Genomic DNA, 72,089 nt, shown 5'->3' with positions numbered 1-72,089 from the left:
AGCACAAGACACCAACCAGAAAGGCCTGAAATTAACAAGTTAGCCAAAAACAGAAATCCTACACACACTATCTAACATCCCAGTTATGTTTTAGTGTGGTGGTACTCACTCCTTTGCTGACAGGGGAGCCTGGGTAGGTTTGGTAGGCACCAAGCTCAGCAGCCAGCTCACAGCTGGACTCCAGAGAAGCGTAGTAGATGGTCTCAAATATCTGAGTGTTGAGCTTTTGGGCCTCAGCACTCTCAAAGGGGAAACGCATCAGAATGAAGGCATCAGCCAGACCCTGGACACCAATACCAATGGGCCTGTGGCGCTTGTTGGAGTTCTCAGCCTAGTTAGAAAGAACCAGCATGGGAAATCAGTTACAGGTCAACATGAAGACATAACTTGTAGAATCATCTGTCTTGCTGATCATTATTAGTACCACTACATTTAATTATAGACTGTACCTCGATCACAGGGTAGTAGTTGATCTCGATGATCTTGTTGAGGTTCCTAACGATGACCTTGGTGACATAGGCCAGCTTGTTAGAAGTCAAATGTTTTCTCTGGGGTGACGTACATGTTGAGGGCGATTGACGCCAGGTTACACACTGCCACCTGAGATTGGGAAACAGGAGCCAGATAGATTAGCATCACACTTTAAAAACAGCTGTTTTGTGTGATCAACATTTATTTTCAACAATATACAAATCGAAGGTCGTCATTCAAAATGTTTTGGGATTAAGTATGGATATTCTCAGAAAGCAACCTTGGGTGATAGTAGGGATGGGCATTTACATTTTTGACTGAGTACTCGCATCATTTTCTTCGGTGTACTAGAGCAAAAACAATTACATAAAATCTACAGTGCATTCGGAAAGTATTCTGACCTTGACATTTTGTTATGTTACTGCTTTATTCTAAATTGGATTAAATATTTCTCAACCTACACACAATACCTCATAATGACAAAACAAAAACAGGTTTTTAGAAATGTTTGCAAAATTATAAAAATATGACATTTACATAAGTAGTCAGACCCTTTACTCAGTACTTTGTTGAAGCACCTTTGGCAGCGATTACAGCCTCAAGTCTTCTTGGGTATGACGCTACAAGCTTGGCACACCTATATTTGGGGAGTTTCTCCCCACATATTTTTGGCAAGTAGGCAAACATGCTGCCCCCCAAAAATACACAACACGCACCCTCTATCACATTCACACATCACCTAGTGCCTTTACATGACATTACATTCACTGAAGGATTCCAGCTTTTAAAGGTTTCCATTAGCCGTTAATAGCCAGCTTTTGATGATAATAATCATTTAAAAAGCCGATGAATAAAATTGGCACCTGCCAACTGTCTGGGAGAAAATAAATATGGTGCCATTTCAGACACAGCCTCAGTAGTTCCAAAAGTTTAGGTAATCTGTTTCCCTCACCTCATCATGGCTTGTGTACTCTACAATCTCGGTACAGAGGTTACTGGACTTGATGGTTCCCAGGTTCTGATGGTTACTTTTCCTGTTGCAGGCGTCCTTGTAGAGCATGTAGGGGGTGCCCGTCTCAGTCTGGGACTCAATGATGGCGTGCCACACCTGTTGGGCCTTTACCACCCGCTTCACACGACCCTCTTGCTCATACCTGGGGTAAGACAGGACCAGTGAGACACTGCACACAAAGCTGAGACTGATATCTGGTATGTATCTCTATACCAGTCTTACCTGGTATAGAGATTCTCAAACTCCTCCCCCCAGCACTCGTCCAGTCCAGGGCAGTCACTGGGGCACATCAGGGACCAGTCCTGTTGGTACAATACACCATGAGTACTGATATCTTCAAGATATCAAAAAGAAATAAAACAATTCCATATTCCTTTCTTTATCACTAAATTCCGCTGCATACCTGGTTGCTCTCCACTCTCTTCATAAAGAGGTCAGGGATCCACATGGCGTAGAACAGATCTCTGGCCCTCTGCTCTTCCTTCCCCGTGTTCTTCTTCAGGTCCAAGAAGTCAAACACATCAAAGTGCCATGGCTCCAGGTACATGGCAAACGCACCAGGTCTCTGAGGAGAGGGGAATGAGAGAGGGCGTTAACTGTCTGATGAATGTACAGCAAACACAGGCCACAGTCTGAAAGACAGTATGCATGTTCTCAGAGCCATCAGCCTTGGGTGTAGAGGATGGGTTATCTCTGCACAGAACGCTAATGCACATCTGTGAGGTCATCCTGTGGCCAGAGTCAATAACACAACCTCTAGCAAATCTAATTTCTTTCTCACCTTGTTGCCTCCCTGGTCCACGTAGCGTGCTGTGTTGTTGTACACTCGGAGCATGGGAACAAGCCCATTGGAATTGCCATTTGTCTGAAAAATAAACATGTAAAAAGCCTTAGTTAATGAGAGACTTGCCAAGCATTACAATGAAAAGGCATTTCTGGTTATTTATAAAACGCCTTCCCCCACCATGTCGGAGCAATCAATCGTCCACTGTTCTGGTTCGCTGGAGTAGACATAGCCATCACTCTCTGCCCCTCATGACACAGGCTCGACACTTACAGTCAGACTGCAACGCCTCAAGGGCCAGTCTTATTTATAAAACGCGACCGTGTGATCCTCACCCCAGCGATGTAGCTGCCCGTGGCTCTGATGCAGCTGACTGCCACTCCGATGCCCCCTGCTGATTTTGAGATTAGGGCACACTGCTTCAGGGTGTCGTAGATGCCCTCGATGCTGTCGTCCTTCATGGCCAGCAGGAAACAGCTGAAAATCAACAAGGACAACCCATATAAAACCCATCAAGCACCTTTCTGGTTTGCACCTGGAACGGTCTATGTCTATAGTTTCTAAACTCAGCCAAAAATAAAGAAGAAACGCCCTCTCACTGTCAACTTCGTTTACTTTCAGCTAACTTAATATGCGTAAATATTTGAATGAACATAACAAGATTCAACAACTGTGACAAACTGAACAAGTTCCACAGAAATTATTCAATTTCTGTTAGTCACATACATGTTTCCCTGAACAAAGGGAGGGGGGTCAAAATCAAACAGTCAGTATCTGGTGTAGCGACCAGCTGCATTAAGTACTGCAGTGCATCTCCTCCTCATTGACTGCACCGGATTTGCCCGTTCTTGCTCTTCCACCAAGACACTTGCAAGTTCCCGGACATTTCTGGGGGGGATGGCCCTAGCCCTCACCCTCTGATCCAACAGGTCCCAGACATGCTCAATGGGATTGAGATCCGGGCTCTTTCTTTGCTGGCCATGGCAGAACACTGACATTCCGGTCTTGCAGTAAATTATGCACAGAACGAGCAGTATGGCTGGTGGCATTGTCATGCTGGAGGGTCATGTCAGGATGAGCCTGCAGGAAGGGTACCACATCAGGGAGGTCTTCCCTGTAATGCACACCGTTGAGATTGCCTGCAATGACAACAAGCTCAGTCCGATGATGCTGTGAAACACCGCCCCAGACCACGACGGACCCTCCACTTCCAAATTGATCCCGCTCCAGAGTACAGGCCTCTGTGTTACGCTAATTCCTTTGACGATAAACACAAATCTGACCATCACCCCTGGTGAGACAAAACCGCGACTCGTCAGTGAAGAGCACTTTTTGGCAATCCTGTCTGGTCCAGCAACTGTGGGTTTGTGCCCATAGGCGATGTTGTTGCCGGTGATGTCTGGTGAGGACCTGCCTGACAACAGGCCTACAAGCCCTCAGTCCAGCCGCTCTCAACCTATTGCGGACAGTCTGAGCACTGATGGAGGGATTGTGAGTTCCTGGTGTAACTTGGGCAGTTGTTGCCATCCTGTACCTGTCCCGCAGGTGTGATGTTCAGATGTTGTTCCACGTGGTCTGCCACTGCGAGGACGATGAGCTGTCCGTCCTGTCTCCCTGTAGCGCTGTCTTAAGCGTCTCACAGTACGGACATTGCAATTTATTGCCCTGGCCACATCTGCAGTCCTCATGCCTTCTTGCAGCATGCCTAAGGCATGTTCACACAGATGAGCAGGGACCTAGGGTATCTTTCTTTTGGTGTTTGTCAGAGTCAGTAGAAAGGCCTCTTTAGTGTCCTAACTTTTCATAACTGTGACCTTAATTGCCTACTGTCTGTAAGCTGTTAGTGTCTTAACGACGTTCCACTGGTGCATGTTCATTAATTGTTTATGGTTCATTGAACAAGCATGGGAAACAGTGTTTAAACCCTTTACAATGAAGATCTGTGAAGTTACTTGGATTTTTACACATTATCTTTGAAAGACAGGGTCCTGAAAAAGGGAAGGTTCTTTTTTTTCCTGAGTTTATAATTCAGTAATCATAGCCATTACATTGAGGAATGGCTTATAGTAGGATGGCTGTTAGTAAGCGCTTACCTAGACAGCTGTGGGCGGTTGGTGCCAGCATTGAAGAGTGTGGGGGAAGCGTGGGTGAACCACTTCTCTGACAGCAGGTTGTAAGTCTCGATGGCAGCATCAATGTCAGTCTTATGAATCCCAACTGCCACCCTCATGAGCATGTGCTGTGGTCGCTCAGCAACTACACAATAACAGGACAGATCAGCATGACGGCTGGAGCTCATCTGAACCACATATTTCCACAAGTTGCTCCGATAATGTGTCTGTTTGACCAAGTGTCACTGGTGATGAGCCCTAATCCAATATGTTCATGTCATGAAAAGAAGTCAATTCTGACAGGGAGGTTATGTATCTATGAGCCAACTCACCTTTCCCATCAATTTTCAGCAAATAGGACCGCTCAAGTGTCTATGTAGAAAAATACAAATTTGTTTACTCTCCTACAATTGCAGAATTGACTTAAATTGCTATTGCTCATAAACCATGTACTGTAAAAATTACCTTGAATCCAAAGAAGTTATAGGAGAAGTCCCGGTCAAAGATAATGGCCGAGTTGAGGCGGTCCTTGTTTTCTAGGACAATGTCGAGTGTTTCCTTGGCGACCATGGGAGAGTGCCGTTTGTTTAGCGGGTTGACATAGTTGTATAGATCCTCCACCACATCTGCAACAGCATTGACGAAGAAAATAAGATGGTTAAAAATAGATTTTTCGGATACACTAGTTTGCAGTGCTGTAGTACGCAAGCCCAGGACTGACTCGAGTTCCGATTTTCATGACTTTTGACTACCATTGGTGAATCGGACTTGCATTTGCACTGGAAAGGCTACTATGATAAGCAGAATATTAGCAGCACTGGGTACGCAGAGCAGCGAGGGTTGTTCTCTAGTAATAGGACTGATGCGCCACACCGGCACACGCAGCCCATATCAGAAGGTGAACTTCGGTGACACAAGCAATGAGTGTGGGCAGACAGGCTCCACTCCGCCACCAACCGTAGGCTAGACATTACGCAAGCAACTCACGTCCCTGTAACCACCAGCCTACTATTTAGCATTGCCTAGTTAATAGTTTTACATTTCATGAAGCTGTTTGTTTCTTGAGTTTAAAAGTAGAAGTCTCTTCCCATAAGTATTGAAAAGTAGGCTGTCTTTGAACGTGTAGTGTCTCTCTACGCTCCCACTTTCCCATGTCTCCCTTTAGTTCACACTCTGGAATAAACATTAAAAATATAAATATTTGTGGGCCATCACAAAAAAAAGTAGCCGAGCGCCTGTTAAAATTATTGCAAATAATACTCTGATCAATCTGACAGGAGAAATAGCCAATTCAGTCTAGAGAACATTCATCCCGTCAAAACACCTGTACAAATTTGACATACCTATTGAACGTTATATTGGGGCGGCAGGGTAGCCTAGTGGTTAGAGCGTTGGACTAGTAACCGGAAGGTTACGAGCTGACATGGTACAAATCTGTCATTCTGCCCCTCAACAAGGCAGTTAACCCACTGTTCCTAGGCCGTCATTGAAAATAAGAATTTGTTCTTAACTGCCTAGTTAAATAAAGGTAAAGAAATATATAATCATTTAAATATGTGTGAGAACGTTAATTTTTTCATAAGCTATTGCATATTTCAGGCAAATATGACCATTGTGCAACAGAAGGAAATGCTCACATGAAAAATCCACTAGCCACTAGTTGTTGACAGACTTCTGCCAAATCAATACAGGCGCAAATCTAGCAACAGATGATCATCGAGCCAGCAAACAAGCAAGCAAAAAATAAAAACAGCAGTGGGCCTAACCAAAACACCAAATGTCTAAAGAACATAAGTTGTTAAATATTAATGTGGTATACTTTGTTAAACTCAGACTTGAGCACCTGGACCAGAACTCGAGCACTAGGCCTGACTTCAGCCATTGGGACTCTTAGGTGCTTCTAGCAACGCAGGTGTATTTACAGTGCATTCGGAAAGTATTCAGACCCCTTGCGTTTTCCAAATGTTGTTACATTAGCCTTATTCTAAAATGTATGAAATAATTTCCCCCCTTCAATCTACACACAATGACAAAAAAACTCAAAATATATATTTTTTATTACATAAAATATCACATTTACACAAGTATTCAGACCGTTAATCCAGTACATTGTTGAAGCACCTTTTTTTAGTGATTACAGCCGAGTACGACGCTACAAGCTTGGCACACCTGTATTTGGGGAGTTTCTCCCATTCTTCTCTGCAGATCCTCTCAAGCTCTGTCAGGTTGGATGGGGAGTGTCGCTGCACAGTTATTTTAATATCTTTCCAGAGATATTCAAACAGGTTCAAGTCCAGGAACTTGCTGGGCCATTCAAGGACATTCAGAGACTTGTCCCAAAGCCACTGCTGCATTGTCTTGGCTATGTGCTTAGGGTGGTTATCCTATTGGAAGGTGAACCTTTGCCCCAGTCTGAGGTCCTGAGTGCTGAGAACAGGTTTTCATCAAGGATCTCTTTGTACCGCTCATTTTTCCTTCGATCCTGACTAGTCTCCCAGTCACTGTCGCTGAAAAACATCCCCACAGCATGATGCTGCCACCACCACGCTTCCCTTAGGGATGGTAGCAGGTTTCCTCCAGAGGTGACACTTAGCATTCATGAAAAAGAGTTCAATCTTGGTTTCTCATGGTCTGATAGTCATTTACATGCCTTTTGGCAAACTCCAAGCTGGCTGTCACGAGCCTTTGACTGAAGAGTTGCTTCAGTCTGGCCACTACCATAAAGGCCTGATTGGTGGAGTGCTGCAGAGATGGTTGTCCTTCTGGAAGGTTCATCCATCTCCACAGAGGAACTTTGTCAGAGTGACCATCGGGTTCTTGGCAACCTCCCTGACCAATGTCCTTCTCCCCCGATTGATCAGTTTGGGAAGGCGGCCAGCTCTAGCAAGAGTCTTGGTGGTTCCAAACTTCTTCCATTTAAGAATGTGGCCAATGTGTTTTTAGGAACCTTCAACGGGACAGAAATATTTTGATACCCTTCCCCAGATATGTGCCTCAACACAATCATGTCTTGGAGCTCTACAGACAATCCCTTCGCCCTCATGGCTTGGTTTTTGCTCTGACATGCACTGTCAACTGCGGGACCTTACAAGTGTATGCCTTTCCAAATCATGTCAAATCAATTGAATTTACCACAGGTTGGAAAAACATCAAGGGTGATCAATGGAAACAGGATGCACCTGAGCTCAATTTCGAGTCTCATACTGTAGCAAAGTGTCTATAAATACTTATTTACATAAGGTATTTAAGTTTATTTTATTTAGCAAAAAATTCCAAAAACCTGCTTTCACTTTGTCATTATAGGGTATTGTTTGTATATCGATAAGGGGGAAAAATTATTAATTCAAGGCTGTAACATATATATATATATATTTTTAAAGGGGTCTGAATACTTTCCAAATGCACTGTACATACACTAGCATTGGTTTCAATTGTATTGAGTTTCACAAAAACAGTCAGTGAGAAGCCAGAAATTAAATACAATTCCATTTCAATTGCGCCGGTGGGCAGGATTGTTGATCAATATGGTGCAGGGAATTTGAGTCAATATCTAAATGAGCATATTATTAAACATACTTTCCAAGCATGGCTGTTATATACCATATTCCCCTCTGCAAGTTGGATATCTGAGCCAGTGAATGTGGTGGCTTAAAATATGCTACTTTGACCGAGCCTGATAACTGAGCAGTACGCATAACTTTTAGAACAAAGGTCAGAAGAATTACAGTTTGAGAGAGAGCAAGTGCGAGAGAGACTTACCGCTGAAAACCTTCTTGGTCTCCTTGTGCAGGTTGGAGACTGCGATGCGGGCAGCCAGGATGGCATAGTCTGGGTGTTTGGTGGTGAGTGTGGCAGCGATCTCTGCAGCCAGCGTGTCCAGCTCCACTGTGGTGACCCCATTGTACAGACCTTGGATGACCTTCATGGTGATCTGGGTCTGAAAGGTTTAACAGGCAGAGTATAGGGTTATGGTGCACACAGAAAATGCTACAATTGACAAACAATAGAAATACATTGAACATAAAATGTCAACTTACTGGATCGACAAAGTCAGAGTTGAGTCCATAGCACAGCTTCTGGATGCGGGAGGTGATCTTGTCAAACATGACACGCTCTTGGCGCCCATCTGAAAATGATGTAAAGACTGAAGTGTTAGTCAGAAATCACTTCAATAACATGAATGTGTGCCATGGAAAAAGAACATTGACATTCACTTCATGTCATATTTCCCCAAAGCTTTAAAACTCGTGACTAGTATCTATGCAGAATAAGAAAATAAAAACACAACATGCAACAATTTCAAAGATTTTACTGGGATACTGTTCATAAGGAAAATCAGTCAATTGAAATAACTTCATTAGGCCTTAATCTATGGCTTTCACATGACTGGGAATACAAATATGTATTTGTAGGTTAAATACCTAAAAATAAAAAATAAAGTAGGGGCATGGATCAGAAAACCAGTCGGTTTCTGGTGTGACCACCATTTGCCTCATGCAGCGCGATATCTCCTACGCATAGAGTGGACCGGGCTGTTGATTGTGATCTGTGGAATGTTGTCCCACTTCTCTTCAATAGCTGTGCGAAGTTGCTGGACATTGGCGGGAACTGGAACACGCTGCCGTGCGCGTCGATCCAGAGCATCCAAACGTGCTCAATAGGTGACATGTCTGGTGAGTATGCAGGCCATGGAAGAACTGGGCCATTTTCAGCTTCCTGTAATTATGTGCAGATCCTTGCGACACGTGCATTATCATGCTGAAACATGGTGATGGTGCCGATGAATGGCATGACAATGGGCCTCAGGATCTCGTCACGGTACCTCTGTGCATTCAAATTGCCATTGATAAAATGCAATTGTGTTTGTCGTCAGTAGCTTATGCCTGCCCATACCATAACCCCATCATGGGGCACCTTGTTACCAACGTTGACACCAGCAAACCGCTCACCCACACGCCATACACATTGTCTGCGGTTGTGAGGCCAGTTGGACGTACTGCCAAATCCTTTAAAACGACGTTGAAGGTGGCTTATGGTAGAGAAGTGAACATTCAATTCTCTGGCAACAACTCTGGTGGACATTCCTGCAGTCAGCATGCCAATTGCACACTTCTGCAAAATTAACAGGGATGGTAACAAATTTGTGCACAAAAATTTAAGAGAAACACATTTGTTTGTGCACATGTACATTTTCTGGAACCTTATATTATAACACATAATACATGTTGCGTTTATGTTTGTTCAGCCTGCTAACGTCCTGTTTTGTAAACCAGAAAGCTGTTTTGGGGAAAAGTAACAAAATTGAAATATTTGAAAATGTTAGTTAGCTACTGTAGCTACTGACTACTTAATTGATGGGATAATAAATCACTTCCAAATCAAATTACCTATGTAGAGGTTAGCTAACCAACATTTTTAACAATTAGGCGCCAAGTTTGACAAAGAATGAGCATTCCTGTCTTGATCTAGTTAACGCGTTCAGTTCGATTTCTGAATTGGTGGGTGAAGTTATTTAAGTAACTAAATTAGCTACGTGGTCTTCAAAAAATATTTTCAAGTAATACTGACATGCGATAACTACTGTTTGCCAACAACATTACATGTGTTATATTATAGCTAACTAACCTTAGCTGACTAGATTACTAGGTTAGCATTATAGCTACGCAGAAAGCTAGATTAGCCAACCAGCTGACAGTAGCTAGCAACCAAACTAGGCGAAGTCATTCAACGTGGTTAATTTGAAAGTATATACTAACTACAGTAAAATACTCAAGCTTGCTTGTACGAAGAAGCATGAGATCAAGACACAGACAAATGACAAGTACAGTAACTTGCTATCATTCCTACCATAAAGGACCTACCTCGCTTTATCACATGCATGTTGACAAGGGTTGTTTTCTTGCCAGAGAAAGTGCGAAATATAAGAATAACACGAATACTGTATATAGCTTAGAATGTAGCGGTACAATAATACAATATTTTACGCTAGCAACCGCCGCTGACTTCAAATGAGGAGGATAAAGCGCGAATAACTGAAATAACCCGCCACAAACTCCTTTGGCACAACATTTGTAGCCAATCAGAGGAAGGAGGAAGAACGACGCCACAGAACAATGGTTGGTTATAAACATCTTTGGAGAGGCCCAACTCCGCGGAAAATCTGTCTCCCTCCAGCAAGTGATATTTTTTTCGTCCACCAAGCAAGGAGCTGTTGTATGGAGGTCAATGAGAGTTTCGAATTTGTTCAACAGCAAAAAATGAATGGCTTATTTTCTGCGTGATGTTTATTTGATCAAAAATAAGTTTGGTATGCTTTACATTGTTACGAGTGTACTGATATAAATAGAACACGTGACAGTCTGCAGCATATTCATGGCATGAGGCTAGTGGGATAGGATCTCTCCATGGAATACAGACAGTTTACAATAATGAGATGTATCCACCAATCCAAAGAAATTATACACGGGCGCTAGACACCCCACCGTGCCGTTTTGTGGACAACGACTCCCATTCGTATCTTGTCAGTTTATCCATAATCTTTGGTTAAACCAATTACCCGCTAGTTCTCGTTAGTTTCCGTGTTTCAGTCAGCTGTCACCATAAACAAAATCTGGCGGGATATTTTGAAACGTAGGCTAGGTAATTTGCTTTGTGGGATGGTTAGCTTTGTTTGGCAAACACTGAATTAGACGACATCATCAACCTACTCTTTACAATACTGACTGATCAAATAAGGATGATGAATGCTCAGAGGCATTTCTTAGAAGACATCTTACAGTAAGAGGACCATAAAACTATTTTAATAAGTTACATTCTTGAACAACATACCGGTATTCACCTTTGCACGTCTGCTTTAAAATGTTTCCCAGCAAATACACGAATTGTTAGATTCTTTGTTATTCTATCTAAAAATGGGTATATTACAATAGACAATGTGGTTATGGTTAAAAAAAAATTAAACTTACAAAGTGACTGCATTGCTCCTCCTTGTTTTGACAAAATGAACAGTTTATTAAAAATGGCAGTCAGTCCATGTGCACAAATTAGGCTATAGCACCCTCTGCTGTATGTTTCAATACTGTTTGTATAGAAGCCTGGCTTGTCAGAGACCCTTTGAAACAAAACATTATATCCACACTATAAATTGGGAACTGTGTAATTTTATAATGAAGGTACAATACAACTTTATATTTTAAAGTACTAATATAAATATATTATAACCTTCATAAGCATATCTTCCACAATGGCTCCCCATCTCTTCCTGTCCTGGGCTATTTGAATTAGGTGAGTCTTATCTGGTCATGAGCTCAGGCTCAAAAGTTTGCTGCTAGGTCATTCTTGGGCTTTTCTGCCCCCAACAGAGGTTTCTGTCCCCAACAGAGGTTACAGACTCGTAACTGATGGGTTAAGATGGGGATCAGCAACAAGGCCAATTTTTTCTTCAGGAGATGGTCGGAGGGCAGAACATAATTACAAATCATATGACCGCAAGAATCCCAAATAGATATACAGTGCATTCGGAAAGTTTTCAGACCCCTTGACTTTTTCCACATTTTGTTTCGTAACAGCCTTATTCTAAAATGTATTTGTTTTTTTCCCTCAAACTACACACTATACCCCATAATTACAAAGCAAAAACAGTTTAGACATTTTTGCTGAAATATCACATATACATAAGTATTCAGACCCTTTACTCGGTACTTTGTTGATGCATCTTTGGCAGCGATTACAGCAGAGTACGAAGCTACATGCTTGGCACACCTGTATTTGGGGAGTTTCTCCCATTCTTGTCTGCAGATCATCTTAAGCTTTGTCAGGTTGAATGGGGAGCGTCGCTACACAGCTATTTTCAGGTCTCTCCAGAGATGTTCGAACTGGTTCAAGTCTTTGCTCTGGCTGGGCCACTCAAGGACAATCAGAGACTTGTCCCGAAGTCACAGATATCGGGTGCACCAACGGTAAAGTTGAGTCTGCACAAAGAGGGCGTGTTTATATATATATTGTTCAATGACTGCACCTGCGCTCTAGCTTGGCTGACGTTAGCAAGACGTCCTGTGCTCTGCGCTCAACTGTAATTTCCCGGTCATTACCAAAAGTGCCCATTTCAATCATCATTGACGAAAATATCCAAACTACATAGATTTCTATGGAACTTTTCCTCTGAGCAATATATCGAAAATCCAAATATATTTTTATTTCAAAGACATATTTAACGGTTTATGCTCTCGTTTGTTAGTTTTGCATAACATATTATAGCCCATTTTATATCAACTACCTGTAGGGTACTCTTATTCCCCTTGTATGACTTACAATGTGTCATGTTGATAATGAAGGGGGGCAGATGGTAGTGGCCTAGTAGTTTTTTGTATGCAATTTTAATATGAAAATTAACCAATGATATCAGGCCACACCCGGCCATGATTACAGACACCTGTGTGTCTTTTGACACTATATAAATGAATCATCCCGCAATGTTTGTCATTATACCCTGATGAAGACAGCTTGTCTGTCGAAACGTTGGACATAAATATTTTTGCATCGGAGCTCCAAGTGTTTGCGGCTCTCCTTTATTTTTTTTTAAGCGTTCCACTCCGCTAGCCAGCACCTCGCTATATAGGTGTGCGTTTCTTTCGCCTCTAGATTAGTCTATTACCCAGTAAACAGCACCCTACCAACAAAAAGCTCTACAACGATGCCGAATTATAATTATTTTCCTGACACTGGTCAAAGACCTAAACAAGATTACTTTGAATATAGCCAAAGGGAACGTGATAAGATAATTGTATCGGAGTCCCTTTGACAGGCCAGGGGTAATTATGACCTCTCGAAAGAACTGTTACATTTATCTAAGGGCCAGACGAGAATGCATCAACATATAGTCACTCTTAGTGATTACGTGCGTCAAGGCATTATTCCACGGGGACTCAGGTGAAAAATAACCATCATTGGGACAGCGCACAGATTTGTGAGCGCTGGTGTGCCATCCTGAACAAATGTTCTATTGATTTAATGACATTGTTGACCAGTTGAAAAATTATTGAAATGTATAACACGATTGAAGAGAAACGCACAGCTCTGCAAGGAGCTGTTAATGATGATGGCATATTCAATGAACTGATAAACTAACCAAGCGCTCCAGGACAAGCTGTCTCAGAAATTAAGGAACTTAAAATCAAGACAGGCAAGGCAGAGGACAAAGTCTACTTCTGTAGAAACTCTTGACAAACGAGGTCCTGCTCCTCCTCTCCATGACAGACGCAGGAGGGATGCCGCTTACTTCTATCCACCCCCGTCTGACCAACGCTCTACAACCTGCGCCTCACCTGTTTCCAATGGCAGTTTTTCATCCAACGAGAGACTGGGCCGACGGAAGGGCGGAGGTGGCCGCGGACACGCGCACCGACAAGATGCCGCACCCGACCGGGTAAGAAGAAACTACTACCAGAGGTAGAGGGGCCCGTTCACAAGGTCCCAGAACCTATGGGACTGGGTGTCTTTAATTTATCAAGCAAGATATTGAGCCCTGCCCATATCTCCTTGCTTAATAAAGGGCTATATGTTGTGCCTACTGACACCAGCAGTATGATCTCTTATTGAATCTCTTGATCCTCTCCCAGAGAACACTTTGTTAGTTACTTTTGAGTTATCATACACAAATTCCACACGAGGCCGGTATTGAAGCTATGGAACATTTTCTTCTGCAACGTGACCCTAATGAACTGCGCATGCATTATAACATTGGCTGAAATAGTACTCACACACAACTACTTCATGTTTCTAAATTATTCCTTTATTCTGACAACGGGTACTGCTATGGGATCCCCCATGGCTCCTAACTATGCTAATTTGTATGTGGGTTAGTCTATTTTCAACCCTCTCAAATGTTTTCTTGCCTAACATCATTATTTGGAAACGGTATATTGATATTTTTGTTCTGTGGAGGGGTGACGCAAAACAGCTCCAGGCGTTCCATGCTTTTATTAACTCCTGTTCTGAGCATCTGAGATTTACTATGCAAACTGATTTGACGTGTATCAGATTTCTTGATCTTGTGTGACGATAATGTTCTATACAATGATCTTTACAGGAAACCTACTGATCGTAACAGTAAGAGGGATGATAGTTGTCACCAACTTCCCTTGAAAAACAGTTTGCCCTACAGCCAATTCTGTCGAATCAAAATAATTTGTAAAAAGCAGATGTCGACAAATATGGCTGAGACGCAAATACAATTCATGGAAAGGGGGAATAAAAATGGTCAGCTTAATACTGCCGATGGGAAAATTCAGAACGAAACATGACCTTAAGGTCGGTCTCGCAAAAATAAGCATTCTTGCGTTCTAACTACCCGCTGTTCAAAGTTCTCTGAACAAATGAAGGGTATCGTTCAAACTTTGGCATATTCTAAGATCCGATGATAGTATTGTTAATGTGTTTTCGGAACTTCCCTTGGTTGTATTGTCGCGGGGCAGAAATCTCAAACTTAAATTCTGATTTACCACCCCACGATATCCCTGCACAACGTATTTGCGACCCTACTGGCTGGAAACTACAAGTGCTCAATGCAATGGCACTTTCAATAATGATCCTCCAAACACGGAAACAGATCACAATCAAAGGTGTTATCATGTGCTCCACTAAGACAGTTATTTATCTTATAACTTGTCCTTGTGGTGTAAATTGTGAGTAAAACAAAGCGCGAATTAAAATTACGTATCTTGGAGCATCGTAGCACAATTAGGCGCAACAACTTACCCAGTTGTGGCCCACTCTTTGGAAGAAAACCACTCGATTTCGTCTCTTCATTATATTGGCATCGAACATGTCACCCTCCCTAGAAGAGGGGGTGACCTCGACTATTTTTAAAACGAGAGGCTGCTTGGAGTTTTAATTTAAAAACCCTTGCTCCCTTCGTTCTTCATGTAGACTTTGATATGAAGCCATTATTGTGATTTTGCTATTGTAAATGTTTGTAGGCTTATGTAGCTAAATTGGATCTGTGATTGTACGCTATCCAGTTATGTTTTGTGCATGCTATTAATGAGAATTAGCCAATATCAGGCCACACCCGGCCATGATTACAGACACCTGTGTCTTTTGACACTATATAAATGAGTCATCCCACAGTGTTTGTCATTATACCATGACGAAGACAGCTTGTCTGTCAATGTTGGACATATTTTTGCATCTGAGCTCCTAGATTGTGCAGCTCTAGTTAAAAAAAACACATTTTATATCAACTACCTGTAGGTACTCTTTATTCCCCTTGTATGACTTACAATGTGTCATGATGTTGAAGGGAGGCAGATGGTAGTGGCCTAAATCAAATTATTTGCTGTTACAAAAACTGAACTACCATTTTAACCTGACCTACTTCCAGTTCTTGTCCTTAGTTAATCTCTTTGCAGTCTTTTTACTGGTCCACTGACAACTCACACACTCACATTTCCTGATGTGTGAACCACACCCCTATCTGTTGATCTGGACTACATAGCAATTCCTACCATTGTCGCTGACTGTATTAACCCTAAACAATGTGCAGTCCCAGTGTCTCATACAAGTTAAAATGGCGCGGGAGTACTAAACTTGTGACATGGAATTATACTTTTCGAAATCAAGGCATGACACCGTTATAGGATCTGTCTGACAGTTTTAAATGTGTTATCTGTTCTAGAGTCCAGCACAGCTGACTGGGTTTAATTTAGCTCATGATGTCACCAATCCCTCATCCCAGCCACAGTTTGAGTCCCGCCCCCTGCACCCGCACCAGACCCAAATATTCTCAGTCGAGAGCAGTGGGGTGGGAAGTATGAGTTTATGCTCTTCTGTATCGGCTACTGTGTGGGACTGGGAAACGTGTGGCAGTTTCCCTTCCTCTGCTACCGCAAACACATCCTAGTCAGTCTACTGTTGGTCTCCTTCAGCTCTCCCTGTGAAGCTAGTACATGCTGATGCTTCAAAATTTGAATGATGAATCCTCTTGTGTTGGCTGGCAGCATTCCAGATGTAGTAAGTGATTATAAAGCCATAGTGCTGTTTGTAGGAACTGTCCTTACATGCAGTGTATACGTGCATCAGCTCAGTGTATAAACAAACGAATGAGGAATGTCTCCGCTTGAATTATCCAGTTTCCCCAGCCTAAAACCCCAAACAGCAAGCAATGCAGATGTAAAAGCACGGTTGCTAGGAAAAACTCCCTAGAAAGTGGAACCTAGGAAGAAACCTAGAGGAACCAGGCTCTGGGGGGTGGCCAGTCCCCTTATGGCTGTGCCGGTGTAACAGTACTCTTCTTACGTTGTGTACAATCAGTCATCGACACAGAACTCCAACATGTAGCACCAGTCATGTAGATTTATTCTGTTAGGAACGGCACAAAATTGCACGTCATGCAATGCACGTCTCACCATCCAACTCTGCACTCACGCACTGTACAAAATATATGAACCCCCCCCCCCCCCACCAGACACAGTAAGTTGCTAGCTAGTACTGGCGGGAATTCTCTACAACAAAATGCACAACAAATATTCTCCAAAAACCGCTGCATCTTATGTGTGATGTTCGAATAACATTTACAAACAATTTGATATATTTGATATAAATTGTACATTTAAATCATCACTTGAGAGTATAAAAATCACTTTTGATGTACAGTGCTTTGCAACCAACAACTTACCGCTGGTTTGGTGCTTGTTCACTGGGACGATTCTAACTGGAACATCCCCCCTCGTAAGCAAGCTACGCAAACCAGCCAATAAGATGCCATGTTGAGTAGGTGAAGGCAAGACAAACTCAAACCAAAAACCCATTGGCTTAACAATAAAGTGGCAAGGGGAATCACCAATATAACCCTGTTACACCGGGTGGAGATTATAAGAGTACATGGCCATTAAGGCCAGATTATTCTCCAAGATGTTCAAACGTTCATAGATGACCGACAGGGTCAAATAATAATCAGTGGTTGTAGAGGGTGCGACAGGTCGGTACATCAGGAGTAAATGTCACTTGGCTTTTCATAGCCGGGCATTCAGAGGTCGAAATAGCAGGTGCGGTAGGGAGCGTTGAAAACCGCTATGTACTTAAGTCAAATCAAATCATCGTTACCATGTAGGTAACGATGCTCCTCCCAGATCTTCTACTCATTGGGGATTGGTGTTGGGGGGGCTGCTCTCCACGGCCTCCTACAATAAGTTTGATAACAATGTCATCAGGTCAGTAGTACTATTCTATGCACTCTGAGGCTACAGGCATGCTGGGAAATGGAGTCAATTCTAACATTGTTCTGCTTTCAGGGACTGTCTGGTCATCACCATAGGGAACTGCAGCACCAGCCTCTTTGTGGGCTTCGCCATATTTTCAATCCTGGGTCACATGGCTTGGCGGAAGGGAGTGCCTGTTAGAGAGGTGGAAGACACTGGTAGCTCGCAATGAGCAAATCACTCTTGAATTAACAATACATTTTATTTAATGTTTATGACATGGTAATCACAATACATCCAGTTATTATCATGGCAAATATAAGCTCATTATTCTTCCGCCAGGTCCCGGTTTGGCATTTGTGGCATATTCAGAACCTCTTGCTCAACTGCCAGGCTCTGTTTTGATCGATCCTCTCCTTTTTCATGCTGGGGGTCGACACTCTGGTAAACCACAGTGCTTTAAACCCACCAAACACAGACATCTAACACCCCGCTCCCTGTTTCTCTGGCCCTCATCCCTGTAGTTTGGTGACATGGAGGGTATCACCATGGCCATGCTGGATGAGTTCCTACAGCTTAGAGCTAACATGAAGGAGAAGTCTCTGTTCCTGGGAGTTCTTTGTTTCGGCTTCTGTCTAATGGGACTGCTGTTGATCTCGTGTGTATTAGTGAGGAAGGGGTGTGTTTGTTAGTACTGGTGTCCGTCTCTCCATAGGGAGGGATTTACTGGTTCACCCTCATCGACTCATTCGCCACTAGCTTTTGCCTCATTACCCTCTTCATTGGCATCTCCTTCTATGGTACACAGCAACATGCACCTCAACTCCATACCCTGCATACTACATTTTACATACTAACCACTATTCAGACATGCCCCACACTTACTGTATGTCATTGGTGTATTCAGATACTTTCACTAAGTGTCTGCATTCCTTAATATTCACATGCGTGAACCAGTTTTGCCAGGACATCATTGCAATGATCTGTCTCTGCCCTTCATGGGGCCGCAAAGTGCTGCTCTACTTCAAGCATGCTGGGTATTCTGCACCCCATTTCTCCAATTGAGTCAGGCAGACCCTTGACCTTTACATTATATCTCTGGGAAAGCATCCCTCTCTGTCTGAAATCCACCCTCAGTGGTGAGTAATTGAAAGAAACTGCCATCTATCCCCTTTCACCCCAGCTATGTTATTTATTCTGGGGCCATATTATTAACGTGTGCTATTTTCTGCTTTATTCATGTTTTAATCTGACTTTAATCAGACATTGGTTTTATTGTTTAAATATGACTTGTGTCCTTGATTATTTAGAAAAGTGCAAGTCCTATTTAAATAAATATTAGTATTGTAAATTAATGTTATGATTACTTGTTGAAACTCACCTCTACTGCGATGGCTGAAACTGCTTAACTTTGACGAGGCGTTTGTCAGCTGGCAGTGAAGATGGTCTTGAGCGGAATCAAGTTTTTGCAAGAGTCAGTTTAGGTCCTCCCGAACACGGATGCGAATTTAAGCGCATGTCTCCTCAGAACAGTAAAATGCTCAGCGCTAACGTACATTTTGTAGAACTCAAGGAGAGGGGGTTGTTGTACCTGGGGTTGAGCTTGTCATTGCTTTGCAGCTCAATGACTTTGTTGTAGGCCATCCGGCACATCTGCTGGTTTGACGTTAAACGGGGTTGCAAATATGTTCAACTCCAGTTTACTTTTCTCATCCTTAAACCGCTCACAAAATTACTTTTGCCAGCTTTCCACACTCACCAGCATATTCTGACGTAATCTCAGGCTCTTGTCCTTGCAGAGTAGGAACATGTACTGTTACCCCTTTCTAGTTGGACTTGCCACAGCTTTAATTTAGCTTCGAACGATTTCATGTTTGACAGCAGATCGCTGAGAAACTGGTTCGGCCTTTGGAGCTTGATGTTCAAGTCAGACAGCTACTTGGTTATGTCCACCATGAAGGCGAAATCACACATCCGCTTGTCATCACTCAGTTCCACAACAGCTTTCCCCCTTCATTAATTGTTTTACGTCATCCGTCAGTCATAAAACCGTGCAAGCATGTTTCCACGGCTCAATCAATCATCGCACCTCAGTGGTAAACCAGATCACCATACTCCGATTCAAGATCACTCAGTAGCTCCTTAAACTGGCGGTTGTTCAGCCCTTTATCAAAAGATACATTGTTGGACGACACTACAGTTGCCATTACATTGTTCGGCTTCAGCGACAGTGCACACATACTTTCTTGTTGTATGATTTAGTTGCATACAATTAAATCACTTTGATCAAGACTGAGAACAAATTATTTTTTTTCACTAATGCGGTTAACCGCTTTTTCGAGCCAACCATGGCTGTCGCTCCATCTGTATTAAGGCCACTTCATTTTTCAAACTGTAGCTCAAATTTGTTCATAGCCGAGACAAGTCCTCACCTCTGGTGGTGCGATGCATGGCTTCCAAAGACAGCAATTCCTCCCTTGTGTCAAACTCCTCTAATACCACGCACAAATTGGGCATTATTTGTTGTCAGTCGTTTCATCACATGCCAAAGAGAAACTCAATTTCTTGTGAAGTCCTCCAATGTTTTGTGCCATGTCAGTTATCCGCTCCGTGACGATTCTTCTAGATAAACTGACACTTTGGAACAATTTAACTTTGTCTGGTGCTAGGAACTCTGCAGTGACAAGGAGACACTCTTACAAATTCTCCTTCCGAATGAGGCTTCAGTTTCTTTGCGATAAGCTCACGCACCACAACTTGCTTGCATAACCTCATTTGGATGGGAAAATGTTTTGTAAAGTTGGGCACTAAAACCCCGCTGAAGAGCAATGACTTTATCCACAAAAAGTTGTCCTTGCAACTCATTCAGTTTAGCATGTTTCGAGCTGTAATGATGCTCCAAATTTGCCTTTTTCATTACTGCAAGTGCATCCCCACAAACTAGGCATACATGTTTGCCTTTCTATATTAATTTGTCTTGGAAAACGTTACACTCTGCATTGACTTGTCTTTACTGTAGCCATTTTTCTGATGTACAGGTGCTCGATGATGAGCTGTCTGGTAGCGCCAAGGCTTTGGGGGAGGTGGCTGGATTTGTAAAAAATCATTTTTGTGTAAAAACGATGTCTAGAGCTTTTTTATATAAATGTATTTATGAATTGGCTCAGTGGCCTGATCAAACGGTCCTGAAGGCCGTATAAGGCCCGGAGGCCGGACATCCCCCACCCTTGCCCTAAGGGGACAAATAAAGCTGTATTGAAATGGCTTGAATACTGGAGCCACACTAAGAACACATGAAACCCTTGATAGTTTAAAGGCTGCCAGTGTGCAAATAATGTAGGACAGGAGTCACAAATTACATTCAGCCGTGGGCCGATATTTCCTCGAGCAGATGGTTGGAGGCCAGAACATAGTTAAATAATTTGTACACTGCAAATTGACTGCAGTAATACCAAACAAAGTATTTGACAAACAGATTGTTCGGGATGAGTTGGACCGCAGAGTGAAGGAAAAGCAGCCAACCAGTGCTCAGAATATGTGGGAACTCCTTCAAGACTGTTAGAAAAGCATTCCAGCTGAACTGTCATCAAACCAAAGGGTATCTACTTTGAAGAACCTCAAATATAAAATATTTTTTGATTTAACACTTTTTGGTTACTACATGATTGTGTTATTTCATAGTTTTGATATCTTCACTATTATTCTACAATTGTAGAAAATAGTGAAAATAAACTCTTGAATGAGTAGGTGTCCAACCTTTTGACTGGTACTGTATGCGTTTTTGCTCAGAAAAATCACCCGTCGACCGCCTATTGTGAAACCCTGGGTTTACATCAGTAAGGAAATATACAGTCAAATCCCATTCATTATAAAACATCTATTTATTAATCTCTTTCTTTCTCCGTTATTTTAAGAAATCTATTTGACCTCAAATTCCTGGAGGGTGAACAACTTGAACAACAATGGAGTGGGAGAGGAAGGAGTAGACTGTGAAGGCTCTGTTCACGGTAAACCTGACAGAGACACGTTCAACCTTGAGGTGGATGGGACAGGCATGACCCTTCACTGGTGGAGGTGGAGAGTGTATTATCACCTACAGAGCTGTGTGTATGAAGAGACTGATAATGGATTTCACTGTCCGGGAATCTTGCCCTGCCAGCCAGAAGGATACTTTTTTGTCATTTACTGTAATGAAAGGCCTCCTGTGGGGATGGGAGCTGGGATTTAAAAAATAGGACAACACACTTCATGACAACACTACATGAAGAGAGCCCTAAAACATTATAGCAAGGCTGCAACACATGACTTGCAGCTGTCTGGGTTCAGGTCTTGATTTGCAAAAAAGTTGATTTGCTTTTATGATGTAATAATATACGGCTAATCTGTAAAGAATATGTTATTCCTGTTGTCTTGTTAGAGCAGCCAAATCCAGCACAAATAATAATTTTAGGTACTGTTACTATGCAGTTGTCGAAATAATTGATGCGGTGGTCTTCCAACATGGCCGCCAGGAGGCCTCGTACGTCAACCCTCTGTTTTTCTGGGGGGGGGGGGGGGGGGGAGGACGTCTGGTGGATGTGCGTCTGCAACCTTTTTCTGCGGTTTCTTTCTGCCGCGAGTCAGCGGACAATTGAAAACCGGGGGTTCTACGATATCGGATTGAGATAAAATAGAAGAACGACAGTTACTGATTTGTATTTTAGTTTTAATAATCTGATAACACACCAAGATGCCACCCAGAAAACGCAACTCTGGAGCAGCACAGGACAAGGAAATTAAACACAGAATAGAAAATGCCTCCTCGGACAAGCCTGAATTATCCATAGAAAGGTAAACTTCCCATCTATCTATCGTATTTAACAAGATACCGAGTCAAATTAATTGTGTAAAACACTAGCTACCCTGTTATGTTACTGTCTAAAATATAACGTTATTTTCTGTACGTAAAATTATAATTGGTAATTGTATGCGAGCTAGCTACCAGCAACATCCCATACGAAAACAGGTCGAGTCGAACAGCTGGGAAAACATGTTACTGTTGTAGTTAAAGCATTTGGGAATATGTGGCATGCCACTCATTTTGTTAGCTACTGTACTCTAAGGTTCTTGGGTACTGTTGTCAAGCCAAATAAATTAGCTAATATGATGGGGCTTTCATATGCCCCCACTAAAATGACTCCAGTCGATTTGATCTCGGTTCATAGATATTATTTCCCACTTCAGTAATCTTCTTCAACATTAGTAAGTAAGCATGGGCACAACATTTGGGACTGGATTACGCTTCTTACCATTAAGTGTTAGAATTATGGCGTTAAAACTAGCTATAATCCTTAGTTGAAACAATAACAAAGCAGTTACCCTGCCTCTGTTTTTGGTCAAAAAGCTGAGGGGTTGGCCTGGAGAAATGCAAAGGCCAAATGTAACCACTCTCAAATTCAGAAACAGCTATGGATGCAAGGACTGGCTATCAATGATATCAAAAGTATAGCTTTTTAAGGCATTTTACGCTTACATTGTTTAAACATTGGAGTAAAACAAGCTTCTATTTTGTGTTCTGGTGTGGTATGACAGTTGAACTAAAATCAATGGGTTTTTATCATTATGTCCAAAAGGCATGTAGCAACTAAGGTTTACAGACAATGACTAAAAAACACACGAATGCCACAACAACTAACTACCTGTACTCATTGCTCCCCTCACAAATCATGACTGTCAAAACAGTGTATGGTTTATCTAAATGTGTAACTTTCTTTATTTTAACTTTTTTTGAACCATCAGGCACAAAGAGAAGGATGCTGACTTTGTGACTGACAGATGCAGTGTGTGATCGTGCCTGGGCAATATGGAAGGCAGTTCAGGCCTCATTGACCAGAGTGCTAAGTCTGGGACCAAAGGGCTCCTGAACAGCTTCTACGCCAAAACCATAAGACTGCTGAACAGTTCATTTAACAGCTACCCGGACTTTCTGATTTTCACCCACTACCTACATAGTACTTCAATCAATCACCTAACCAAACCTACATGTACATATTACCTCAATCAATCCCCTCAACTACCTCGTTCCGGTACTCCTTGTGTACAGTGCCTTGCGAAAGTATTCGGCCCCCTTGAACTTTGCGACCTTTTGCCACATTTCAGGCTTCAAACATAAAGATATAAAACTGTATTTTTTTTGTGAAGAATCAACAACAAGTGGGACACAATCATGAAGTGGAACGACATTTATTGGATATTTCAAACTTTTTTAACAAATCAAAAACTGAAATTGGGCGTGCAAAATTATTCAGCCCCCTTAAGTTAATACTTTGTAGCGCCACCTTTTGCTGCGATTACAGCTGTAAGTCGCTTGGGGTATGTCTCTATCAGTTTTGCACATCGAGAGACTGACATTTTTTCCCATTCCTCCTTGCAAAACAGCTCAAGCTCAGTGAGGTTGGATGGAGAGCATTTGTGAACAGCAGTTTTCAGTTCTTTCCACAGATTCTCGATTGGATTCAGGTCTGGACTTTGACTTGGCCATTCTAACACCTGGATATGTTTATTTTTGAACCATTCCATTGTAGATTTTGCTTTATGTTTTGGATCATTGTCTTGTTGGAAGACAAATCTCCGTCCCAGTCTCAGGTCTTTTGCAGACTCCATCAGGTTTTCTTCCAGAATGGTCCTGTATTTGGCTCCATCCATCTTCCCATCAATTTTAACCATCTTCCCTGTCCCTGCTGAAGAAAAGCAGGCCCAAACCATGATGCTGCCACCACCATGTTTGACAGTGGGGATGGTGTGTTCAGCTGTGTTGCTTTTACGCCAAACATAACGTTTTGCATTGTTGCCAAAAAGTTCAATTTTTGTTTCATCTGACCAGAGCACCTTCTTTCACATGTTTGGTGTGTCTCCCAGGTGGCTTGTGGCAAACTTTAAACAACACTTTTTATGGATATCTTTAAGAAATGGCTTTCTTCTTGCCACTCTTCCATAAAGGCCAGATTTGTGCAATATACGACTGATTGTTGTCCTACAGACCGATCTCTGCAGTTCATCCAGAGTGATCATGGGCCTCTTGGCTGCATCTCTGATCAGTCTTCTCCTTGTATGAGCTGAAAGTTTAGAGGGACGGCCAGGTCTTGGTAGATTTGCAGTGGTCTGATACTCTTTCCATTTCAATATTATCGCTTGCACAGTGCTCCTTGGGATGTTTAAAGCTTGGGAAATCTTTTGTATCCAAATCCGGCTTTAAACTTCTTCACAACAGTATCTCGGACCTGCCTGGTGTGTTCCTTGTTCTTCATGATGCTCTCTGCGCTTTTAACGGACCTCTGAGACTATCACAGTGCAGGTGCATTTATACGGAGACTTGATTACACACAGGTGGATTGTATTTATCATCATTAGTCATTTAGGTCAACATTGGATCATTCAGAGATCCTCACTGAACTTCTGGAGAGAGTTTGCTGCACTGAAAGTAAAGGGGCTGAATAATTTTGCACGCCCAATTTTTCAGTTTTTGATTTGTTAAAAAAGTTTGAAATATCCAATAAATGTCGTTCCACTTCATGATTGTGTCCCACTTGTTGTTGATTCTTCACAAAAAAATAGTTTTATATCTTTGTTTGAACTCTGAAATGTGGCAAAAGGTCGCAAAGTTCAAGGGGGCCGAATACTTTCGCAAGGCACTGTATATAGCCTCTTTATTGTTACTATTTTAGAATATACACTACCGTTCAAAAGTTTGGGTTCACTTAGAAATGTACCTGTTTTTGAAAGAAAAGCACATTTTTGGTTAATTAAAGTAACATCAAATTGATCAGAAATACAATGTAGACATTGTTAATGTCGTAAACGACTATTGTAGCTGGAAACGATTTTTAATGGAATATCTACATAGGCGTACAGAGGCCCATTTATCAGCAACCATCACTCCTGTGTTCCAATGGCACATTGTGTTGGCTAATCCAAGTTTATCATTTTAAAAGGCTGATTGATTATTAGAAAACCCTTTGCAATTATGTTTGAACAGCTGCAAACTGTGCTGATTTTAAAGACACAATAAAACTTGCTGCCTTTAGACCAGTTGAGTATCTGGTGCATCAGCATTGGTGGGTTCATTACAGGCTTAAAATGGCCAGAAGCAAAGAACTTTCTTCTGAAACTTGTCAGTCTATTCTTGTTCTGAGAAATGACTGCTATTCCATGCGAGAAACTGCCAAGAAACTGAAGAACTTGTACAATGCTGTATACTACTCCCTTCACAGAGCAGTGCAAACTGGCTCTAACCAGAATAGAAAGAGTGGGAGGCCCGGTGCACTTCTGAGCAAGAGGACAAGTACATCAGTGTCTAGTTTGAGAAACAGATGCCTCACATGTCCTCAACTGGTAGCTTCATTAAATAGTACCCGCAAAACCCCAGTCTCAACATCAGCAGGGAAGAGGTGACTCCGGGATGCTGGCCTTCTAGGTAGAGTTGCAAAGAAAAAGCCATATCTCAGGCTGGCTAATAAAAAGAAAAGATTAAGCTGGGCGAAAGAACAGACACTGGACAGAGGAAGATTGGGAAAAAAGTATTATGGACAGACGAATTTGAGGTGTTCTGTGCTTAAGGTGTTCGGATCACAAAGAAGAACATTCGTGAGGCAGAGGAAATTTTGAAATATGCTGGAATGAGTGCCTGACGCCATTTGTCAAGCATGGTGGAGGCAATGTGATGGTCTGGGGGTGCTTTGGTGGTAGAGTGGGAGATTTGTAAAGGGATCTTGAAGAAAGAAGGCTATCACTCCATTTTGCAATGCCATACCCTGTGGACGTTGCATAATTGGAGCCAATTTCCTCCTACAACAGGACAATGACCCAAAGCACAGCTCCAAACTATGCAATAACTATTTAGGGAAGAAGCAGACAGCTGGTATTCTGTCTATAATGGAGTGGCCAGCACAGTCCCCGGATCTCAACCCTATTCAGCAGCTTGTCCGTATGGTACGTAAGAAGTGCCCATCAAGCCAATCCAACTTGTGGGTGGTGCCTCAGGAAGCATGGGGTGAAATCTCTTCAGATTACCTCAACAAATTGACAGCTAGAATGCCAAAGGTCTGCAAGGCTGTAATTGCTGTAAATGGAGGATTCTTTGACAAAAGGAACGTTTGAAGGACACTATTTAAATTAAAAATCATTATTTATAACTTTTGTCAACGTCTTGACTATATTTCCTATTCATTTTGCAACTAATTTCATATATGTTGTCATGGAAAACAAGGACATTTCTAAGTGACGCCAAACTTTTGAACGGTAATGTATATACATACACACATACAGAGTACCAGTCAAGTTTGAACACCTACTCATTCCAGGGTTTTTCTTTATTTATAATTTTTCTACATTGTAGAATAATAGTGAAGACATCACAACTATGAAATAACACAAGGAATCATGTAGTAACCAAAAAAAAGTGTAACAAAAATCCAAATATATTTTAGATTCTTCCAAGTAGCCACCCTTTGCCTTGATGACAGCTTTGCACACGCTTGGCATTCTCTCAACCAGCTTCACCTGGAATGCTTTTCCAACAGTCTTGAAGGAGTTTCCATGTATGCTGAGCACTTGTTGGCTGCTTTTCCTTCACTCTGTTGTCTAACTCATCCCAAACCATCTCAATTGGGTTGAGGTTGGGTGATTGGAGGCCTAGGTCATCTGATGCAGCACTCCTTCTTGGTCAAATAGCCCTTACACAGCCTGTAGGTGTGTTGGGTCAATGTCTTGTTGAAAACACATGGAATCATGTAGTAACCAAAAAAGTGGTGGGAATCAGGCCTTCATGGTCGAATTGCTGCAACGAAACCACTACTAAAGGACACAAAGTAGAAGAAGACTCGTTTGGGCCAAGAAACACGAGCAATGGACATTAGACCGGTGGAAATCTGTCCTTTGGTCTGTCCAAATTTGAGATTTTTAGTTCCAACCGCCGTGTCTTTGTGACGCGGAGTAGGTGAACGGATGATCTCCACGTATGACTCCCACGGTGAAGCATGGAGGAGGTGGTGTGATGGTGTGGGGTTGCTTTGCTGGTGACACGGTCTGTGATTTATTTAGAATTCAAGGCACACTTAACCAGCATGGCTACCACAGTATTCTTCAGCGATACGCTCCTATAGATAGATATATCTCTTTGGAACATACAGTTGAAGTCGGAAGTTTACATACACCTTAGCCAAATGGATTTAAACTCAGTTTTTCACAATTCCTGACATTTAATCCAAGTAAAAATTCCCTGTCTTAGGTCAGTTAGGATCACCACTTTATTTTAAGAATGTGAAATGTCAGATTAATAGTAGAGGATTTATTTCAGCTTTTATTTCTTTCATAACATTCCCAGTGGGTCAGAAGTTTACATACGCTCAATTAGTATTTGGTAGCATTGCCTTTAAATTGTTTAACTTGGGTCAAACATTTTTGATAGCCTTCCACAAGCTTCCCACAATAAGTTGGGTGAATTTTCACCCATTGCTCCTGACCGAGCTGGTGTAACTGAATCGGGTTTGTAGGCCTCCTTGCTCGCACATGGTTTTTCAGAGATGCCATCTATTTTGATGTGCACCAGTCCCTCCTGCAGCAAAGCACCTCCAACACGATGCTGCCACCCCCGTGCTTCACTGTTTGGATGGTGTTCTTCGGCTTGCAAGCATCCCCCTTTTTCCTCCAAAAATAATGATGGTCATTATGGCCAAACAGTTCTATTTTTGTTTCATCAGACCAGAGGACATTTCTCCAAAAAGTACGATCTTTGTCCCCATGTGCAGTTGCAAACCGTATTCTGGTATTTTTCTGCTGGTTTTGGAGCAGTGGCTTCTTCCTTGCCGAGTGGCTTTTCAGGTTACGTCGATATAGGACTTGTTTTACTGTGGATATAGATAGTTTTGTACCTGTTTCCTCCAGCATCTTCACAAGGTCCTTCGCGTCTCCTTCCTGAGCTGTATGACGGCTGCGTGGTCCCATGGTGTTTATACATGTGTACTCTTGTTTGTACCACGCTCATCAGTACATTCAGGCATTTGGAAATTGCTCCCAAGGATGAACCAGACTTGTGGAAGTCTACAATTTTTTTCTGAGGTCTTGGCTGATTTTCTTTTGATTTCCCATGATGTCAAGCAAAGAGGCACTGAGTTTGAAGGTATGCCTTGAAATACATCCACAGGTGCACCTCCAATTGACTCAAATGATGTCAATTAGCCTATCAGAAGCTTCTAAAGCCATGACATCCTTTTCTGGAATTTTCCAAGCTGTTTAAAGGCACAGTCAACTTTGTGTATGTAAACTTCTGACCCACTGGAATTGTGATATAGTGAATTATAAGAGAAATAATCTGTCTAAACAATTGTTGGAAAAATTACTTGTCATGCACAAAGTAGATGTCCTAACCAACTTGCCAAAACTATAGTTTGTTAACAAGAAATTTGTGGAGTGGTTGAAACGCTTAGGTTAGAGTCATTAAAACTCGTTTATGTAAACTTCTGACTTCAACTGTGTGTGTGTGTGTGTGTGTGTGTATGTATGTATGTATGTATGTATGTATGTATGTATGTATGTATGTATGTATGTATATATATATATATATATATATATATATATATATATATATATATATATATATATATATATATATATATATATATATATATATATATATATATATATATATATATATATATATATATATATATATATATATATATATATATATATATATATATATATATATATATATATATATATATATATATATATATATATATATATATATATATATATATATATATATATATATATATTTTTTTTTAACTACATTGATGGGAAAAGGCTCGTAAGTAAGCATTTCATTCATACTGCTAACCTACAAAGCATTACATGGGCTTGCTCCTATCTATCTCTCTGATTTGGTCCTGCCGTACATTTTTTATTTTTTTTTATTTTACCTTTATTTAACCAGGCAAGTCAGTTAAGAACAAATTCTTATTTTCAATGACGGCCTGGGAACAGTGGGTTAACTGCCTGTTCAGGAGCAGAACGACAGATTTGTACCTTGTCAGCTCGGGGGTTTGAACTCGCAACTTTCCGGTTACTAGTCCAACGCTCTAACCACTAGGCTACCCTGCCGCCCCGTCCTGCCGTACATACCTACACGTACGCTACGGTCACAAGACGCAGGCCTCCTAATTGTCCCTAGAATTTTTAAGCAAACAGCTGGAGGCAGGGCTTTCTCCTATAGAGCTCCATTTTTATGGAACGGTCTGCCTACCCATGTCAGAGACGCAAACTCGGTCTCAACCTTTAAGTCTCTACTGAAGACTCATCTCTTCAGTGGGTCATATGATTGAGTGTAGTCTGGCCCAGGAGTGGGAGGGTGAACGGAAAGGCTCTGGAGCAACGAACCACCCTTGCTGTCTCTGCCTGGCCGGTTCCCCTCTTTCCACTGGGATTCTCTGCCTCTAACCCTATTACAGGGGCTGAGTCACTGGCTTTACTGGGGCTCTCTCATGCCGTCCCTGGAGGAGGTGCGTCACCTGAGTGGGTTGAGTCACTGATGTGGTCATCCTGTCTGGGTTGGCGCCCCCCCCCCCCTTAAGTTGTGCCGTGGCGGAGGTCTTTGTGGGCTATACTCAGCCTTGTCTCAGGATGGTAAGTTGGTGGTTGAAGATATCCCTCTAGTGGTGTGGGGGCTGTGCTTTGGCAAAGTGGGTGGGGTTATATCCTTCCTGTTTGGCCCTGTCCGGGGGTGTCCTCGGAGTGGGCCACAGTGTCTCCTGACCCCTCCTGTCTCAGCCTCCAGTATTTATGCTGCAGTAGTTTATGTGTCGGGGGGCTAGGGTCAGTTTGTTATATCTGGAGTACTTCTCCTGTCCTATTCGGTGTCCTGTGTGAATCTAAGTGTGCGTTCTCTAATTCTCTCCTTCTCTCTTTCTCTCTCTCGGAGGACCTGAGCCCTAGGACCATGCCCCAGGACTACCTGACATGATGACTCCTTGCTGTCCCCAGTCCACCTGGCTGTGCTGCTGCTCCAGTTTCAACTGTTCTGCCTTATTATTATTCGACCATGCTGATCATTTATGAACATTTGAACATCTTGGCCATGTTCTGTTATCTCCACCCGGCACAGCCAGAAGAGGACTGGCCATCCCACATATGCTCTCTCTAATTCTCTCTTTCTTTCTCTCTCTCGGAGGACCTGAGCCCTAGGACCATGCCCCAGGAATACCTGACATGATGACTCCTTGCTGTCCCCAGTCCACCTGACTGTGCTGCTGCTCCAGTTTCAACTATTCTGCCTTATTATTATTCGACCATGCTGGTCATTTATGAACATTTGAACATCTTGACCATGTTTTGTTATAATCTCCACCCGGCACAGCCAGAAGAGGACTGGCCACCCCACATAGCCTGGTTCCTCTCTAGGTTTCTTCCTAGGTTTTGGCCTTTCTAGGGAGTTTTTCCTAGCCACCGTGCTTCTTCACCTGCATTGCTTGCTGTTTGGGGTTTTAGGCTGGGTTTCTGTACAGCACTTTGAGATATCAGCTGATGTACGAAGGGCTATATAAAATAAATTTGATTGATTGATTGATTAAAGTCTTCACTTGTTGTATTCGGCAATTTGATTCAATAATCAGTTGTTAGTAGTAATATCTCTAACAGCGCCACCATATGTCTTCACTCTATGACAGCCTTCGGAAGACAGTGGGCTATTCAATGTTTTTTTTCTGACAGCTGTGTGACGGAAAGCTTTTCTGTCAGGATGTGTTATACTGCAACTTTTATCTTTCGAAAGGACAGTGTCATGGAAACAGGTACATGAGCAGTTAAATCTTCATTAGATGTGGTATCTCAGGACAGTATATTACAGGAGCAGCTATGGAGAGGAAATAAACAAAGTATAAATTGAGCAGTATAATAAATCTGGTAGCAGCACTTCTGATGTCGGTGTGGAGAATTTGAGCAGGTGGTCAGTCCATTTCATGTGTTCAGCAGTCTGACGGCTTGTAGATACCAACAGTCTCCGAGACAGTTTCTAACAGACCTCATGCTCCGATACCGTCTACCTGACGTTAAGGGAGAGAACAGCTCATGGCTGGGGCATGTGAGTCCTTGATGATTCATACTAAAGTGCTGACGTTTCTGTAGGATTGTGAAATTTACCTGGACTATCCATGATGTTGTTTCATTCCTGTCAGAGCCTGTTGCAACCTCCTGTTCTCCTTTTAGGTGACTTACCTCAGCAAGCAGTATGAGGAGCTTTATCTCAAGAGCAGATACTTTTAACAGCAGGCTATTCTTGGATAATGATGACACTTCTCACTCCCAAAGTAGAACTGTAAGTAGAACCTCAAACAATTACATTTAACTTTTTTAAGTCTTTCCTTTGACAAAGAAATAGTCTCAAATCAAACTTTGTCACATGCGCCGAATACAACAAGTGTAGACCTTACTGTGAAATGCTTACTTACAAGCCCTTAACCAACAGTACAGTATAATGCCGCCTCCTTTCAGAGTGCAGGTGGAAAGGACACAGAGGAAGAAAAGGCTGGAAGAGGATGTTGTTCTCATCCCCCCACAGACTCCTGTCAGGTGAGCCCCCTCTGACCTCCTCTCCTTAGCCCTTACCACCAGCTGACTGTCCGTCCTTAACTGGCCTAGAACAGCACATTCCCCTGGACAGACAGATGTTTACTCCTGATATTGGAAAATCCAGTCCAGGTGGTATACTTGTACATCAAGCTACTTCATACTACAGAATATAGAGCTATACATAGAAAAACCCTGGAGATATGAAATTGGTTCTTAATTAATCACTTCCACCCATGCTCTTTATGAATGGGATCAGGTTGCATGACCCTGAATACCACAAGGAGAGATGTGCTTTTATGTTTTCATGTGGCTCACGTGAGAGGAGTTAAGAAACGAAGGGGGAAAGCATGTCAAGGCCCAACACGTCTCTCAATGACTCCTATTTATTACAAGTAATGTTCAGGGGTTGAAAGTCGCACACAAATGACTTTCACACAATAAGTTAATGGATTTGAACATTAGTCTTGTGTGTGTATACACTGAGTATACCAAACATTACGAACACCTTCCTAATATTGAGTTGCACCCCCCCCACATCCCTTTTGCACTCATAACAGCTGCAATTTGTCAGGGCATAGACTCTACAAGATGTCGAAAGCGTTCCACAGGGATGCTGGCCCATGTTGACTCCCAACGCTTTCCGCTTTTGTGTCAAGTTGGATGGTTGTCCTTTTGGTGGTAGACCAGTTTAAATACACAGGAAACTGTTAAGCTTTGAAAAACCCAGCAGCGTTGGCACCTACTACGATACCCCGCTCAAAGGTACTTAAATATTTTGTCTTGCCCATTCACCCTCTGAATGACACACATACAGTCATGTACTCTGTGTATATTTGGTTTTCTGGAATAAGATTTAAGTGTTAAATCGTACATGACCCTGAACGGGTATATCCAATTGGTTTATTTACGTCTCTGTTTTCTCGTTGTTCTAATATTGTATTTATCATTCATTTTCACCCAAATCTACACTGATCTGACATGAACTCGATTGTGCAGTTGAGGTTTGATCTTACCACCTCTGGTGACCAGCCCTCTGCCTTCCTGGCTGTGTATTTCAAGGTACAGCTTAGTTTAAGGTTTAACTTCACCTGCCATACCATTGACTCATATACTTCAAGTCATATTGAGGGTATGTTCCTTCTATTTTAACCCTCTCCTCGTCCTGCCGGAACTGCAAAGTGGACCCAACAGAGGAGGTGTTGCAGCGTATGGAGCGTCTGGGTCAGCTGTTCAGCTAGATGTTTGGTCATGCTGTGGGACCACCTTGTGTGGGGCTGGGCAAATGGGTACCACCTGGCTTACATAAAGCACACTATACTGAGGAATTACAGTACTTGAGACAAGGGGGTGGTCTAAACTGTTGATGCAGAGTTTTATTTTTTATATATACACTGCTCAAAAAAATAAAGGGAACACTTAAACAACACAATGTAACTCCAAGTCAATCACACTTCTGTGAAATCAAACTGTCCACTTAGGAAGCAACACTGATTGACAATAAATTTCACATGCTGTTGTGCAAATGGAATAGACAGGTGGAAATTATAGGCAATTACCAAGACACCCCCAATAAAGGAGTGGTTCTGCAGGTGGTGACTACAGACCACTTCTCAGTTCCTGTGCTTCCTGGCTGATGTTTTGGTCACTTTTGAATCCTGGCGGTGCTTTCACTCTAGTGGTAGCATGAGATGGAGTCTACAACCCACACAAGTGACTCAGGTAGTGCAGCTCATCCAGGATGGCACATCAATGCGAGCTGTGGCAAGAAGGGTTTGCTGTGTCTGTCAGCGTAGTGTCCAGAGCATGGAGGCGCTACCAGGAGACAGGCCAGTACATCAGGAGACGTGGAGGAGGCCGTAGGAGGGCAACAACCCAGCAGCAGGACCGCTACCTCCGCCTTTACCTCCTTTGTGCAAGGAGGAGCACTGCCAGAGCCCTGCAAAATGACCTCCAGCAGGCCACAAATGTGCATGTGTCTGCTCAAACGGTCAGAAACAGAGTCCATGAGGGTGGTATGAGGGCCCGACGTCTACAGGTGGGGGTTATGCTTACAGCCCAACACCGTGCAGGACGTTTGGCATTTGCCAGAGAACATCAAGATTGGCAAATTCGCCACTGGCGCACTGTGCTCTTCACAGATGAAAGCAGGTTCACACTGAGCACATGTGACAGTCTGGAGATGCCGTGGAGAACGTTCTGCTGCCTGCAACATCCTCCAGCATGACCGGTTTGGCGGTGGGTCAGTCATGGTGTGGGGTGGCATTTCTTTGGGGGGCCGCACAGCCCTCCATGTGCTCGCCAGAGGTAGCCTGACTGCCATTAAGTACCGAAATGAGATCCTTAGACCCCTTGTGAGACCATATGCTGGTGCCGTTGGCCCTGGGTTCCTCCTAATGCAAGATAATGCTAGACCTCATGTGGCTGGAGTGTGTCAGCAGTTCCTGCAAGAGGAAGGCATTGATGCTATGGACTGACCCGCCCGTTCCCCAGACCTGAATCCAATTGAGCACATCTGGGACATCATGTCTCGCTCCATCCACCAACGCCACATTGCACCAGACTGTCCAGGAGTTGGCGGATGCTTTAGTCCAGGTCTGGGAGGAGATCCCTCAGGAGACCATCCGCCACCTCATCAGGAGCATGCCCAGGCGTTGTAGGGAGGTCATACAGGCATGTGGAGGCCACACACACTACTGAGCCTCATTTTGACTTGTTTTAAGGACATTACGTCAAAGTTGGATCAGCCTGTAGTGTGGTTTTCCACTTTAATTTTGAGTGCGACTCCAAATCCAGACCTCCATGGGTTGATAAATTTGATTTTCATTGATCATTTTTGCGTGATTTTATCAATGGAAATCAAATTTATCAACCCATGGAGGTCTGGATTTGGAGTCACACTCAAAAATAAAGTGGAAAACCACACTACAGGCTGATCCAACTTTGACGTAATGTCCTTAAAACAAGTCATAATGAGGCTCAGTAGTGTGTGGCCTCCAAGTGCCTGTATGACCTCCCTACAACGCCTGGGCATGATATAGATAGATATATATCTCACACACACACACAGTGGGGCAAAAAAGTATTTAGTCAGCCACCAATTGTGCAAGTTCTCCCACTTAAAAAGATGAGAGGCCTGTAATTTTCATTATAAGTACACTTCAACTATGACAGACAAAATGAGGGAAAAAAATCCAGAAAATCACATTGTAGGATTTTTTTATTAATTTATTTGTAAATTATGGTGGAAAATAAGTATTTGGTCACCTACAAACAAGCAAGATTTCTGGCTCTCAGTATAAAAGACACCTGTCCACAACCTCAAACAGTCACACTCCAAACTCCACTATGGCCAATACCAAAGAGCTGTCAAGGACACCAGAAACAAAATTGTAGACCTGCACCAGGCTGGGAAGACTGAATCTGCAATAGGTAAGCAGCTTGGTTTGAAGAAATCAACTGTGGGAGCAATTATTAGGAAATGGAAGACATACAAGACCACTGATGATCTCCCTCGATCTGGGGCTCCACGCAATATCTCACCCCGTGGGGTCAAAATGATCACAAGAACGGTGAGCAAAAATCCCAGAACCACACGGGGGGACTTAGCGAATGACCTGCAGAGAGCTGGGACCAAAGTAACAAAGCCTACCATCAGTAACACACTACGCCACCAGGGACTCAATCCTGCAGTGCCAGACGTGTCCCCCTGCTTAAGCCAGTACATGTCCAGGCCCGTCTGAAGTTTGCTAGAGAGCATTTGGATGATCCAGAAGAAGATTGGGAGAATGTCATATGGTCAGATGAAACCAAAATATAACTTTTTGGTAAAAACTCAACTCGTCGTGTTTGGAGGACAAAGAATGCTGAGTTGCATCCAAAGAACACCATACCTACTGTGAAGCATGGGGGTGGAAACATGCTTTGGGGCTGTTTTTCTGCAAAGGGACCAGGACGACTGATCTGTGTAAAGGAAAGAATGAATGGGGCCATATATCGTGAGATTTTGAGTGAAAACCTCCTTCCATCAGCAAGGGCATTGAAGATGAAACATGGCTGGGTCTTTCAGCATCACAATGATCCCAAACACACCGCCCGGGCAACAAAGGAGTGGCTTCGTAAGAAGCATTTCAAGGTCCTGGAGTGGCCTAGCCAGTCTCCAGATCTGAACCCCATAGAAAATCTTTGTGTGTGTATGTATCTCTAACTCTGTATCAACAGTTTATACCACCCCCTTGTCTCAAGTAGTGTAATTCCTCAGTATAGTGTGCTGTATGTAAGCACACTATACTGTGTGCTTGCACAGACTTGACAGAGATAATAACCATTGCACTTTGTGAAACTGACCTATGATATTTGGTTGATACACCCCAGTGTGGGCAGACTACTATATGACATACTGATGTAGTCCATATAACTCATTAATGTATTTTCCTTCTCTTCATCAGAGGTTCACCCTTGGTGTCCGGTTGTATTAGAGTCATGGTGTCCATGCTGAAATCGGTAAATGACATGGTCTTATTTCGGTTTTACCTCCATATTTTCTTAAATGTCTGACAAATCTATTTTTTCCCCTATAGGAAGAGAAGAGGCTGTCAGGGCAGAATTTCAGGTATGCAACATAACAAAATATGCTAATCTCACAAGAATTAAAAGGATTAGTTCTTAAATTAGACTTAAACAAATACATTTTTTTAAAAAATAGTTGCAGTGTATACACAGTGTACTGTTAATCTATGGAGTGTGCTATTGCCCATTTTCTCTTACCTTAGTCATGTGATTTCAATGACAGTAAACTCCTGAATGAATGCACATTCCACACCTCACTCCTGGCTTGTGCTTTGGAGGTCATAATGGCAACCTATGGCGGTAAGTCTCTCCAGTACCACATTCACTCACTGCTAACAGATAGTCATCTGGATGAACCTAGTATTGATCATTCTACCAGCCTTTAATAGCCATGTACTAACTTCTCATTGAACATTTCTAATAATATTGCAACAAATATTAGCAAAAAACATGCATGTTACAATGTACAGTATATAATTCCCTTTTAATAACATGTATATACTGGATCATAATCAATTGGACACAGATGAGCTATCAATTGTCCAGTCAGGGTGCTCCTCCAAGAATAGTGGCTACAACAATGGTGGTAGTGTCCCCGTGAAGACGGACCTGTTTTTCCCGTGGATCCTGGATGTGTTCCAGCTGACAGCGTTTGACTTCTACAAGGTGATTGAGAGCTTCATCAAGGCTGAGCCCAGCCGGAGTAAAGACATCGTCAAGTACTTGGAGCTCTGCGAACAACTCATCATGGAGACTTTCCTGGAGAAGGGTACGTTACGTCACTCACAGCCAGTCTCATCACCACATGGTACTAGGGCTGGTCGGTAAACCGTAAAAAATATATACCGGTATTCATTCACGGACCAGTTTGGATTTTTACTTTACCTTCTATAATGGTATTTTTAATGTTTGATTTGTTACATTAAATAATTCAGTAATGACTCTGGGGAAAAATGATGGCAATCATGTGTTTTTAGGGCCAGTAAGAAACTGCTAACAGCTGAGAACTGCTAGCCAGCACAACAAGTCAACAACTTCGGGAGGGTAAGCTTGCCAAATAATTGAAAACAGTCAGGAGAATAGTTTTTTTTTTTTGGGGGGGGAATACTAAGACAAAAGAAACGTGACACCGCGTGTAAGTTATAAAAGTGAATGCTGTAATTCAACAAATAACTATGCAAATGGAAACCATTGGTTGAGTACAAGATTGAGGATTTAGATTCCTATGTAATGTTCTACAAATTGGCCTACTTCACTGTCAGTTTTGTTCTATTATTTTTGGTTGAAGTTTGGTTGAACAGTATAAAGCAATCATAATGGAGAAAGCCCATTGAACACTTACAATTAATTTGTTGTCATGTACTATCCATAAAGCATGTTTAGAGGTGTATTACTTAGAAACATCAAATACCGTCAAAAATTGGGAATATACCATGATGATATTATGGCCATATCGCCCAGCTCTACATAGTACACGTCACATAAAGTTAAATTATGGCATATAATTACAGCACTCAAGGCCAGTGGCATGTCTTGTGGGGTATGCATGGGTGTCTGAGCTGTGTGCTATTATTTTAAACAGACCGCTCGGTACATTCACCTTACAAAATCAAGTAATGAGGAAGTCGATCTCCTCCACTTTGAGCCATGAGAGATTGACATGCATGTTGTTAATGTTAGTTCTCTGTGTACTTTTAAGGGCCAGCCGTGGTGCCCTGTTCTGAGCCCACTGCAATTTTCCCAAGTCCCTCTTTGTGGCACCTGACCACACTACTGAACAAAACCAGGGCCTGTAGGACCTGCCTTGTTGATAGTGTTAAGGCAGAGCAATGCTTTATTATGGACTGACTTTGCCCCCGTCTTAGCTACTGTTGTATCTGTTTTTTTTTTTTTTTTTTAACTCTGTTTATTAAGTTTTGATCACACACACAGACAAGACAAAGCAATATAAATAATATACTCAACTAGAAAAAAAATACAAATAAAAATACAAATAAAAAAATAGCTTTAAAGATACCATACTTTAGACAAGTTAAACACACCAGGCAGAAGGCTACAGAGGTTAAAGAGCAATCTATAGTACAGGGACAGAGCAAACACCTCACCATTGTTCCTGTAAACAGTCAAGGGATAAGGGTGGAGAAATGCAACCACTCACAGAGAGTCATGGCCACAGACCGACCATCCACTGGACAAAAAAAAAGTTTACAATGCTTTAAAATAAATTTAAAAAAAATGATTATTAATGTAGGCGTGAACAAAATGTAAAAATAACTGGGAAAAACAAGCTCACACTTCAGTCTCTGCCTGGGCAAGATGAACAAGGCATCTGCGGACCACAATCAATAAGCACATGGATCTTAATGCCCCCCCCCCCCCCCCCCCCCAGCAAAAACACAGAGAGAAACTCCTCCAACCCTTAAGTCACAGACTTATTTTAGTATTAATTGGAATGCCATCAGAGGATGGACTGTTTAAAGTAAGACCGGAATGGAGCCCAAGCCTCATCAAACAGTTTGGGGTTCCCACGTGAATTGAATTAAAATTTTTCTAGTTTCAGAGGGCACAACACATCCCTCACCCAATATTTATAAGATGGGGGAGCTGCCATCTTCCAGTTCTGTAGTATTAGCCGTCTAGCTAAAAGAGTTGTATAAGCAACAGTGTCCGACTGGATTCTCGATAGGGGGGTACCCATGGGCAGTACTCCAAAAAGGGCTGTAAGGGGAGACGGCTCTATAACAGTGTCATATATATCAGAGAAACATTTAAATATTAATTCCCAGAAACCTGACAGTTTATGACAGCCCCAAAACATATGCAACAGTGTGGCTGGTTCCACCTTACATCTGACACAGGTAGGATCAAAATCAGAGAATATTCTTCCAAGTTTGGCCCCCGACCAGTGGATACGGTGAACCACCTTGAATTGAATGAGGCTGTGTCTAGTGCTAAAAGAGGACGAGTGCACCCTGTGCAGCACAGATTCCCAGGCGTCTTCCCCAAGTTCCTCCCCCAAATCCTTTTCCCATCGAGTCTTTAACGGCACCAAAGAAGGGTTCTGTAAGTCATGAATGATTGCATATACATCTGAAATTGCGCCCCTAGGAAGCTTGTTCAGCTCCAAGATGCTCTCTATAGCTGTATTCGCAGGCCTATTGAGAAATCCAGGTGTGTTAGCCCTGACAAAGTTTCTAGTCTGGAGATAGCGGAAAAAGTGGGATTGAGGAGATTGAACTTTTCCTGCAGCTGAGAAAAAGAGGCAAATGTACCATCAAAGAATAATTGGGCTAGCGAGGAAAGGCCTAGTGAGTGCCAAATGCCAAAAGCCCCATCATTCAAAGATGGAGGAAATAAAATGTTCTGATTGATTGGGCCTGATAGAGAAAAGCCTCGGAGGCTAAAGGCTAAACGGAACTGATTCCAAATTTTAAGAGACTGCTTTACAATTGGGTTGGCACACCTTTTGCCTAGGGACACTGGGAGAGACGAGCACAGCACAGAGGAAAGTGCTGCAGGTTTACACGATTCAGACTCCATCTGGACCCAGAGTGGTCTAGGGCCAGTAGGATCAGTCTGCAGCCAGTACAGAACGGCTCTAAAATTTGCAGCCCAGTAGTATGTCTGAAAATTTGGTAGAGCTAAACCCCCCAATGACCTAGGCTTCTGTAAATGTTTTCTACCAATCCGTGGTACCTTGCCATCCCAAATAAAATGCATGAATGTTTGATCCAGTGAAATAAAAAAAGATTTTGGAATAAAAATGGGTAAACATTGAAATAAATATAGAAATTTGGGCAACACATTCATTTTAATGACATTAACCCTTCCGATAAGAGAAAGGGGTAGCGAATTCCAAAAAGTAAAAGATTGTTTCAATCTGCCTGCTAGAGCAACAAAGTTTTCCTGAAACAAATTTGAATATTTCCTTGTCACTTTTACTCCCAAGTAAGTGAATTGATCCCGAACAATCCTAAACTGAGAACTTGTGAAAGAGCACTTTAAAGCAGCCTTGTTTACCGGAAAAAGCTCACTCTTGCCTAGATTCAGCTTGTACCCTGAGATTGATCCAAACTTTTTAAGAACAGATAGGGCACGTGGCAATGAGGTATCGGGATTGGAGATAAACAAAAGGAGGTCGTCAGCATATAGCGAGACTTTCTGCTCCCAGCCCGCCCTGATTATGCCTTGTAATTGCATCATTAGAGCGTAGTGCAATGGCGAGAGGCTCGATTGCCAAAGCAAACAACAAGGGGGAGAGTGGGCAACCCTGTCTGGATCCGCGGTGCAAGGGAAAATAGTCAGAGGACAAGTTATTAGTCCGTACCGAAGCCATGGGGGGAAAATAATCTTTATTCACGCAATGAATTTGGGGCCAAAGCCAAATCTATAAAGGGCAGCTGTTAGGTAATCCCACTCAATGCGGTCAAACGCTTTTTCGGCATCAAGTGAGACCACCACCTCCGGGTCCTCCGACGCTGGGGAGTACAGTATATTTATAAGGCGCCTAATATTGAAAAATAAATGCCTATTTCTCACAAAGCCAGTCTGGTCAGAGTGTATTACTTGGTGCAGCAAGCCTTCCATACGGATGGCTAAAAGCTTAGCTAGGATTTTGTAATCACAGTTTAAAAGCGAGATTGGGCGATAGGATCCACATTCCAGGGGATCTTTGTTTTTCTTTAGTAGTAATGAAATTGAAGCCTGATAAAGACTAGGCGGCAGCTTTGAAGTATTGAGGCACTCTGCAAATAGTCGGGACAAGAATGGGCAAAGCAGACCAGAAAACGTCCTGTAAAATTCGGTTGGAAAACCGTCCGGACCCGGTGATTTACCACTTTTCATTGCGGACACTGCTGTTGCAATCTCCTCAAGCGTAAAGTCTTCTTCTAGACAGTCATGGGTGTCTGTATCAATTGAAGGCATATTCAAGCCATTAAAGGAGTCAATCAGCAAAGGGTCTTGAGGGGATTCAGAGGTGTATAGCGCAGAGTAAAATTGTTTAAATTGATCATTGATCTCTTTATGTATAACTGTGGTGGCACCAGACGGGGTCCTTATTTGTGGGATTAGCCGTGAGGCCTCAGATTTACGGATCTGATGTGCAAGGAGTTTACTGGCCTTGTCGCCTTGTTCATAGACTTTGTATCGAGCTCGCAAGAGTAACTGTTCAGCTTGCCTGGTAGAAAGCTCATCAAATTCAGATTGGAGTAGTTGGCGCTCTTTATGCAGATCAGAGGAAGGATCCGTAGCATACTTCTCATCCAATGTGGCTATGGACTCGCTCAGGTCCCGAAGTCGCTGGGAGCGAACTCTGTTTTGGTTGGCTGTATAAGAAATAATTTGGCCACGTAGGTATGCTTTGAGAGACTCCCATATGGTAGAGCAGGACATACCTGGTGTTGAATTAGTTTCTAGGAATAAGGTAATTTCAGAAGAAATTAAATTGACAAACTCCTTATCTGAGAGTAAAATGGGGTTGAGACGCCATTGATAACACCTAGGAGGTCGCTGGGGAAACTCTAGTTCAAGCACTAATGGTGAATGGTCAGAGATAACAATACTCTCGTAAGTACACTGCCGAAGGTTAGGCAGAAGTTTTTTGTCCAAAAAGAAGTAATCAATCCGGGAGTATGTTTTATGAACATGAGAATAAAAGGAATACTGTCTATCTGTAGGATGTAGGAAACGCCAGGCCTCAAACATAGCATATTTCTGAAGAAAGGATTGAATAAGTAGGGCACATTTAGATGGGCCTGTATTTATTTGTGAGGACTTGTCCAGAACTGGGGACATTTTACAGTTGAAATCCCCCCCTAAAATCAACAAATGAGAATCTAAATTGGGAATAGCAGACAGAAAGGAAGAAATGAAACTTGTGTCATCCCAATTGGGAGCATAAACACTAGCCAAAACAAGAGGGGTAGAAAACAGTTCACCAGTTACTATGACGTATCGTCCCTTAGGATCAGCAATAACCTCAGAAGCTACAAAGGGAGTAGCTTTATCAACCAGAATAGCAGCACCTCTTGATTTACTATGAAAGTTTGAGTGGAACACTTGACCAACCCAGTCCTTACGCATCCTAAAATGCTCACCAGTCCTCAAGTGAGTCTCTTGTAGAAATGCAATATTTGCATTCAAACCCTTTAAGTGCGTCAACACCCTCTTACGCTTTACCGGGTTGTTAACCCCTTTGGTATTCCAAGAAATGTACTTGATCGTATTATTTCGGCCCCTCTGGGCATTCCCGTTATTCAACCCTGTCATTAGAGCATAAAATGGAAAAGCAATGAGCGCCCAAAACCCCCAGAATAACTTGTCTCAGAGTAATAATGTACGGTGGTAAATGTTTGGAAAAAGTACAGGAAAAAAAACAGAAAAAAAAACTAAAAAGACAGAATGACAACATTAGAACTGAACAATTCAACCTGCCCCCCCACCCCCTCCCCCCATCCCAGACAATACCTCCCCAAACGAGGTACAAGCCTAAATAGAACATGTTCTCTTCGCACAGTATGTCTGTGAGAGTGCGGTCTTAAACCTAAACCCACAGTCCTGCTCTTTAAAGTCGTGTTTTGTTAGTGGATCAAGCAGCAAAAAGAAAGATTTGTATGTATTTTTCCAAAAAAAAAAAAAAAAAAAGGCGAATCTCTTGTGCAAACGGAATGACAAAAGCACCACTTGTAGATGTATATACTTTTTTTTTTTTTTTGATGTATATAATTGTATTCACCCGTCTTATAACAGGCATTGAGAGAGAAAATAAATAAAATGTATAAAGGCTCTCAGCCAAAAATCTAATTTGAAGTAAGGAAATCGTAGTTAGACAATCAAAAATAATAGTAATTATAATAGTAGTCTAGTTGAAGCTGAGACAGCTTACAACCAATACCAAAAAACTACGTGTGCGCAACGTTGAACGTTTGCTGGGCATAAATGACGCTCAAAACTTTTAAAATTAAAGTGAGGCCCCAGAAACCGTGTAGCCTCGAGACATTTACTGTTTACTGGGTCAATGCAAACGGATGCAGTAAACAAATAACCAAAACTATTTTGAGTCACTGAGACGATGTGTAAACAAACTAAATAGGTGAGCGAGATAAGGCACGCACACTAGATAATCAAAACATTAGATCACTTCAAATAAGCCTGAATAGTCTCACCAACTATAGAAGACTAGCCTGTTATATCTAAACATAATTGTACCACAAGTGGGGTACTTACAATCCACACTGTGAGCATATTCAAGATTTCTTGATGTGACGCTGAATGTGAGCCATAGCCTCATCCGGAGATTCAAATGTGTGGTCTTTACCCTCATGAGATATCCATAAACGGGCCGGGAATCGCAGTCCATACTTCACACTTGGATGGTCCCGAAGCACTCGTTTGGCCTGTCCGAAAGCTGCGCGCTGCCTGGAAACAGTGGGGGAGTAGTCCTGGTAAATGAAAAAGCTCTGTCCTTGAAAGCTCAGAGTGGTATTGCGGGCTCGTCGGAGGATCTCCATCTTCTCATGAAAAAAGTGCACTCGAAGAATTATGTCACGGGGCCTCTCCCCATCCCGGGGCTTTGGGCGCAGCGACCGGTGGGCTCGATCAATCAGGGGCTTTTCATCTAAGGCAAGAACATCCTTCAGCAGCCCTGAAACGAAATCCGTGGCGCGATGCATTTCCGCGGACTCTGGGACTGATACAAGTCTCAGATTATTGCGGCGAGAGAATCCCTCTAAACTCACACAGTACTCCCTCACCTTTTTCAAATCCGCAGCTAGGCGTTTAACTTCAGTCTCCAGGGATGTAGTTAAATCGGAGACATTAGTAGCGGAGGCCTCCAGTGCTGCAATCGTTGTAGTGTGTGACGCAGTTGTTGTTTTGAGTAATGTAATTGCCGGCACAGTCTCGTTCCGCAGGATGGTTAAATCTGCTTTTAAAGTATCAGAAACCTCCTGTATTCTGGCCTCAATTGTAGCAACCACCTGTGTTTTTCATTTCAACTATCTCAGAGCGTAGTAGCCTGATGGCCTCGAATGTTCATTTCAGCGCCTCCAGGCCAAGCCGCGCCCCCGGGTAAAGTGTGCGTCCCCGGGCCCTCAGACTCAGGAGAGGGCGGTGATGAGAGCGGGTCTTGTAGGCCGGGTTTTCTCAAAGTCATGCTCTTGGCCTTATGTTTGGTCGACATGCTGACATTCGGAAGCAAAGTAGTCTTGGTTTTTACGGAAAGGGATCACCAAATGAATATTTGAAAATAAATACGGTTCTGCTGCAGAATTCACATAAACTTTAAGAATACCACGGGAGCAAACGGAGAACACGTCAGTCACACATGGCGTCCCCTACCATCCCCCTGTATCTATGTTTTGACCATGACAGTTTACAATTGAGGGTTACTCCAAGCAGTTTAGTCACCTCAACTTTCTCAATTTCCACATTATTCATTACGAGACGTAGTTGAGGTTTAGGGTGTAGTGAATGATTTGTCCCAAATACAATGCTTTTAATTTTAGAAATATTTAGGACTAACCTATTCCTTGCTGACCATTCCGAAACTAACTGCAGGTCTTTAAGTGTTGCAGTCATTTCAGTCGCTGTAGTAGCTGACGTGTATGGTGTTGGGTCATCCGCATACATGGACACACTGTTCTGTTAGATAATTAACTCTAACTCTTTATCCACATTATAGCAGGGGGTATAAAGCCATAAAACAAGTTTTTCCATCAGCAGACTATGATCGACAACGAATCAACCAACAATGACGAGACAGAGGAGGTGAGGGTCTTTGGAGTGTGGTGTCAGGAAAATAACATCTCACTCAATGTCAGCAAAACAAAAGAGATGATCGTGGACTTTAGGAAACAGCAAAGAAAACAGCATTGGAGAAGGTGGAAAGTTTTAAGTTCCTCTGTGTTCATATCACTGACAAACTGAAATTGTCCACGCACACAGACAGTGTGATAAAGAAGGCGACACGGCAACTGTCACGGCAACTGCACCGCCCACAACCGCAAGGCTCTCCAGAGGGTGGTGCGGTCTGCACGACACATCACTGGGGGCAAACTACTTGCCCGCCAGGACACCTAAAACACCCAATGTCACAAGAAGGCAAAAAAGATCAAGGACAATAACCACCCGAGCCACTGCCTGTTCACCCTGCTTACATCCAGAAGGCGAGGTCAGTACAGGTGCATCAAAGCTGGGACAGAGAGATCCTCAGTCATTTTCCACCCAGATTGTCAGACTCCGGTGGCTTATCATTGTTGATAGACGATAATCATTGTTTCACCTCTTCCACACTGACTTTATGGAATTCAAAAGTACAATTCTTGTCTTTCACAATTTGGTCCGACATACTTGGATGTGTAGTGTCAGCGTTTGTTGCTGACATGTCATCCCTAAGTTTGCTTATCTTGCCAATGAAAAAGTAATTAAAGTAGTTGGCAATATCAGTGGGTTTTGTGATGAATGAGCCATCTGATTCAGTGAATGATGGACACGAGTTGGCTTTTTTTTCCCCCAAAATTGAATTTGTGTTCCAAAGCTTTTTACTAACATTCTTTTATATAATGTATTTCTCATAGTATAGTTTGTTATTTTAATTTAGCTTAGTCACATGATTTCTTAATTTGCAGTACGCTTGCCAATCAGTTGGGCTGCCAGACTTATTTGCCATACCTTTTGTTACGACTATCTGGAGTTTGTCGGTGATTTACTAGGAAAGAAGACTAGTCAAATTCCTCCAAGATTGTTGTGTGTGTCTTTCAGAAAAACTCAACACATGCTCCAGGCAGAGAAAATATTTAGAAATGCCCAGACTTGATGCACTTAGCATTACCCTGGAGAACAAGCATTTTCCTTAGTGTCTCTCCTTCCTAGTTCCTTGGAAAAGGAACTCTTACATTCTCTGTAGACTAGAACTTCTATAGCCTAATATCTTAATATTTTCTTCAGGTATTTGAGATTCAAACAAGGATATTTCTTTAAATCCCATGCACAAAACTGTCTTAAATGACACTTCAGATTTTCCCGTCTTTTGAGGCTATAAGAAATGTGTGTAAAGTGTCATCTTTTGAGCGCAAGCAGGGTGTTGAGTACATGAAGACATTCACTTGTGTTTTGGAAAGGTTGTGATAATCCAAAATTCTCTTATTCCACATTAAGTAGTTTTCAAAGGAAATATTGTGTTTTGGTGTCCAACCTCAGTCCTCTATTGAAATGGTGCTTGGTTTGATTTGACTGTGTTCTTGGTCCATTTGAAATGGTCTACGGTAACCATTTCAGTTTACGCCCATGTTCGGACACCTTGGTACCCCCATACAGTACATGCAGTCTCTCTCCAACACACACACATTCTGTCCTTTTGGTTACACTGCAATAGTGGTGTTTAACTTCACCCTCCCAGCTGCCAGGCAACCCTCTCAATGCGTCTCATTGACCAGTTAACTAGTATGGCATAATTAAAGCAAGGCAATATCCCGGAGCTGCTAGTAAGACAATTTCTCTGGTGCCTGTTGTCTTCTATACATTTACACTTGATCTAGTTTCAGTGTTGTTAATTAGGATGAGTACTGTAACGGACAGGAACAACCGATCACTCTTCCAGTGTTTTATAGATGTGTAGGACTGTTTGACATGTTTTGTTTATCACCTCTTGTATGTTTGAGGATTGGTGCCAAATCCCAACAGTCAGCACACTTTCCCCACAAAAGCGTGTGCTCACTTGACTGCTTTGGTTTCACAATCCATCTCATCAGGTGAGTGAGTAGTGAAGAGCAGTGTGTCTGTCATGTAGTTTAACCCCCAGGGCCCAAACTGCATGGTGATCTTTCAGCTGAGAGAATGGGAAGTTTACCAACATAGATATTCTCATAGTAAAGCCATGGATTGCTCATATGTATCACCTTACATGGTGTTAACAAAGAAACCCAGATATGAAATACTGAGTTGAAACCCAATCTATGAATAAATATAACAGGCCAGATGTTTCTCACATTTCCCACATGGCTGATGCTGTTGAGCAGTTTTCTGGTTATAGCCCTCGGATGTGGTTGTCTGGTTTTCTATGTATCTTAACAGGGCCAGAATGTGTTCATAGCCTTTTCTCTTTGGTTTAACGTTGGGGGTTTTCTATGTAAAATAGCTAACCAGTGATCTTGGATCAGGCTTAAATCCACTTTCTTACTTTGTTTTTGTTTCACACTCTTAGTCATTGTTATGGTCTCTATGGCGACATTGGTTATGGTGTGCCACTCCTTAAAATAATGATTCAACCAGTTATCATTGGCTAGCCAGACGTCCGTTATCATGCTTGGTAATGGTTTGAGGTGGTTTCTGTGTGCACTAGCTATTTGTTGTTAGTTGTATGATTCATGTGAGCAGGGGAGGATGTATTATTGCTACGCTAGTGAGGCAATGTCAGAAAACTGAAAGACTGATAACCACCTACCTTTTGTAAAATGCTCTAAATATCTCAAGCTATTTATTACCCACAAATCAATATATGGCATGCAAAGGTAAACCTGGGTAATGTCATACATTTACCACCATTTGTTCATAGTGACTTAAGAAAACAGATGAGAACTTGTTTGCTTTCTTTTTATTCATTCAAGGCACCATCACTATTGGGATACATAGTTTGCAAGTCAAATATCTTGCACTATAGTGCTATTTCATAATTTTGGTTGTTAATCTACTGTATTTAGTCACAGGTAAAACACTGACAACTGCCTGGTATCAAGTCTTTCAATAGAGCAACATAGACGTAGAGACCCCGGCCACTGTTTGACAAGTCAGTGTGTTGTGGGTACATTTTCACTGTTTTGTTTTGTAAATTTGTAGCACCATGCTCCAGGGTTTCCTCCCCCAGACCTGCATCATGTAGGCTAATCCTCACACTCAACACTGCTGTTGATGCAATACTTAAAGGGATACTTCTGGATTTTGTTAATGAGGCCCTTTATCTACTTCCCCATTGTCAGCTGAACTTGTGGATAACATTTGTATCGTTCTGTGTCCAGTATGAATGAAGTACGGGGTAGTTTTGCAAGCCAATACTAACTAGGATTTGCTCAATGTCTGGAGGTCTACGGGTATATGCTAGCATGCTAGCCAAAATTCCAAAGTACCCCTTTAACACGAGAACACTCAGAGCTGAGTCACTGTACTTAGTGCAAGGATGGTACCCTTAATGCAACCGCTCTTTAGGGTTTTCTCACTTTGTTCCTGTGATGCCATGGTTCCTATAGAATCCACTCAAGACCACTCATCTCCCATCTGTTACGGCTGATCATCTGGGCGTATTGCACCAAATATTGACTCACTGAAATATTGATGTCAAATATCGCACTGATGCCTCATTAATTTGGCTCATGTGGGTGATGATGTCACACGGTGGACTCTAGGTAAAATTGAGTCCTTGCGTTGTTCTGAATGATGCTCTGGCTCTGCAGCATGTTTGTCTGAAGACCCTTCTCCAGCTTATTCTTGTTGCGAACCGCCATAGATTTACGTTTGATGGAGTTCTGGATGGTCTCGGAGGTGAAGTAGTAGATGACTGGGTCAAAACAGCAGTTGCTGACCGCAATGCAGAGGGCAATGGGGTAGATGGTCCTCACCACCGACTCCACAGCGCAGCCCTTCAGCAGCTTGGTGCGGACCAGGGCATAGAACACCAGGTTGACGTTGTAGGGGATGAAGCAGAAGCAGAAGATGAGAAGATGGACCACGATCATCCTCAGGATGTTGGTCTTGTTGAGCTGGCCCCCACGGCTGATAGCCTGGGGCTGGCGCAGTGTCTGGAGGACCGAAACGGAGCAAAAGATGTTTAGTAACAATGGAATCAGGAATCCCACTGTCTCAATAAACACCACCACTTTGGACAGACTGGACTTCCACTGCTTGTTGGAGAAGTTTTCAAAGCAGTAGTTGACGGAGGAGTTTTTGTACCTGAGCGAGGTGGTGTCGAGGAGGAAGCCTGTCGGAAGGCTGCCAGACAGCACCAACACCCAAACAGCGCAGCAGGCCAGCTTGGCGTTCCGCTTCGTCCGCAGCGCCTGCGATCGGAATGGGTGGACGATGGCCAGGAAGCGGTCCACGCTGATGCAAGTGAGGAAGAGAATGCTACCGTACATGTTGGTGTAGAATAGGGAGACAGAAAGCTGGCAGAGCCCCCTGCCAAACGGCCAATCCTGGTTGATAAAATAGAAGATTCTGAAGGGCAGGGTGAGGACGAAGAGCAGGTCAGACACCACCAGGTTCATCATGTAGGTGGTGGTCTCGTTGCGCAACTTCAGCGTGCAGGCAAAGATGTACATGGCAGCCATGTTGAAGAGCAGCCCGACTATGAAGACCAGGCTGAAAACCGCTGTGTACAGGGTGTACTTAAAGCCATCACTCTTAATACAGCTCATGTTGGTTTGGGTCAAACCAAGAGCACTGATGCCATCAGTCTCTAGAGTGCTGTTATGCATCTTTAGAGAGGAGTAGAGGATGGGAGTGTTGATGAATGTCAATACAACAATGGGAATGTTTTTGTGGAAAGCATCGATCACTTGTACAAGTTAATTCCAAAGAATGGAGCACTGAAGTGTCCTTAATTTCAGTTCTTAATTTCATCAGTTATGTCATTTCCAATCTTCCCCCAGCATAAGGGAATACTAGCTCAAAAAATTAACCACACCTTCACTCGTATCCAATGTTCATAAGCACAATGTCCTCATGTGAACACCACCATGTCCAGTGTTTTTAAAAATAACAGCAAGTAATTCCATCAATACCTGTGCTTGTATCCAAAAAGACAAGACCAGTCCCCTGTTAATCCATTGGTACATGCATGATGTATCACGTAATTCTAAGATCCCAAGCCTGTTTTTATGTCCTCTGTGAACAGCCTTGATGTTGGCTTCTCGGAGTCTGGATAATTTCTCCTCTCACCCCAGTCAGCAGTGTTTCTTGCTTCAGTGAGAGAGGGGGAGTCATGTGCCTCTCCTTGGGTCTGTGAGCTGAGCGTCTGAGAGGCTCTGTGCTGCCTCTCTGGGTCCCTCCAGGCCTCTGGCAGCCCTCTTCCTGTCTGATCCCGCTGCAGCCCCTGGGGGCATGGTGCTCCTACTGACCCTACACTTGTAGACAGACGGGCTCTGCTGTAGACTGTCTGTTCTGTCCACCAGAAAATACAGCCTTTCCAGGCCTAACAGTCAGTGGAGTCAGTCTTCTGTTCTGAGGCTCTACCACAGACTGAAGCTTAACTGACTACTTGCTTACACACTGGGGGGAGTAGGCTACCACCCATCCAAGGCCCTCCCACATCTGACTGCTTTAGCTATGTAATCACCTAAGAGATTTGTCTCTGGCTGGGCTTGGCAGGAGACGGGTGGGGTTCTGAATGTTTAAAGACGTCCTCCAGTAATTATTGATTTAATTTACTTTTCCTGTTAGTTTATTTATACTTCAGATATCACTAATGTACACACCCTAAAGGGTAAAACGATATGTTTTGAGAAATCATTTTTTAGAAAACGATACTTCAAGGAGTTGGTTTGATGAAGTTGTGATGTCATTGGCCTCCCCTTGCTTGAGGGAACAGTGGAGCAATAGAGAACAAAAGGGGAAAGGCCCACCTCCACACTTGTGTCAAGACTTACCTGGACTACCTATTGTTTTGCCTTTTTGTTGAGTAAGTCAGGTGTGAGGTGAAAGGATTTGTTAGCTTGTTTTGGTGCCCTTAGCATTCTTTCAGGATCTCATGAAAATATCAATGAAATGTATGTAGGGTGTTTTGTTCAAACTTTCAAATTCCTTTATATATTGGATTTTCATCTAAGAGCTAGCCTACTCCCGAACAGTGGACATTTTTCAGTTGATTGCTCTATTTGGCGAAAGGAGTCAATTAAGTCATACTCTCCTGTCAGCCCCAGAGCACAGTGTACTTTCTATTAGTCAATGGTGTCAGTGGGCAGCGGCCTCAGAACGACAGGAAGGGGAAGGTTCCAGTGATGGCAAGCCTGAGCGTGCAGACTAATGAGATGAGGCAGGGGACTAGGTGCGGTTTTCTCTGACGCAGATACAGATGTGCTGTATGCTTGTATTTATGTGCATGTGGAAATGCATGTATTAAATAAAATATCACACCTTTTGATTTTCATTCAAAATGCTGCTTGAAAAACAGCCTCATTGTGTCTGTGGCTGGATATAGTTGCTGGTGAAGTCTTACTGTAAACCATGTAGGCCTACCCGTACAAGTACTTGGAAGTATGGCTGGATGGTACACTATCCTTCTCTCATTACATATCAAAGCTGCAGGCTAAGGTTAAATCTAGACTAGTTTTCCTCTATCGTAATCGCTCCTCTTTCACCACAGCTGCCAAACTAACCCTGAGTCAGATGACCATCCTACCCATGCTAGATTACGGAGATGTAATTTATAGATCGGCAGGTAAGGGTGCTCGAGCGGCTAGATGTTCTTTATCATTTGGTCATCAGATTTGCCACCAATGTTCCTTTTTATAGGACTATACTCCTCTGTAAACTGGTCATCTTGGTATACCTGTCGCAAGACCCACTAGTTGATGCTTATTTATAAAAAACCTCTTAGACCTTAGACCTCACTCCCCCCTATCTGAGATATCTACTGCAGCCCTCGTCCTACACATACAACACCCGTTCTGCCAGTCACATTCTGTTAAAGGTCCCCAAAGCACACACATCCCTGGGTCGCTCCTCTTTTCAGTTTGCTGCAGCTAGCGACTGGAACGAGCTGCAACAAACACTCAAACAGGACAGTTTTATCTCAATCTCTTCATTCAAAGACTCAATCATTGACACTTAATGACAGTTGAGGTTGCTTTGCGTGATGTATTGTTGTCTCTACCTTCTTGCCCTTTGTGCTGTTGTCTGTACCCAATGTTTGTACCATGTTTGTGCTGCTTCCATGTTGTGTTGCTACCATGCTATGTTGTCTTAGGTCTCTCCTTTATGCAGTGTTGTAGTGTCTCTCGTCGTGATGTGTGTGTTGTCCCCACAGGAGGCCTTTTGGTAGACTGTCATTGTAAATAAGAATTTGTTCTTAACTGACTTGCCTAGTTATATAAAGGTTACATTTTTGTATTTTTTTTTAATCTAACTTTCATAAACACACACTCTTCCATACAGCTACACTACCGGTCAAAAGTTTTAGAACGCCTACTCATTCAAGGGTTTTACTTTTATTTGTACTATTTTCTACATTGTAGAATAATAGTGAAGACATCAACACAATGAAATAACACATATGGAATCATGTAGTAACCAAAGAAGTGTTAAACAAATCAAAATATATTTTATATTTGATATTCTTTAAATAGCCACCCTTTGTCTTGATGACAACTTTGCACACTTTTGGCATTCTCTCAACCAGCTTCATGAGGTAGTTACCTGGAATGAATTTCAATGAATAGGTCTGCCTTAAGGTCATTTGTGGAATTACTTTCATTAATGTGTTTGAGCCAATCAGTTATGTTGTGACGAGGGAGGGAGGGGGGGGGGGGGGGGGTATACAGAAGATATCCCTATTTGCGGTGTGGGTGAATGGATGATCTCTGCATGTATATTTCCCACCGTAAAGCATGGAAGAGGTGTTATGTTGTGGGGGTGCGTTGCTGGTGTTACTGTCTGATTTATTTAGAATTCAAGGCACACTTAACCAGCATGGCTACCACAGCGATATGCCATCCCATCTGGTTTGGGCTTAGTGGGACTATCATTTGTTTTTCAACAGGGCAATGACCCAACATACCTCCAGGCTGTGTAAGGGCAATTTTACCCAGAAGGAGAGTGATGGAGTGCTGCATCAGATGACCTGACCGCAACTAAATTGAGATGGTTTGGGATGAGTCGGACAGCAGAGTGAAGGAAAAGCAGCCAACAAGTGCTCAGCATATGTGGGAACTCCTTCAAGACTGTTGGAAAAGCAGGTGAAGCTTTTGAGAGGTGAAGCTGGTTGAGAGAATGCCGAGTGTGCAAAGCTGTCATCAAGGCAAAGAAGAAGCTCAAATATAAAATATATTTTGATTTGTTTAACACTTTTTTGTTGTTGGTTACTACATGATTTCATGTGTGATGTCATAGTATTGGAGTCTTCACTATTATTCTACAATGTAGAAAATAGTAAAACCCTTGAATGAGTAGGTGTTCTAAAACTTTTGACCGGTAAGGTAATTAAAGTGAATAATGTTTCTGATAAGATCTGACAACTGTGTTCCAAAGGTCAAACCCAACATGACCAGTGGCAACAAGGAACAGGGGTTGTTAACCCTTTGGGTTAAGCTAGCCTCATTGAATAGGGGTGTGAAATTCTCTTGTTATTATAGGAAGGAACACAGTCGGTAACAATTTTTCAAATGTGTCAATGATGAATTCATCTATTCTTGACAGTTCGTTGAAGGCTAAACAACGTTGTTGACAGTGGCACTGGCAATAGTCAACTTGTTCTGGATGGGGTAGGGCGATATAAACTGCTTGTTCCATACGAACACACATAATGTTCAGGATAGTAAGGTCAAAACAGACACATTCTTTCCTCTCTTGCAGTTGAACCCTTTGCCAGGACAGCATACTTGAGATTGAGGGAATAGCTGAAACCAGAGTCATTCAGTGTTTTCTGAGGACACAGCTGGGCTGTAGAATAACCATTAAAGAAGGCGGTTCCGTGTCTAACTTCCAGTCCTGTTTTGTGGACCACATAACAGTGAAAACACAGGTTAATTCCAAACAACTGTCACTCACTGTGCTCCCATACATTAGCACACACATCCAAATGCATTTATGGTCACTTCGCTTCAGGGGTTAGTTTTTTCCCGGAAATCTGTGTTAATAGATTTCACCTGCATTCTAATTAAACACACTGACAATGAATACATGGGTCCACTCAGGAAAATATGGGTCAGTTGAAGAGGGTGCTATGTGGAAACAACTTAGGTTAAAGAAAACAATGTCATTGTAAAACCAGCAGCATACCACTCAGCATCCCACTGCTGGCTTGCTTCTGAAGCTAAGCAGGGTTGGTCCTGGTCAGGCCTTGGATGGGAGACTAGATGCTGCTGGATGTGGTGTTGGAGGGCCGGTAGGAGGCACTCTTTCCTCTGGTCTAAAAAATATTCCAATTCCCCAGGGTAGTGATTGGGGACACTGCCTTGTGTAGGGTGCCGTCTTTCAGATTAGACGTTAAACAGGGGGCCTGACTCTCTGAGGTCATTAAAGATCTCATGGCACTTATTGTAAGACTAGGGGTGTTAATCCCGGTGTCCTGGCTAAATTTCCACGCTGTCCCTCATACTGTCATGGTCACCTAATCATTCCCAGCTTACAATTGGCTCATTCATCCCCTCTCCCCTGTAACTATTCCCCAGGTTGTTGCTGTAAATGAGAACGTGTTCTCAGTCAACTTACCCGGTAAAAAAAAAAAGTAGTCAACATTCATTCATCGGAATGATATAATAACCTCCATTCTTGTACTCAACAGTGTTGATGAAATACGAACGCTGTAGGTGCATTGGAAAAATTACAAGCTCGCCATATGCATTATTCAAAAGGCACTCGCACATCTGAGCAACCTTTTTTGCAGGTGCATGGTAACAGTTGGACAAGATGAAGGAAAAGGGAAACCGCTCACTGTATCACTGATCTTTAATAAGCTTACGTATCGGCCTCACGGCCTTCGTCAGAGCTTTTGTGTGTTTTTTTAAATAAATAGCATGTAGACCTAGCCCCACCCACATCCGTTCCACGCATCGAAAGGGGTTGGATTTCATTCTTTTACATTCTTCATTGTAACCACAATGTAACAAATAATCTAACTCTGGTTCAAACAAACTAGTGTGAATTGCTACAACATTGTCAACATTAAATATGCACACTTACATGCTGACTAGAGCGAGCACGCACGTGCGTTTGTGCGTGCGTTCGTGTTGATTTTTGTCCATCCACAACAGATGCGTTCAGGACGTGCAGGTTGAAATATAAAAACAAACTCCACCACCTATATTAATTTGGGAACAGGTCAAAACGCATGAAACATTCATGTCCATTTAGACAGCTAGCTCGCTTGCTGTTGCTAGCTAATTTGTCCTGGGATATAAACATTAGGTTATTTTACCTGAAATGTAGAAGGTCCTCCTACTCCGACAATTAATCCTAGTTAGTTTCTAGTAATCCCTCCTTCAGTATGGCGGTTGGCAACCAACTTTAAGGTGCATTTCCTCCACCAACTGGGCTGGAGTGTGGACCTCAGTTCAGCTTTCAATCACCCATGTGGGTATATGCTCCTAAAACCAATGAAGAGATGGGAGAGGCGGGACTTGCAGCGCATCGAGCGTAAAAAATGGAACCAACTTGTGTTTCACAGACACGTGCGAGCAGTTTGGATAAAATAATTGAATAACATGTAGGTGTACATTTATTTTTGCAACGCTTGCATTGTGGTCAGCATGTTAACCCATCTTACTTCCTCATCTCACTCTGGCAGCTGAATCCCCTTTCAGCGGGAACACTGGACAAAGGGAGGACCACAGCAAGGGCCGCAAGCTGAGCGTGTGCTGGAAACACGTTGCCAATGCCACTGACAGACTTCCGGCACATACACCCTCCCTGGTTGGTTTTTTTCCAGGGTGGAAAAATAACAATTCTGCATTAACATGGCCCCTGTGCTTTAGGAACAAGTTCCATGACCTTGGGATTACATAGTGTTGATGTTTTTGTAATGCTTTCATGCCTGTGTGAAATGCTGTAGTGCCTGTCTTATGAATGCTCTTCCATGTGTGTTTCTCCCTAGGACTCCACTGTTTGAGCTGCTGAGACAAACTCGTGAGGAGGGTCCAGTGGAGCAGGCTGAGCCACCTGCCACCCTCAACCAGTGATGTGATTTAAACCAGACTTATGGTTCCATTCATCTTCCCCGCTGTCATTTGGTTTGTGTGAATTAAACTTGTAAATAGGCCAGTGAATTAGAACTCTGCCTCTACGAGGAGCATCTTGGCTTTGAGGTTTTATTTGTATGAGAAAAGCATGGGATGCAAAGCTTTACAAAATACAGGGCGGATGAGGTCGGAGAAGACTGGAAAAGTTGTGTACACAATTATCTGGTGTTGGAGAAAAGCCTGGTACTGTACAGTAATCATCTTAACCTTTTCACTGGAAGTGCCAAGACGTCTTATGCCAAGACCATCGATTTTCCTCAAGTCTAATGGTGTGACTGTGGTACACCTATTTGTAGGGCCTTGAGGTTTACCTGGTCAGAAAACGTTGTAGTCCACCTCCTTTCTCTGATTATTTGTAGGTAGGATGAAGGGAAAGGGGGCCTGGGACTTCATATAGGAAAGTATTGAGAGGAAAGTAGCCTCCAGTCCTACTCTGAAATCTCCTTGGTATTTTATGGGCAATGTTCCCCCCTAAACTGCACCCATGTGCAGACTGCTACACAGAAGAAATATCATCCCACACAGAGAAGCACGAGATTGAACCTCACTCAAATTTGTGGTGTTTTTAGTTCACATTATCAACATTTCTCTTTACTGTGGGAATTGGTATCGAATCAATGTAATATTAGCCACTTTCAATGCAACATACCGAAACAAAACGAACTAGACTTAGTATGCAAAACTAACAGTTGTAGGCAGAGCACATTGGAGTAGGATTATGTTGCATTGACACGCATGACTCAGCCCGTACTCTACACAGACCGGTGCCGCATAACCAATCAGAACTGCAGTAGGCCTATATGCAAATAGACCATTGCCATATATGGATCTGTGCCATTCTCTTTGAACTGGACTGTGTTTATAGCATGAGCAGTCGTGAGTAGATGCACTTGTTTTGAGATCAAAGCGAGAGCTGCATGTAGCCACGTGCACATTTGTTCATATCCTTTGCTAGTTAGTGAGTATTTAGGCCTCTTTATATATTATTTGTAGTCAGCAATAGGGGAGTGATAGCTTCCTACACTAGCACAAAACATGTACAGTGCCTTGCGAAAGTATTCGGCCCCCTTGAACTTTGCGACCTTTTGCCACATTTCAGTCTTCAAACATAAAGATATAAAACTGTATTTATTTGTGAAGAATCAACAACAAGTGGGACACAATCATGAAGTGGAACGACATTTATTGGATATTTCAAACTTTTTGAACAAATCAAAAACTGAAAAATTGGGCGTGCAAAATTATTCAGCCCCCTTAAGTTAATACTTTGTAGCGCCACCTTTTGCTGCGATTACAGCTGTAAGTCGCTTGGGGTATGTCTCTATCAGTTTTGCACATCGAGAGACTGACATTTTTTCCCATTCCTCCTTGCAAAACAGCTCGAGCTCAGTGAGGTTGGATGGAGAGTATTTGTGAACAGCAGTTTTCAGTTCTTTCCACAGATTCTCGATTGGATTCAGGTCTGGACTTTGACTTGGCCATTCTAACACCTGGATATGTTTATTTTTGAACCATTCCATTGTAGATTTTGCTTTATGTTTTGGATCATTGTCTTGTTGGAAGACAAATCTCAGTCTCAGTCTCAGGTCTTTTGCAGACTCCATCAGGTTTTCTTCCAGAATGGTCCTGTATTTGGCTCCATCCATCTTCCCATCAATTTTAACCATCTGCTTTTAACCGGCTGCATCTTTGATCAGTCTTCTCCTTGTTTGAGCTGAAAGTTTAGAGGGACGGCCAGGTCTTGGTAGATTTGCAGTGGTCTGATACTCCTTCCATTTCAATATTATCGCTTGCACAGTGCTCCTTGGGATGTTTAAAGCTTGGGAAATATTTTTGTATCCAAATCCGGCTTTAAACTTCTTCACAACAGTATCTCGGACCTGCCTGGTGTGTTCCTTGTACTTCATGATGCTCTCTGCGCTTTTAACGGACCTCTGAGACTATCACAGTGCAGGTGCATTTATACGGAGACTTGATTACACACAGGTGGATTGTATTTATCATCATTAGTCATTTAGGTCAACATTGGATCATTCAGAGATCCTCACTGAACTTCTGGAGAGCGTTTGCTGCACTGAAAGTAAAGGGGCTGAATAATTTTGCACGGCCAATTTTTCAGTTTTTGATTTGTTAAAAAAGTTTGAAATATCCAATAAATGTCGTTCCACTTCATGATTGTGTCCCACTTGTTGTTGATTCTTCACAAAAAAATACAGTTTTATATCTTAATGTTTGAAGCCTGAAATGTGGCAAAAGGTCGCAAAGTTCAAGGGGGCCGAATACTTTCGCAAGGCACTGTACATTTCTAGTACATGTTGAAAAGTGAGTCGGTAAAGAGCTTTTTTTGTCTTAAAGGGGCAGTGTTGTAATTTTGAGAATGAGCAAATAGGCAGAGGGTAACATCATTTGTCTGATTCTCTGTAATAATGGTATGGGAATAATAATGCATTTTTATTTTGTAAGGTGGTTTCTTGCATCAAACAACATTTTCAGTCACCTCCTTTTGTCTGAAGGACAAGTGGATAAACAGGTTAATGTCAAGCTCTGCATGTTTTATTTTTTTAAAGTCTCATACAATGTTGGCTTACATTGAACACCACACATTGGCTGATGGTAGGCTTAGATTATGATCAAATATCCATAGTGGCCTACTTGACCACCGTCTGTAACGTAAAGCGGGTACAGCCTCCGTGTTCAGTCAAATTTTCACAATGTTCAAGTTTGCACTCTGAAATTTTCTCCGTGCCAAAAAACATTTGAGGGAACATTGTTTGAGTATTGTCTGTTATGCTAGCTATTTTTTTTATGTGGGATTGGGAGATATTACGGTGGCATAGTCTATCAAGGATGATTGACAGCCATCGTCAATGGTGACGACATTGTGATGCGACGACAGAAGATACCTATTTCAACTTGACTGGCACCATGCAGTAAAGAGCAAGGCAGTGCATGGGTGACATTCACAGTAAATTGCCTATATTGCTATTTGCTATAGCCTATTCAAATAAATGTTATATTTACAGAATGCAAGAGAACAATGTAGCTCCAGCTGTTCTGGATGACTGTGTGATAACGCTCTCGGTAGCCGATGTGAGTAAGACCTTTAAACAGGTCAACATTCACAAAGCCGCGGGCCAGACGAATTACCAGGACATGTACTCAAATCATACATGGACCAACTGGCAAGTGTCTTCACTGACATTTTTTACCTCTCCCTGACCGAGTCTGTAATACACTTGAAGTCGGAAGTTTACATACACTTAGGTTGGATTCATTAAAACTCGTTTTTCGACCACTCCACAAATTTCTTGTTAACAAACTATAGTTTTGGCAAGTCGGTTAGGACATCTACCTTGTGCATGACACAAGTAATTTTTCCAACAATTGTCTACAGACAGATTGCTTCACTTATAATTCACTGTATCACAATTCCAGTGGGTCAGAAGTTTACATACACTAAGTTGGCTGTGCCTTTTAAACAGCTTGGAAAATTCCAGAAAATGATGTCATGGCTTTAGAAGCTTTTGATAGGCTAATTGACATAATTTGAGTCAATTGGAGGTGTACCTGTGGATGTATTTCAAGGCCTACCTTCAAACTCAGTGCCTCTTTGCTTGACATCATGGGAAATCAAAAGAAATCAGCCAAAAACATTGTGGATCTCCACATGTCTCTTTCATCCTTGGGAGCAATTCCCAAATGCCTGAAGGTACCACGTTCATCTGTACGCAAGTATAAACACCATGGGACCACGCAGCCGTCATACTGCTTAGTAAGGAGACGCGGTCTGTCTCCTAGAGATGAATGTACTTTGGTGCGAAGTGTAAATCAATCCCAGAACAACAGCAAAGGACCTTGTGAAGATGCTAGAGGAAACAGGTACAAATGTATCTATATCCACAGTAAAACGAGTCCTATATCGACAAAAGCTGAAAGGCCGCTCAGCAAGGAAGAAGCCACTGCTCCAAAACTGCCATAAAAAACCCAGACTATGGTTTGCAACTGCAAATGGGGTCAAAGATCATACTTTCTCAGGTCTAATGAAACAAAAATAGAACTGTTTGGCCATAATGACCATCGTTATGTTTGAGGAAAAAGGGGGAGGCTTGCAAGCCGAAGAACACCATCTCAACCGTGACGCACGGGGGTGGCAGCATCGTGTTGTGGGGGTGCATTGCTGTAGGGGGGACTGGTGCACATCACAAAATAGATGGAATCACAAGGAAAGAAAATGATGTGGATATATTGAAGCAACATCTCAAGACATCAGTAAGTTAAAGCTTGGTCGCAAATGGGTCTTACAAATGGACAATGACCCCAAGCATACTTCCAAAATCAAGGTATTGGAGTGTATCACAAAGCCCTGACCTCAAATCCTATAGAAAATGTGTGGACAGAACTGAAAAAGCATGTGCGGGCAAGGAGGCCTACAAACCTGACTCAGTTACACCAGCTCTGTCAGGAGGAATGGGTCAAAATTCACCCAACTTATTGTGGGAAGCTTGTAGAAGGCTACCCAAAATGTTTGACCCAAGTTAAACAATTTTAAATGCTACCAAATACTAATTGATGCAATGCTATCAAATATTAATTGAGTGTATGTAAACTTCCGACCCACTGGGAATGTGATTTTAAAGAAATATAAGCTGAAATAAATAATTCTCTACTATTATTCTGACATTTCACATTCTTAAAATAAAGTGGTGATCCTAACTGACCTAAAACAGGGAATCTTTACTAGGATTAAATGTCAGGAATTGTGAAAAACTGAGTTTAAATGTATTTGGCTAAGGTGTATGTAAACTTCCGACTTCAACTGTATTTACATGTTTCAAGCAGGCCACTATAGTCCCTGTGCCCAAGGAATCGAAGGTAACCTCCCTAAATGATTACCGCCCTGTAGCACTCACATCGGTAGCCATGAAGTGCTTTGAAAGGCTGGTCATGGCTCACATCAACAGCATCCTCCCGGATACCCTAGACCCACTCCAATTCGCATACCACCCCAACAGATCCACCGATGACGCAATCGCACTCCACACTGCCCTTTTCCCACCTGGACAAAAGGCACACTTATGTCAGAATGCTGTCCATTGACTACAGCTCAGCGTTCAACACCATAGTGCCCACTAAGCTAAGGACCCTGGGACTAAACACCTCCCTCTGCTACTGGATCCTGGAATTCCTGATCGGCCGCCACCAAGTGGTAAGGGTAGGCAACAACACGTCTGCCACTCTGATCCTCAACACTGGGGCCCCCCCCCCCCATATTATTTTAGTACTGTGCAACCTACCTCCATCGCATAGTAGCCTAGACCTAATAAGAGAGGAGGATGTGAATCAGTTTAATTATCCAGTTCTATGGACAGCAGAGTTGCTTGCTCTGCAGACTGTAGCCCATGATTTACAACCCATCACACGACTCACAGGCAGCACCAGCGAGTTTCGTTGACTGTATATCCCTCGCGCCATCCGTGCGCTTCGGCACTCAGGCCTACTTATCTCTTTCGTGCCACGGTTACACCAGAGTGGAATAGGCTACTAGAAGATATTTGGCTACACTATACTCCCAAGTTTTTGTCAATGTCATGGTTCCTCTTGTGCCTCTCATAGCATGCGAGCTCGTGCTAGCTGACTCTTATTTTTTTACATTTTTTAAATGGATGGCCACTAGGGAGCGATAATTGTCTACCAGTCGATCATGATAGGACAAAAGTTGACATCGCCCAACCCTAATCTTATGTCAACCCAACTTAAGTAGACTAGTAGAACTCATAACCCATACTTCCTACTGGCTGCCCTTCACTCTGTTAGCAGCTTTGGGCCTGTGCGTTCTTATCTGGTTTAGACATGCTCTGAATCGCCCTTTAGTTGTAATTGATGCTGGCTCATAAGCTATTGGCTCAAACACTCACAAACTTTGTTTACATGCAGTCAATGAATGTTAGCATGTAAACAAAGCTGGGGTAAGATGGGGTCAAGCTGTGTAGCAGGGATAGGTGCCAGAGATCTGAGTAGTGAATGTTTGTTTTCAAGTGTCATACCTTCTAGGCTGGGGATGGCAGGCAAGTGTTGTAATTCTGCCCAACTGATTGATAATCACCAATTTGAGGTTAAAAAGATGCATTGATTTGCACTTGAATTCTCACAAAAAGGCACCCTACACATTCTTCAGCCTTGTCCGTTTGTAACTGCATTTAGGAACAACATTGCATTTTATTAAAGTTGCACTGACAAAGCAGAAAGTGAGTAGTTGTGGAATGTCAAGTATGTGAGTGGGTGAATTGAACAGGGTGGGGGGGAAATAGGCTTGTCTGGCCACATGAACACTGACCGACTAACACATATCAAAGCCCTGAGCTTTAAGAAAGACTGGTCAGAAGTCAGGTTGAAAACCTTTTAAAGTTCTCTATGATATTGACCATTTAACCTTTTACCTTGTGGTTTAAGAAGTCGATGTGCATCACTGATCCATCTCAATGTTATGACTTAATGCTTGTGATATTGTTTTTCTAATATAGTTTTTCTCTCTCAGGTATCTTTCCCCTGTGCGCCCCAGAAACCGACCCCAGCCGGCACCTGAATCTCCAGGCCCTCCCTCCTCTCAGCCCCCTGCCACGGCAAACCATCAGACCCCTTGGCACCCCAAGTCAAACTCTCTCAGCCTCTTCTACAGAAAATGTAAACATTTCACTAGATAATAGTTGGGTCTACAGTAGTCCTCTGTGAGGTGTTTGTGTATGACTGTCTGTCTGTCTTTGTAACGGGTTTCTAACTTGTTGTCTGTGTTCTGTAGTGTACCATCTGGCCTACATGAGGCTGAAGATGCTCTACACATACCTGCTGACCTCTCACCCTGAGCTGGAGCCAATCATGTGGACTTTGCTTCAGCACACACTACAACATGAGTATGAACTGATGAGAGACCGCCACCTGGACCAGGTATTGTGCACACACACACATACTCGAATGCAATTCAGACATGCAATCAAAACACACATTAGTGTTGTCATGATACCGAAATTGTATTAATGATACCAGGCCAAGTGTCACGATGCTATGTAGTATCGCAATACCACAGGGAGAACACTTGTTCTTGTTTTTTAAAGTTATGTGCATGTGCTACACAACACCTGTCACTGATATTCACACTTGTACTCAATACAACACATATTGAATTTAACTTCACACTGTTCACTGTGTAATAGAATTGATTGATATTCTTCTGTTTTGGGTCGTTGTCCTGTTGCATCACCCAACTTCTGTTGAGCTTCAATTGGCGGACAAATAGTCGTACATTCTCCTGCAAACTGTCTTGATAAACTTGTAAATTCAGTTTTCCGTCTGATAGCAAGCTGTCCTGGCCCTGAGGTAGCAAAGCAGCCCCAAACCATGATGCTCCCTTCACCACACTTTACAGTTGGGGTGAGGTTTTGATGTGGCTGTGCTGTGCCTATTTTCACCACACAGTGCTCCACTTTTGTTTCATCTGTCCACAATATTTTGTGCTACTTCTTGCTCTCTTCTCATCACAGGAAACCTGATGGAGATTTCAGAGTGAGTAAGCATTTTATTTTCATCCTCAAGTGCTGGAGTCTCTTAACTAATGAAACTCAATGTCTCTGTTTGTTTCCAGGCTCCACTTGGACCCGCATGCAGGAACAAAATATGAAGGAGGATGCAGAGTCCGAGAAGGACAAGCCTTGAACTTAACTGAAGGACTTACTGTCCAGCATTGTTTGAGAGTATAGATGCCAGATACTACTTTCTACCCCATACACCCCCCCCCCCCCCCATCCTCTCTTTAACAAAAATGAATACTTTGAGAGTAATTTTGTGAATTCAAAAAAGTTATTTGTTTAGTGTGGATGCTTTAGATGAGTCCTTTTAATATATTTTTATCCTTGTTATTGAAATAAATTGTTATGGGAAATCCTGTGAGTTTCACCATGTTTTATAGAGACACTAGTTTTAAGGGTCTGGTTCAAGAAGAAGCACTGGACTATTCTGGAGTCCAGATCTGAACTACATCCAATACCTCTGGCAAGAGCTGAAAACAGCAGTTGGTGGAGTCACCCCTCAACCGTTGAAGAATTATAGCAGTTTTCTGCTGAAGAAGGGGCCTCATTGCCAGTTGAAAGGAGCAGCAAGCTCATTGATGACTACAATAAGCATTTGTCGGGAGTTATCTTGGCCAAAGGCTGTGCAACTCCGGGGAGCCAATCATTTTGTCCATGCCATTTATCTTTATTTTCTAAAATAAATATAAACATTTAAATAGACAAATCCAATAACCAGGTCTTTGAAAAGAAATTGGGATTTCTTAAGAAAAGTGCAAGTGTGCCAATATATTTGGTCGCTACTGTATACAAAATCCTTGTTTCTTGAAAAGTCAGGGTGTATAATTTGTATAGTTTCAGCCACTAGTTTTGAAAGTGGTGTTCACGAGCCAAAACGGATCCTCCCCCCCCCTTTTTTTCTTGAGTACTACGTCATCCATTTTGTGTGACGTTACAAATTTTGCAATTTGAATGACATACAATTTTTACAATTCGTGTGACATGTTATGAATCCAATTTGTGCAATATGATATGAATTTGTAGGGCTTAGGATCCTGGAGTGCATCTTTAAGGTGACTTGAAGTAACCTCATAATTCTGAACAGGCACACCTGCATATGTTTTTGACAAACTATACGCATCTTAAGTTCGTGGACATCCTGACATGTTTTATAAATCATGTTACAACCTGTAACTCAATTTGCTTTCTAAAGCATTAAAGAATGCAGCCTTGCTATAGTAACATTAGTTAGCTTTTCAATATATCAAATCCATAAACGTGTATTAAAATCTCCTCTCCACATTGACTTTGGAATGGCTACATAGGAATGTTTGGTTTTATGTATTAAGGACATTCTTTACAGTTAAAAGGGACTCGGTAGCACTTTTTTTTACAGTACAGAAAAGACTTAGAAATAATACTTTGGGTAAATGTGCAACTCAATATTAGGAAGGTGTTGCTAATGTTCCGTGTTCTCTGTATAAGTGGACGCATGTGGCATTTCGGCAACTTTGAAAAAAAATAAACTATCAGAGTTGTGCATGTTGCCATAGAGAGAGGACTCATTCACGGATATAACTCGTTTTAGCATGGACATTGCCATTGAGGATTTCCACCATTTTAAAGTAGTCTACTGGGTGGGGATTCCTATAAATTAGGAGCGATCAGTCAATGACACAAATTGACTTCCTTAAAATGGAGAGCCTCAATGGTGCTGCAGACGCTACTGAAAAATGGCAAAGATACGTCCTCTATCACAATGGCCTGTTCAAACGCGTGTATGCCCTCTCATTGGCTAGAATGGTCCCACCTGATCTTGCCTTCCACCTGCTTTCCATCTTTGAGGACATGTTGGAGTGGTCACTCCAATATCTTCTCAATATAATAAACAACCTTTGGTTATGGTTAGGTTTTAGGGTAGTGTTGTCCCAAGGATCCCACTTTGCATCTACCCACGAGTACGTCATGATTCCAACTTTCTACACTGCCAGGGGGCACTACATACATGTCATATTGTCTCAGTCTGACATAGTCCTGAAATGTGAACCATTCTTTGCCTAAGCAAACTACAGTGGGTTGAATGTAATGGCCTGGTCAGATAGAATCATGTTTTCCCTCTATCAGGGATGTTCAGGTGTGTGAGGATCTTCTCCTGGATTCCTGTCATCATCATCACCTCTGTGGTGTTCAGGTCATATTCTGCCCACCTGGTTCAACTTTGTTGCTATAAGTACTTCTAACATGTGCTTTCAGTATTCCGAATGTTGCTTTAATTCTCATGTAAGAGTCAAGGCTGAGAGTGAATGTTGTGAGTAGTTCAATATTATATTTAGACTTTGGTAGCCTAGCCTACTGGATCTACATTGTTTTTTTCACCGCACAATATACAATATTTGAAACATTTTGGTTATTGTCATATCTGCTTAAATCTGTCAATATCAAGGAAGGTAAAACAACTGGCAAGAGGACAAGAAAAAGGGGCTTTCAATATATTTTGCCACACATGCAGTCGTCACAACATCCCATTATAAGAGTCTACAAAACTCAAAAGAAAGTTATGTAAAATTGATTCATTTTATCTAACTAGGATGAGGTGTACATTTTTTACATTTTATTTAACTAGGCAAGTCAGTTAATTACAAATTCTTATTTACAATGACAGCCTACCGGGGAACAGTGGGTTAACTGCCTTGTTCAGGGGCCGAACAGATTTTTACCTTGTTAGCTCACGTTCTCCACCGCGTCTCCACTCTGTCACGTGCTCAGTGTGAACCTGCTTTCATCTGTGAAGAGCACAGCCAGTGGTGAATTTGCCAATCTTGGTGTTCTCTGGCAAATGCCAAACGTCCTGCACGGTGTTGGGCTGTAAGCACCTGTGGACGTCGGGCCCTCATACCACCCTCATGGACCCTCTGGACCGTTTGAGCAGACACATGCACATTTGTGGCCTGCTGAAGGTAATTTTGCAGGGCTCTGGCAGTGCTCCTCCTTGCACAAAGGCGGAGGTAGCGGTCCTGCTGCTGGGTTGTTGCCCTCCTACGGCCTCCTCCACGTCTCCTGATGTACTAGCCTGTCTCCTGGTAGCGCCTCCATGATCTGGACACTACGCTGACAGACACAGCAAACCTTCTTGCCACAACTCGTATTGATGTGCCATCCTGGATGCACTACCTGAGCCACTTGTGTGGATTGTAGACTCCGTCTCATGCTACCACTAGAGTGAAAGCACCGCCAGCATTCAAAAGTGACAAAAACATCAGCCAGGAAGCATAGGAACTGAGAAGTGGTCTGTAGTCCCCACCTGCAGAACCACTCCTTTATTGGGGGTGTCTTGCTAATTGCCTATAATTTCCACCTGTTGTCTATTCCATTTGCACAACAGCATGTGAAATGTATTGTCAATCAGTGTTGCTTCCTAAGTGGACAGTTTGATTTCACAGAAGTGTGATTGACTTGGAGTTACATTGTGTTGTTTAAGTGTTCCCTTTATTTTTTTGAGCAGTGTATATATTCACTGAAAAAAGTCCTCAGTTTGAATTACAGGGAGGAAACGAGAAGTCTCTGTGAGATCTCCAGGAGGATCTGCTGTTGGCTCTCTAGTCTCTCCTCGATCTCATACCTCGGTCTGTCTGAATAAGAGAGATGGAACTGGGGCCATACATATCAAACGAGATTGATAATAATTAACAATTGTAATAACCAGTATGATATGGTAATTCAAACTGAGGACTTTTTCAGCTTTTTCACCAAAAGTATATATATATATATATATATATATATATATATATTCACCGAAAGCTGAAAATGTCCTCAATTTGAATTACCATATCGAAGAATTACCACTTCGAGGAAAGACTAGAGAGCTAACAGCAGATCCTCCTGGAGATCTGAGACTTCTCGTTTTCTCCCGCTCTGTGTCCGGAGGTACAGTAAGCAGGCTGATAATGATACAATAGAAATACAAAGCAGAGTACCTCAGTCCAGCCATTTGAGTCTGGTTACCTGGACACAGATTAAGCCTTGGACTAAAATCATGCTCGAAGGTGATCTGTTGAAAGAGTCTCACATCCCTCCTAACCTAGCACTATAGCCCTGAATGGATACTCTCCTCAATGTATGTTTTCCCTAGAGGTTCAGGTATACTTCACCTACAGTAAACGGGTGCAATTAATGGGATAGACACCTCTTGAGTGGAGGGTGCGTTACAATGTGGCAATAATATCTCTAATCCCCATAGTAATTAATGTTAGTCTGTGTCCCAACACTTCTTCCCCTCAGGTGTAGCTGAACCACTTCAGTCCACAGCTTCCTCTTTCATTTCAGCGCTCAAAACACTCAATTGGGCAAATGAATATCCTAACTGAGAAATCTGAGCATGCCTCCCTCTTTCCTCCCACCCTGGCCCTAAGGGCTCTATGATTTAAAGATGAAGTGCTGTGTGACATCAGAGGGCAGGATAGCATGGCCGCTCTCTAGCACAGAGGAATCTAGCTGTGCTCAGGGATCAGGCTTGCAACATTTGTATCATGGGGGTGGAAGGGAGTGTAGGGTGTGGGATCTTATAGCCCCCTCTGGCTGCCTTTTAATCCCAAGCGGAATGTCAATTTTATTTGTATAGCATTTAAGTATATTAAATAAACTTACAATGATCTAAATTGGGACACTTTTATACTTAAGTATATTATTTTTGAGGGGAGGGGGTAGATCAGCCTTAATATTGCTGCATCATTTCCAATCCCTCCTATATATTTTTTGTGTCTGTATATATGCATCATTTTTATTTTTGTAAATATATTTTCCTTTATTTTCCACTAACCCTACCACCCCTCCCTAATTGGAGTAAACTAATGGACAAAAACACTTAGGCTTCTACTTCCAGTTTATACATATTATATGTACTTGTGCATGTGACATAAATTGAAAAACTGTATACATTTTACAGACCGTATATTTTACAATAATTATATTTTGTATGTTTTTAATCCCATCCTTCAGCTACCCTCAACCCCTCCCATCTACTGTGTCTCTGAAGAGCATCCAGTTTTGATTTCTATTTGCCATATGTTTTTAACTGTGCTGTTACACAAAAGATCTGAACCTTTATACATTTTACGGACACAGTATGTTTTACATTAGTTATCTTGTTGTTTTTAGTCCCACCCTTCAGCACCACTCAACCCCTTCCATCTATATCTGAACACCATCCAGTTTTGATTTCTATTTGCCATATATTTTTCAACTGTGCTGTGACTTAAATATATTTAGTATAGTATATTAGAGCAAAAAATCTATACATTTTATGTATATTTCTCAGAAATTATACTGAATTAAAATATGAATGCAACAATTTCAAAGATTTTACTCAGTTATCGTTCATATAAGGAAATCAGTCAATTTAAATGAATTCATTAGGCTCAAATCTATGGATTTCCCATGACTGGGAATACAGAAAAGGCAAGGGTGTGGATCAGAAAACCAGTCAGTATCTGGTGTGACGGCCTCATGCAGCACGACACCTCCTTTGCATAGAGATGACCATGCTGTTGATTGTGGCCTGTGGAATGTTATCCCACTCCTCTTCAATGGCTGAGCGAATTTGCTGAATATTGGCGGGAACTGGAACACGCTGTCGTACACGTCGATCCAGAACATCCCAAACATGCTCAGTGGGTGACATGTCTGGTGAGTATGCAGGCCATGGAAGAACTGGGACATTTTCAGCTTCCAGGAATTGTGTACAAATACTTGCATGGGACCGTGCATTATCATGATGAAACATGAGGTGATGGCAGTGGATGAATGGCATGACAATGGGCCTCAGGATCTCGAAAATTCCATTATATACTCAAACTGCCAAATGTTGATCTACTGTAGAGGAAGTCATTCATTAATTTATTCTCTCACAGGCCTGCTAAATTACATGTGCTCTTCCTCATGCTGATGGCTTTGATGTTCTTTGTGACTGTTGTTCCTGGGTACCACTACTGGCTGGTGGCCAAAAACAGATCCACATTGGGTAAGTACAAATGCCTTTATAGCTACATCAAACTGCAGCGTAACATGTGATATTATCATTAATTTAGTTGAATCTAAGATCATTTTAAGCATGAAATACATTTTGTACATATTCTTATCTTATCACAACATGCAGGGGTTTGGGTGTGGTTTTATGGAACAGTTTGTCTGTTTGCTTGGGTATTTGTCTCATAGGCAAACAGCCAATCCAAGGCATCTAATGTAGATGGACGTCTTGGAGCGGTGCCGAACACTATCCAGCAGGGAAGAGCTCTGTAGTGCCTGACTCCTGAGAATTGCATAGCCAGCTACTGTTCATCTGCCTGTGACTGGATGAATGGCCCATACATTCAGTGAGCTCTTGGAGCAATAGGAAGGATTGTGGTGAATACTGTAGTTTCTATGTGTCTATGGCAACTGGAAGCTATGTTTTTCTCTCTGATTAAGATAATTTAATAGGTAATTATAGCACTTGGTAGAAACCGAAGTGGCTCTTTAGGTGCACTGACAATTACCAGTAATGACGTCATGTCTTGGTGCTGGTCACAACAAATAAATGACTGTACATGTATATAAGAGCAGTCTTCCATTGGTGAATATTTTAAGCTGTTCTAATGGGGCCTCTGTCTCGGTTGAATCTGATCCCTTGTTTTGGGAAAACACCATGTCTGTTGTTAATGTCTAATTCAACAATGTAAGTGTATGACTACTGGGTGTACGGTAACAACCACACATACTGATTGACCTATGAGGTACAGTGCCTTGCAAAAGTATTCACCCCCCTTGGCATTTTACTATTTTGTCATTTAAATTTATTTGATTTGGATATCATGTAATGGACATACAAAATAGTCCAAATTGGTGAAGTGAAATGAAAAAAATTACTTGTTTCAAAAAACATTTAACGGAAAAGAGGTGCGTGCGTTTGTATTCATCCCCTTTGCTATGAAGCCCCTAAATAAGATCTGGTGCCACCAATTACCATAAGAAGTTACATAATTACTTAAATAAAGTCCACCTGTTTGCAATCTAAGTGTCACATGATCTCAGTATATATACACCTGTTCTGAAAGGCCCCAGAGTCTGCAACACCACAAAGCAAGCGGTACCATGAAGACCAAGGCGCTCTCCAAACAGGTCAGGGACAAAGTTGTGAAGAAGTACAAATCAAGGTTGGGTTATAAAAAAAATTAGAAACTTTGAACATCCCACGGAGCACCATTAAATCCAATAATAAAAAATGGAAAGAATGTGCCACCACAACAAACCTGCCAAGAGCCGGCCGCCCACCAAAACTCACAGACCAGGCAAGGAGGGCATTAATCAGAGAGGCAACAAAGAGACCAAAGTTAACCCTGAAGGAGCTGCAAAACTCCACAGCAGAGATTGGAGTATCTGTCCCATAGGACCACTTTAATCCATACACTCCACAGAGTTGAGCTTTATGGAAGAGTGGCCAGAAAAAAAAGCCATTGCTTAAAGAAAAAAATAAGCAAACACGTTTGGTGTTCGCCAAAAGGCATGTGGAAGACTCCCCAAACATATGGAAGAAGGTACTCTGGTTAGATGAGACTAAAATTGAGCTTTTTGGTCATCAAGGAAAATGCTATATCTGGCACAAACCCAACACCTCATCACCATGAGAACACCATCCCCACAGTGAAGCATGGTGGTGGCAGAATCATGTTGTGGGTATGTCTTTCCATCGGCAGGGACTGGAAAACAGGTCACAATTGAAGGAATGATGAATGGTGCTAAATACAGGGAAATTCTTGAGGGAAAACTGTTTCAGTCCTCCAGAGATTTGAGACTGGGACAGAGGTTCACCTTC

The 72,089-nt window shown here is 42.4% G+C and overlaps 3 protein-coding genes and 1 pseudogene across 19 annotated transcripts in view; 1 reads left to right on the top strand and 3 right to left on the bottom strand.

Annotated features, from left to right (window-relative positions):
* LOC110537378 (ribonucleoside-diphosphate reductase large subunit) overlaps window positions 1–10,624 on the bottom strand; it is a 15,073-nt gene extending 4,449 nt beyond the window's left edge. The window contains 14 exon segments of the mRNA XM_036937354.2: window positions 110–331; window positions 450–530; window positions 532–600; window positions 1,424–1,625; window positions 1,706–1,785; window positions 1,887–2,048; window positions 2,265–2,348; window positions 2,603–2,744; window positions 4,361–4,523; window positions 4,711–4,750; window positions 4,844–5,004; window positions 8,138–8,315; window positions 8,416–8,504; window positions 10,240–10,624. Of these exon segments, the coding sequence (XP_036793249.2) occupies window positions 110–331; window positions 450–530; window positions 532–600; window positions 1,424–1,625; window positions 1,706–1,785; window positions 1,887–2,048; window positions 2,265–2,348; window positions 2,603–2,744; window positions 4,361–4,523; window positions 4,711–4,750; window positions 4,844–5,004; window positions 8,138–8,315; window positions 8,416–8,504; window positions 10,240–10,258 (1,692 nt within the window). The 5' untranslated portion in view covers window positions 10,259–10,624.
* LOC118937927 (small nucleolar RNA SNORA17) lies at window positions 2,448–2,569 on the bottom strand (annotated as a pseudogene).
* A 20,553-nt stretch (window positions 10,625–31,177) lies between the features above and the next one.
* LOC110537376 (retinoblastoma-associated protein-like) lies at window positions 31,178–64,617 on the top strand. Of its 16 annotated transcripts, XR_016485009.1 has the most exons (14): window positions 31,178–31,921; window positions 32,098–32,175; window positions 36,621–36,675; window positions 36,753–36,784; window positions 36,965–37,041; window positions 37,268–37,510; window positions 37,719–37,785; window positions 56,234–56,358; window positions 56,540–56,675; window positions 63,220–63,365; window positions 63,481–63,626; window positions 64,036–64,109; window positions 64,220–64,241; window positions 64,321–64,617. XR_016485009.1 is itself a non-coding variant. In XM_090192195.1 (8 exons), the coding sequence occupies exons 1-7, from the start codon at window positions 31,890–31,892 to the stop codon at window positions 37,736–37,738; spliced, it is 537 nt and encodes a 178-aa protein (XP_090048321.1). In that variant the 5' UTR covers window positions 31,178–31,889; the 3' UTR covers window positions 37,739–37,785; window positions 56,540–56,702. The 16 variants fall into 16 exon arrangements, 4 of the variants coding, with proteins under 4 accessions (XP_090048321.1, XP_090048324.1, XP_090048322.1 ...); XR_016485012.1 differs by having other exon boundaries at window positions 56,540–56,625; window positions 64,036–64,241; XR_016485010.1 differs by lacking the exon at window positions 64,036–64,109.
* Window positions 48,320–52,628, bottom strand: LOC110537375 (lysophosphatidic acid receptor 6-like). 2 transcript variants are annotated; one of them, XM_090192193.1, is made up of 2 exons: window positions 49,684–52,120; window positions 48,320–49,532 (listed from the first exon to the last, which is right to left on the bottom strand). In XM_090192193.1, the coding sequence occupies exons 1-2, from the start codon at window positions 50,205–50,207 to the stop codon at window positions 49,472–49,474; spliced, it is 585 nt and encodes a 194-aa protein (XP_090048319.1). In that variant the 5' UTR covers window positions 50,208–52,120; the 3' UTR covers window positions 48,320–49,471. The 2 variants fall into 2 exon arrangements, with proteins under 2 accessions (XP_090048319.1, XP_021479051.3); XM_021623376.3 differs by having other exon boundaries at window positions 48,320–52,628.
* Window positions 64,618–72,089: the final 7,472 nt, after the last annotated feature.

This window comes from Oncorhynchus mykiss, chromosome 12 (genome assembly GCF_057628025.1).
Source record: "Oncorhynchus mykiss isolate SJ-2025 chromosome 12, ASM5762802v1, whole genome shotgun sequence".
NCBI classification, from domain to species: domain Eukaryota; kingdom Metazoa; phylum Chordata; class Actinopteri; order Salmoniformes; family Salmonidae; genus Oncorhynchus; species Oncorhynchus mykiss.
The sequence above is the reverse complement of the archived record's forward strand: the minus strand, read 5'-3'. Positions and strand labels throughout refer to the sequence as shown.

Bases quoted from the DNA above. Each gene is read 5' to 3' on its own strand.
- LOC110537376 (XM_090192195.1), top strand. From the start codon at position 31,890: ATGATGACACTTCTCACTCCCAAAGTAGAACT. The intron at 31,922-32,097 runs GTAAGTAGAACC...GCCTCCTTTCAG, and splicing joins CTCACTCCCAAAGTAGAACT to AGTGCAGGTGGAAAGGACAC. The intron at 32,176-36,620 runs GTGAGCCCCCTC...TCTCTTCATCAG, and splicing joins CCCCCACAGACTCCTGTCAG to AGGTTCACCCTTGGTGTCCG.
- LOC110537375 (XM_021623376.3), bottom strand. From the start codon at position 50,207: ATGCATAACAGCACTCTAGAGACTGATGGCATCAGTGCTCTTGGTTTG.